General features: G+C 49.7%; 1 long non-coding RNA gene and 1 pseudogene across 1 annotated transcript; one reads left to right on the plus strand and one right to left on the minus strand.

The window, feature by feature from the left end:
* Positions 1–28,753: 28,753 nt before the first annotated feature.
* Positions 28,754–29,836, minus strand: LOC135981061 (olfactory receptor-like protein COR8; annotated as a pseudogene).
* Positions 29,837–35,004: 5,168 nt separating this feature from the next.
* Positions 35,005–37,038, plus strand: LOC135981901 (uncharacterized). The gene is made up of 2 exons (XR_010599077.1): positions 35,005–36,025; positions 36,857–37,038. It is a non-coding gene; the product is annotated as an uncharacterized LOC135981901 (long non-coding RNA).
* The last annotated feature ends 34,258 nt before the right edge of the window (positions 37,039–71,296 follow it).

Consider the following 71,296-nt stretch of genomic DNA (forward strand, 5'->3'; position numbering starts at 1 on the left):
AGCCTCGCTCTCTAATGTCCATTCTCCCCTTGCTTGCAACTTTAACCTGACCAGAGAAAGACAGGGTGGTGTTCTTCAGGAGAATCTCCTGGAGCTCCCGTCTCCCCTGCTCCACCTCACACCCCGGCACTCTAAGGGTTTTCCAAAGATACCACTAATCTCAGATAAACAAAGCAGCTGAGATGAGGTCAGTGTGGGTGGATTTACTGAGCAGTCTGGTTCTAATGGAAGAACAGATTTCTCCCCTGCTCTAGGGAGATTCCCATAGGAAAAGTCTCTGATGCTGGGGGCGGGGGCAATGCAAACCCCTCAACCCCTAGAATGGCAGGAAATCAGGACTCGAGGAGTTAAGCGGTGTCTCTGTCCTGCTGGAGGGAGCGGATCTGGAGAGCAGAAAGAGCACTAGTGGCATTGTAGGAAAGACAGTGACTTCTACCTGTGAAGGTGGCTGAAGCTTCTTGCAGACATTAGAGTCCAGGATCCTTACACCTCCTTTGAGGATCCTTTTCCTAGGAATAAAATAAGGACAACACCATACAGAGAATGACGTTTGAATCCCAGGTCTGGGATCCAGGGAAAAGGGATGATCTCAGCCAGGCTACGTACCAGGAACCTGATTTTTGTCCCAAGAGCCACAATTACCCAGATGAGGTTTTCTTCCCTATTTGCTTTCAGGTTATTTACTCATAGTATTCATTGGTGTGCTTTGCCGTGCTTCCACTCTCTGCATCTGTTCATTGGTTTAAGTAACATCCTTTCAGTTTTTGCTTCTGTTTCCTCTAATTACAGTGTAGTAGCTGCTTAGCACTTTTTAAAAAAACCAATTAGAAACAAAATCCTGATCCTACATTCAGGAGGAAGGTTTCTGAGAATTTGGCTGCAGAACTTTAGTGTCTGCATATTTCATTCACTATTATTTATTCGGGTGCAGGTCTGATGCAATCTGCCCACCCAAGAATGCCCATATGAAGCATGGGGTGCCCTTAGAATACCTGTTAAAAGAGAAGAAAAAAGTAGATTAAAAGTTGGGGAAATCAACCAATGCATCAGCACTTCTCTGCATCATTGAAGCACCAGTCATGGGAGTGAAACAGGTTCAAAATCCCCATCGTTTTTTCCCACTAGACAGCCATCCAAAAAGAAAAAGGCCTTCAGCCAATTATTTCCTTACCCTCTGAAGGGGTGAAATTCAGTCCTGTGCGGACAGCCAGGGCAAGCTCTGTGCATCACAGCGGGTTTAAGTGGCACTTCACTGCACAGGGGCTGTGAGGTTTCAGTGGCAGAGTTTTCCTCCTGGATTGGAACAGCCGGCTGGAATCCTGCGAGGTAAAGAGCAGAGAGAGGTTTGGGCCACAATGTTCACCTCAGAGGCTGAGCTTCTGCAGATTTTTGGGACGTTCCCATCTGAGGAGGATGCTTTTGGCCAGCCCCAGTTCAGAGCTTTCAGTCACCTCAAGCGGTGATTCTCTGGCACAACTGATCTAAAGTAGCTGAACTTGACAGGCCTTGCCCCCATCTCCGACACCCCTTGCATCTCGCATTGCCCTCTAATAGCCCCTGTCCCTTCTCTTGATCCCTGCCAAGCCCAAATACAGAGCCTAGCTCACGCTCCTCCTCTCTTAGACCCTCCCCTTACATGATCCTCCCCTACCTCTGACAGACTGCTCACTGTGCCCTTTACCCAGCTCCTGGAGAAATCATGGCTCCTCAGAACAACCTGGGAATGGCTGGTTCCTACCTCTGTGTGGGGTGCGTGGTTTTCCGTCTAGCATCACTGAGAGCCAGCACGTCTGGATTTCACAGGGTGAGGCGATGGCTCCCCAAGCTGGGCCAGCGGCAGGCTGCGTTGCTGTGGACAGATCCCAGACATTGGAAGACAGAGGGGGAGGAAGCCCCTGCTCATTTCCAGTTCAGAGATCCCCATCGAAGACGGGCCACGAGGGGAGGAGAGAACGAAGGGCAGAAAGTGAAGCTGCTTCTGTGGGGAGGTCACTCCTGTAAAACCCAGTCCAGTTCCCAGATCTCCTCCGCATTTCCAGGTGTGACTTTGGAGAGGTCACTTCATCACCTTCATTCCCTGTCTGTAAAATGGGGGTAGTAGACCCCCCCCACAAACAGGAGGAGGGAGGACAGTCCCATTGTCTGTTAGGGGCTCGGTCCCTCTGGGCATGGATTGTGCCAGAGTGAGGGAAGGGACCCAGAGTTTGCTCCCTAGAGCCAGGGGAGGAGGATGGGATCAGAAGGTCAGCCAAGGGGGATGGGTCAGGAACTGCTCCAACAGACAGGGCATAGGGATTGGGTCAGTGCCAGGGACTTAGTACCTCCCTTCAGCAAATGGCTTCCCTCTTGTCATCAGCAGTCTGTATAATATTTGATTCCTTCCTAGTGTCCTCGAGGGGCTCCCTTCGTTCTTCTTGAATGTAATGGATTTGTTGACCCAGGTCAATAGCTGGGAAGTCCGGAGAGGCCATTAGTACTGTGGCATGAAATCAGTGGGAAATCTAGAGTTAGCAAAACAAAGGTGTCATTGGCCTTTGGAAATTTGGAGCTGATCTGTCCTCTCAGCCGAAGGTACTCGTGCACAGAGGGATGAAGCACGCCATCTTGGTCAGGTGATCTATGAGAGTCAGTTCCATCATGTGGCCATTTGAATGAGTGAAATTCCTGGCAATGGCTGCCATGGATGGAGCAGGGTCTCCAGAGGCCTGAGATTCCAAGAAGTTAGGTGCATGGTGCCTTGGTGAAAGCGCAGAATCACGTGAGTCAAGCTAAGTCTGAATTTCGGCCCACGTCTGGCAACACCAAATAAAGCAGGCCCTGGTACTCAAAGTAGATGTGTCTACTTCCACGATGAATGCTGTGCGTCAGAATAGATGCAGTGGTGAAGGCAATTCTGGGCTGTTTGCGGGCTTGATGGAACTTGGATGATCAAAGGAATGCGGCCATTTTGTGGAGGAGAGCTCTCGTGGGGGTTACTGGCTCTGAGAACCCTGGGCCGACGCAGCAGTAAAGCTGGTGAAGTCTAGGAAGCGCTGCTCTTCTTGAGGACTTCAAACTTTGTCCCATTTATGAATGGCTTCCACCTTATTTTCATCAATCAGAACACCTTCCGGTGAGAGGATGTACCCCAAAAACTCTGTGGAGAGTTGGCTGGAGGTATGCTTTTCCAATTCTGTGTTGAGACCACACTGCCGAAACATCTCCAGGTTCGGATGAGGTGTGTGTACTGCTCTGGGTTTTCCAAAAAGAGGAGTATGTCACCTCAATAGATGACACTGTCCCCAAATACATCACTGATGAAGGGTTGCAAGGTCAGGGGACTGTTAGTTAGCTCCAATGGCATATCAGACAGTTAAAATGTCCATAGTGTGTTTTGAAATCTGTCTTCCATTTGTCCCTTGCCCAAATGAGTGTTAGATTGGAAATCCTCGCAGATGAAGTTGGATGAAAAGCTTTGCCGATTTCCTGTGAGCCAACAATTCTGAGATTCACAGCAGGGGGTAATGGCCTGGACTTGGACAGTGGCTCTGGTTCTGTTTCTGCTTTGTTTATTCATAGATTCATAGATTCTAGGACTGGAAGGGACCTCGAGAGGTCATCGAGTCCAGTCCCTGCCAGCATGGCAGGACCAAATACTGTCTAGACCATCCCTGATAGACATTTATCTAACCTACTCTTAAATATCTCCAGAGATGGAGATTCCACAACCTCCCTAGGCAATTTGTTCCAGTGTTTAACCACCCTGACAGTTAGGAACTTTTTCCTAATGTCCAACCTAGACCTCCCTTGCTGCAGTTTAAACCCATTGCTTCTTGTTCTATCTTTAGAGGCTAAGGTGAACAAGTTTTCTCCCTCCTCCTTATGACACCCTTTTAAATACCTGACAACAGCTATCATGTCCCCTCTCAGTCTTCTCTTTTCCAAACTAAACAAACCCAATTCTTTCAGCCTTCCTTCACAGGTCATGTTCTCAAGACCTTTAATTGTTCTTGTTGCTCTTCTCTGGACCCTTTCCAATTTCTCCACATCTTTTTTAAAATGCGGTGCCCAGAACTGGACACAATACTCCAGCTGAGGCCTAACCAGAGCAGAGTAGAGCGGAAGAATGACTTCTTGTGTCTTGCTCACAACACACCTGTTAATACATCCCAGAATCATGTTTGCTTTTTTTGCAACAGCATCACACTGTTGACTCATATTTAGCTTGTGGTCCACTATAACCTCTAGATCCCTTTCTGCCGTACTCCTTCCTAGACAGTCTCTTCCCATTCTGTATGTGTGAAACTGATTTTTTCTTCCTAAGTGGAGCACTTTGCATTTGTCTTTGTTAAACTTCATCCTGTTTAACTCAGACCATTTCTCCAATTTGTCCAGATCATTTTGAATTATGACCCTGTCCTCCAAAGCAGTTGCAATCCCTCCCAGTTTGATATAATCCACAAACTAAATAAGCGTACTTTCTATGCCAATATCTAAGTCGTTGATGAAGATATTGAACAGAGCCGGTCCCAAAACAGACCCCTGCGGTACCCCACTCGTTTTGCCTTTCCAGCAGGATTGGGAACCATTAATAACAACTCTCTGAGTACGGTTATCCAGCCAGTTATGCACCCACCTTATAGTAGCCCCATCTAAATTGTATTTGCCTAGTTTATCCATAAGAATATCATGCGAGACCTTATCAAATGCCTTACTAAAGTCTAGGTATACCTCATCCACAGCTTCACCCTTATCCACAAGGCTCGTTATCCTATCAAAGAAAGCTATCAGATTGGTTTGACACGATTTGTTCTTTACAAATCCATGCTGGCTGTTCCCTATCACCTTACCACCTTCCAAGTGTTTGCAGATGATTTCTTTAATTACTTGCTCCATTATCTTCCCTGGCACAGAAGTTAAACTAACTGGTCTATAGTTTCCTGGCTTGTTTTTATTTCCCTTTTTATAGATGGGCCCTATATTTGCCCTTTTCCAGTCTTCTGGAATCTCTCCCGCCTCCCATGATTTTGCAAAGATAATAGCTAGAGGCTCAGATACCTCCTCTATTAGCTCCTTGAGTATTCTAGGATGCATTTCATCAGGCCCTGCTGACTTGCAGGCATCTAACTTTTCTACATGATTTTTAACTTGTTCTTTTTTTATTTTATCTGCTAAACCTACCCTCTTCCCATTAGCATTCACTATGTTAGGCAGTTCTTCAGTCTTCTCGGTGAAGACCGAAACAAAGAAGTCATTAAGCATCTCTGCCATTTCCAAGTTTCCTGTTACTGTTTCTCCCTCTTCACTGAGCAGTGGGCCTACCCTGTCTTTGGTCTTCCTCTTGCTTCCAATGTATTGATAAAAAGTCTTCTTGTTTCCCTTTATTCCTGTAGCTAGTTGGAGCTCATTTTGTGCCTTTGCCTTTCTAATCTTGCCCCTGCATTCCTGTGTTGTTTGCCTATATTCATCCTTTGTAATCTGGCCTAGTTTCCATTTTTCATATGACTCCTTTTTATTTTTTAGATCATGCAAGTTCTCGTGGTTAAGCCAAGGTGGTCTTTTGCCACATTTTCTATCTTTCCTAACCAGAGGAATAGCTTGCTTTTGGGCCCTTAATAGTGTCCCTTTGAAAAACTGCCAACTCTCCTCAGTTGTTTTTCCCCTCAGTCTTGATTCCCATGGAACCTTACCTATCAGCTCTCTGAGCTTACCAAAATCTGCCTTCCTGAAATCCATTGTCTCTATTTTGCTGTTCTCCCTTCTACCCTTCCTTAGAATTGCAAACTCTATGATTTCATGATCACGTTCACCCAGGCTGCCTTCTACTTTCAAATTCTCAATGAGTTCCTCCCTATTTGTTAAAATCAAGTCTAGAACAGCTTCCCCCCAGTAGCTTTTTCAACCTTCTGAAATAAAAAGTTGTCTGCAATGCAGTCCAAGAATTTGTTGGATAGTCTGTGCCCCGCTGTGTTATTTTCCCAACATATATCTGGATAGTTGAAGTCCCCCATCACCACCAAATCTTGGGCTTTGGATGATTTTGTTAGTTGCTTAAAAAAAAAAAAATGTTGATGGACTCTGATCTTGGTTTTGATCCTGGTGTGTCCCTGGACCTAGATTCTAGCACCACTCTTAGCCATTAGAAAATGTAGGGTTCCTTTAATCAGCCTCCGTCCCTGGACCTACTACACCATTATTGACTCGGACACCCATCAGTACTATAAGGGCCCTACCGCCAATCAAACCCCAACCACCACCCCTTGACTCCTTAAGCCCCACGCCTTGACCCGTAGTCCCTCCCACCTGTCACTGGAAGTCTTGCCCCATGGGGGTGTTACTTTTGGGGTCAAGGTGGCCACATGACCAGAAGCAAGGTGTGTCATGTGACCCCTCTAAGAACTGCTCCCACCACTCTCTACCAATCAGGATGGGTTTCGTCCCAAAAGGACTGCCCCGAGGGGAGATTTGACCAATCAGGGTGCCTTCTGGGGTGGGTTGACCTCTCTGGAAGTGGGCCGTGTGACCCCTCTAAGAACTCCTCCCGCCACTCTCTACCAATCAGAATGGGTTTCGTCCCAAAAGGACCATCCCACGAGGAGATTTGACCAATCAGGGTGAGTTCTGGGGCAGGGCGACCCGTCCAGAAGTGGGCCGTGTGACCCCACTAAGAACTCCTCCCAAGGCCCTCTACCAATCAAAGTGCAGCACCATTACCCCATAAGTCCCAGTGCCAGACAGAGAAGGCCATCTCTTACCAAGGACATGTATTTTAGAAATCGTGGAAAGGCTGATGAGTGGAAACATGGACTCCTTCACTACCCCCGGGAGAACTTTGGACTTTGTTTTAACCCCGAGGTCTCTCTTTGTCCACCTCCTTAGAGGTGGAATACAATCACGGCTTGGGGAATCACCGGCGGACAAGGTGAACGGAAAAGACGTCTCACAGGTAAATGAATGATTAAGAAGCGACGGTCGAGGAGGATGTGTAATGGGTTAGGAACTGGGGGTTGTGTAAATCTAAAAACAAGCAGTGGGGTGCTTACACTGAATCTTTTCTGAAAATCTCTCAACAGCTCGACGATGCCTTTCTAGAGATCCTAGAGGCCCTGGAACAGCTTTGCTCAACGCCGATACAAATTGTTGAAGAGGACTCTGAGGATGACGGCTATGAGGAGTTTAGGAGGAGGCTTGGCATAGAATTAACTGAGCCAGTGCCTCCCCGTGAGCATAAAAAAGTCATGCAAACTATTGTACGCATTGCTGTTTATGCTGTCCTTAAACACTGCCTTAGGGAAAAGCTGAAGATTGCGAGGGCTGTGTCATAGATGCGCCAGCCCAACGGCACCATGACTCTGTGACTTGGACTTCAGTGGCGATAAACTGCAAGCTCCAGGACCTATGTGCTGGGCTGTGTTTGGAAAGCTTATTAAACACTGGTATTGCCATAGGTTATGCTATGCAATGTCTGTGCCTAACCCAAGAACATTTAGCGCAAGGGGTGACCTTGATAAAAGCTGTGCAATTCAGTGGAGACCCTGACCGTGTTTTAAAGAAAATAATCAAACCAGAAGATGTCTGCAATTTTTCCACTACAGCTGTAAGCAGGCATCTTCTGCTTTGGTTATTTTCTTTAAAACACGGTCAGGGGCTCCACTGAATTGCACAGCATTTATCCAATTATGGCAATAATGTGAACAAGGACGTGTGTATTACTAATTGTGGTTTTTTGCTATAAAAGCTGTTGAAAAATCTGTATTCGGGGGGACTGCCAGTTCGCTGGTACCCCCCTTGCATGCTCGTAATAAAGGGGCCTCGGGCGATTCTGATCCAAACACAACGCGTGGTCGTTTTTCCACGTCACAGCATTATATTGACCGTCTAGTCTGCACAAAAAGTTACAGAACTCTGCTTAAGAAAAAGACTATTTGTAAGAAATCTAAAAGAATTAAGTTAGAGAATAGGGAGGGGAGAAACATGCGATATAAAACTTGGTAGCTGTAAATTGAAAAGAAAAAAAACCTATTGAAAAGAGCTTTGTGACTATCTGTGTTTCTGTTAGAAGGCCTTTGGCCCTTAAGTGAGCTAAACGTTTTAATGAAGCATATTGGTTAGTTTTCAAGGAGCTGTATGTCTTTTAAATAAAAAATCAATTGTTTGTGAGAGCCTAGCTCTTGTAGGGTTTTTTGTGTAAAAGTGTCCCATTGACAGCAAAAAGCTGAAATGTATGTTGTGGGAGGGGGAAAAAAATCCTAAAAAAATGTGCTTACAATAAAACAAACGTGACTTGTTCAGACATGTGTTTGAGTACAATAGAGTTGAACTGAATGGGTTTAACTACACCCTCGCCCCTGTCATTGAATAGGCAGGGTGACTGCGGTTACTTACCCTTGTTGCCATAGGGTTATATTTGATGGGGGTGCACCCAAAGTAAGGGGGGGTGGGTGGGGGTGGATGGTGAGTTCTGATTAATATGGAATGAAATAAAAGCTCAGGAATTCGCAGATGCGACTGGACAGTTCAAATATAACCCCTGGAGTTGGCAGAACACTATTGGACACTTCCCCTCCCGGGCTCCGGCGGCGCAGGGTCCGGAGGCACGGGGGCTGCCCGAAGCCGGTAGCGCTCGGGCAGCCCGGCTCTTAAACAGAGCCGAAGAGTCAGAGGAGGAGCAGAGCCTCCGGCTGAGGCGGAGGGGGCGGAGTTAGGGCGGGGAAGGGGCGGGGAAGGGGCGGAGTTGGGGCAGGGCTTGGGGTGGGAAATGGGCGGGGCCAGGGCCCCGTGGAGGGTCCTCTTTTTTTATTTGTTAAATATGGTAACCCTAGCAATTGGCGTTTAAATGCATGGGGGGAGGGGGGTTATTGAAAAGTATATGGCTGCAAACTTGGTTTGGTGTCTTTATAAAGCTGCTGGTTTGTGTGTGAGAGGGGTCTGTGCAAGGCATAGGTGTAGGTTTTTTAAAAGTACTTGGTTTGTTTCAAACTAACAGGTTTTTTTACTGTGCATAATGTGATGTGTTTTTAAAATGGGTTTGAGGCAATTGGGGGAATAATACTAACTAACCCAAAGGCCCAAGCACACATGGCTGGGGGACAGAACAAGCATGGGCCTTTAAATGCATGCGGGGGTTATTGAAAAGTATATGGCTGCATACTTGGTTTGGTGTGTTTATAAAGCTGCTGGTTTGTGTGTGAGAGGGGTCTGTGCAAGGCATAGGTGTAGGTTATTAAAAAGTACTTTGTTTGTTTCAAACTAACAAGGTTTTTTACTGTGCAAAATATGTTTTTAAATGGATTTTAAAAGCAGTTTAGTTTTTTTATTCTGCAAAATGAGATGTATTTTTTAAAAAAATGGTTTTGGGTTTTTTGTGGCTTGTTTGTTTTGTTTTGTTTTGTTTTTTAAGTGGTAGAAATAAACTCAAAACCTGTGTTTGTTGTACAGCCTGAAATGGATTATTTGTTTTAAAGCTGTGACTTTTTAACACCTTAATGAATATTTTATTTTTTAAGTTTACAAGACGGTTTCAGGAGTTTTATAATAATGTTGTTTGCCCCGCAGTACGGTCAAAACATGAGAGATCCTTACACCAGAGGAAAAACAAGTTCAAAAGAAAAAGGAAAGAGAGAGCTGCAAAGGAAAATTCATCAGCATCAGTGATTGATGGATGGATGAAGCCCAGTAAATACAGTTTGCTTATTGGTTTGGTTCTTCTGTGAGATTTTGTATTTTAAGTAAATACATAGATGTGGGTGAGAAAGATGGTAAAGTTCAGTTTTGTAAAATGTTTTTTTTGTGTGTGTCCTCCCCGAGGTATTGCAACAACACAATCACAACACCAATTCCTTAGCGGCCACCGCCACACCAAACCCTGAGGAAACTGAGAGTGAAAACACCCACATTCACAAACCCAGAGCACGCACTCTAGGGGCTCTGAATGTGCGCAGAACCACACACATTCACAAACCCAGAGCACGCGCTCTAGGGGGTGTGAATAAAAAAACGAAGGATTGAAAGGATGGCACCTTAGAGACTAACAAATTTATTAGAGCATAAGCTTTCGTGGACTACAGCCCACTTCTTCGGATGCATATGTATCCGAAGAAGTGGGCTGTAGTCCACGAAAGCTTATGCTCTAATAAATTTGTTAAACCCAGAGGACACACTCTAGGGGCTCTGAATGTGCACAGAACCACATACATTCACAAACCCAGAACACACACTCTAGGGGGTGTGAATAAAAAACGAAGGATTGAAAACTCCTGAGTTGCTGGAGTTTGTCAGGGAAAAAAGAGTCGCACGATTAAACTAAACACAACGTACCTGGTTCTGTTCAAAAACCCCAGGGATAAATTACAAATCGCTAAGCTCGCTTGGCAAATGTACCCCGGCAAAGCTCAATTCTTTCTAGAAGCTTTTGAGGATGCTACCAAAAGACCTTATGGCTACCCGGTGGTGTATTTCAATGCTTCCACACCAGAAGCTTATAGACTAAGAACTGGTCTTTTCCCTCCAGACTGGCCGGCGGTTTATACTTTGAAAAGAACAACAGCCAGGTATAGAAAGAGGTGAATTATTGTCAGGCCCCTTTTTAACAGCCGGGGCTGCTGACCGAAAACATGTCTAGCTGCATGAAGAGAAACCTGGGCCTGCTAAAATGACTTAACAAATCGTCCCCACAGCAAAGGAGGGCTCTACTGTGTTAGGCCTCTGACGATCTAGTAGTGGCCATCTCAGAAACAGCGCTCATTACCTTCAAAGGAAACGGACCTTTAACACAGAATCAAGTGCGTGTGCTGAAAAAGAGACGCATGCTTATAAAAACTTTATGTACTAAAAGGGCTTCACTTCAAAGAAAGAAGCATCTGGTGAAGCAGTCTGGGGGGTTTATCAGCCCTCTGTTAAGTTTTGCTATCCCTCTGATAACGGGGCTTTTAACTAATCGATAATGGAGTATGCAGAAAAAATGTACCTGGTGCCGAGCCACCAGTTGGAGCAATTATGGGCTCCCGCTCTGGCAGAGGAAAATATGAGAATAAGCAACTCGCTTATTGGATGCTGAAATGAAGTCTGTTCTTCTAAGAACTGACTTAGCCGAATACGAAAAGGCTCAACTTTACAGTGCCGTGCTTCAAAGGTACCGAATGTACGTGAAGCAGAGCGATGCGGATCAGGGAAAATAGGTCTGTTTCTACCAGAACAGGAACAGAGTGTAACTGCCAAACCCCCAGAAACACCAAAGACCTCAGACTCTGTTGCTCAGGAGATGTTGGATAAGGTGAATAAGCGTTATAAGAAAAATGCATTAGTATTGCTAAATAAGCTGGGCCAGGATACAAATCTCTCTTCGTTGAATGATAAAGGGGCTTTTGTGTATAAAGGCTCTGTGGCTAATGGTTCTAACATGCTCGACTTAGGCAGGGCCGTCACCCAGACGTGCTCTGTTCCTAGCAGACATGTACCTAAACGATGGGGTGTGTTTCTGAATGCCATGGCAGAACTGAACATACCCTCTTCCGTCATGGGCAATGAGACGTTCCAAAAGATCTCTGTAGGCTGCAAGACCTCGAAAGTCTCTTCTTAATTATTCATTTACCTGAGCGCTGTCTTTTCCGTTCACCTTGTCCACCGGTGACTCCCGCAAGCCGTGATCGCATTCCAGCTCTAAGGGGGTGGACAAAGAGAGGCCACGGTCGCTCCCTCCTGCTCCTCGGAACTGTTCCTGATGTAGCACTTTCTCTGCAGATGGTCAAAGACACTCGGGGCTAAAACAAAGTCGGAAGTTTTCACAGGGGTGGTGAAGGAGTCCAACTTTCCTCTCAGCAGCCTTTCCACAATTTCTAAAACACGTGTCGTTGGTAAGAGATGGCCTCCTCTGTCCAGCACTGGGACTGATGGGGTAATGGTGCTGCACTCTGATTGGTAGAGGGCCTTGGGAGGAGTTCTTAGTGGGGTCATATGGCCCACTTCCAGAAGGGTCACCCTGCCCTAGAATTCGGCCTGATTGGTCAAATCTCTTCTCTGGATGGTCCTTTCAGGACAAAACCCATCCTGATTCGTAGAGGGTGGTGGGAGGAGTTCTTAGAGGGGTCACATGGCCCACTTCCAGACAGGTCACCCCACCCCAGAAGGCACCCTGAATGGTCAAATCTCCTCTTGGGGTGGTCCTTTCAGGACAAAACCCATCCTGATTGGTAGAGGGTGGTGGGAGGAGTTCTTAGAGTGGTCAGATGACACACCTTGCATCTGGTCATGTGGCCACCTTGACCCCGGAAGTAATACCTCCATGGGGCGGGACTTCCGGTGACAGGTGGGAGGGACTAACGGGTCAAGAGATTGGGCTTAAGGAATCAAGGGGGGGGGGTTAGGATTTGATTGATGGTAGGGCCATTATACTACGGCCGGGTGCCAAGTAAAGAATGATGCCGGAGGTTGTTTAAAGGAACCCCTGCATTTTCAGTCATTTCCATTGCACAACTCCAGTAGGGGCAGCACCGGGCCAGGCTCATGTAGTGAGGCCATGGGTCACACCTGGTGTGATGGGTCCCCTTTTGCCTATGGATGGCACCTAGGCTAAGAGTGGTGCTAGAATCAAGGGCCAGGGACACACCAGGATCAAAACTGAGATCAGAGTCCATCAACAAAGCAGAAGCAGAACCAGAGCCAGTCTCCAAGTCCAGGCCAGAGGTCGAAGCCGGGTGGTCAGACCAAAGATCATCCAAGTCCATGCCCAAGCCAAAGTCCATAGACACGCCGAAGGTCAAATCCGGGTAGTCAAAATCCGAGGGGTTGGGGAAGATCAGGATGAGGAGGTAATGCTGGAGCGGGTGGGTGGAGGGCCTGGAGCGAGGCTAGAGAAAGGCAAGGAGAAAACTTAGCTGGGGTTCATAACCAAAATCTGGAGCCAAAAAGGGTCAGGCCAAAGTCATAGCCAGAGACCGGAGTCAAGAGTCAAGCCAGAGTCAACAGCAAGGAAACCGGAGGGCAGGGCAGGGCAGGGCAGGGCAGGGCAGGGCAGGGGTGTACATGCGGACGGGAATGAGGATGACTTACTGGAGCCCTAGAAACCCCTCATGGGTGGACTCCCTTCCGAGCAATAAAAGAAGGACAGCAGGATGACCAAGATGTCTCTGCCCCTGGGGTCCAAGCCAAGGGGAGCTCCCATCCAGGCTATGTGTCAGGACCGCATCACCCCCCTGTTCATTTCACACTCACAGACCCCCTAGCCGGAGGGGAGAATAAAGGGTAGAAAGTGAAAGTGCCCCTGGGGGAAAAGCTCTAGGCTGGGACCCAGTCCACTTTCCAGATCTCCACCCAGGATTGTGTGACCAGGCCCACAGCCCTTCCTCTACGTCTCAGTTCCCACCTGCCAGATGGGGAGGATCCTTCCCTGCCCCAGACTGTTACGGGGGAGTTTCATTCCTGGTTGGGAAGGGTTCAGATACCAGGTGGGTGGATTGGGCGCCAGGTGGGGGATGGTCAGACATTCGCTGCGGCAGGGGTGACACGGGCCATGGGAAGGTCTGAGCAATGAGGACAGGGGAGGGGCTCCATGTCAGGCCACCCCTCCCAGACTGCAATGGCTATAGAGCATAATCCCGGGTTCTGCGGATGCTCTCATTTCTGGGCCAGCCCCACAGCCCGATTCTTCCGAACCAGTATCTGGCCTGGCCCCAGCTCCAGGGGTCGGGGTGGGGCAGGGTGTTGAGAGTGAGGTGCTCAGCCTTGGTTTCTCTCAGTGCTGTGGGCTCTATGGCCGCTTCCCCCCGCCAGGGCCGGCTCCAGGCACCAGCTTCTCAAGCAGGTGCTTGGGGCAGCCGGTCGGGAGAGGGGCGGCAGGTCCAGGTATTCGGCGGCAATTCGGCGGACGGTCCCTCACTCCGGCTCGGAGTGAAGGACCTCCCGCCGAATTGCCGCTGCAGATTGCGATCGCGGCCGCGGCTTTTTTTTTTTTTTTTTTTTGGTTTTCACAACTTGGGGCGGCTAAAACCCTGGAGCCGGCCCTGCCCCCAGCCCTTCCCCCCCAGGCCCAGTGAGACAGAGAAGTACCTGCGGCAGGGGCTGGGAGCTTCTGGTCATGTGAAGGGGGGGGGGGTCTTCAAGGCTGCCCTGCAGAGCACAGCCCCTGCAGCGCTTTGGGGACCTGGCGCAAGCTCCTGATAGTAAAGAGCTCGGCCATCACCTTTGCTGTAATGTCCCCCTGTTGCAAGGGAACAAGGATCAATCAGAGACTTGGACACCCACGAGAACGAAGGGGATTAACCGCACCGGGAGCCAGCAAAATTTCCTCTCCGCCCCTCCCCATGTCTGAGGGACGGATTCCCCCACCCAACCCCCGAGCCGAAATCTTGTCTCTTCTCTAGTGACTCCCATCCCCTCTCCCACCATTGGGGAATGAACTCCTGCCCCCACTCCTCTCAGTTCCCCCCGAGAGCTGTTCTACCGCCCAACCCAGCTGGGGATTCAGCTCCGCTCCCCAGAATCCCCTCAGCCGCCCTTGCCCCCTCCAGCTGAGGGGCTGGGAACCTCTGGGCAGTAGTGTCGGGGGGTGAGAGGAAGTGGACATCTTTCCCCAAGGGATCCCCCAGTCCTTAACATGATGCCATGGACAGTAGCTCTGAGGAATGGGGCCCTTAAGCAGGCTCTGCTGACTGACTCGTCCAGTTCTCCCAGAGCAGGTGGGGGCTGAGATAACATGATCCCAGAGCACTAGGAACCGGCCTGAGGCCCGGAGGGGATGAAAGGCTCCGAGAGGTGGCTAGGGGAGTTGGCAGCCCCTAGCATGAGCAATGGAAGCGTGTCGTGTTGATGTGATGCCTGTTAGGAAATAGCCTTTTTGGAGAGCTGGGTCTGCCCTGCTTTGAGCTGCTCAGGGGACAAGCTGGCACCTACCAATGGCACCTGCCTGGGTTCCTCCTCTCCTTGCTCCCAGGTCAGCGCATGGGGATGGGATGGGAGTGATTTTCAATGGCCTGGAGATGAAAGGCCCTGGGGTTCCCTCCCCAGTTGAGCCCTCTTTGGTTACCTCGTCCCCTAGCAGCTGGCCGGCTTCCCCCAGAATGGAATACGTCAGCATCAGCCCAGCCTGGCTGACACGGAGCAGCGGGTGGTGTATGGCCTGCAGCGCCGCCTGGAGGAAAGTCCTTTTCTGATCTTCAGTAAATAGCTCTCCAAAGACCTAAAACCAACAGAACCAGAGCCCTTGCAATGGCTCAGAACCAGGCCCCAAATCCCTCTAGTGGCTCACAAGGTGGAGAAGAGTCCTGAGGCAGCCAACCTTTGGGGTCCCATGGACCAAGAAACCTCCTTCAGTAAGAGGTTGGAGGCACTGAGGCCTCAAATAGCTCTTTCTGGAGCAGGTGCCATGAGATGCTGGACATGTGTCTCCGCACTCTGAAACCCAGCTCACACAGACAACACAGGACACTACTGCTCCCAGCAGCGATATCTCCTGCAGCTCACCCGCTAGAGGTGAGGGGTCTTTTAGGTCTGGTTCATTCCCACGCCTCACCCCACTGACATTCCCAGGAGCCTCACATACTCTGCTGGAAATAAGTAGCAGGCTCTTGCCCTGTGTCCATGACACACTCACTGCAGGGGGAGACAACTCCACCCTGGAGCTGCTGCAATGCACCGGCAGAGAGTCCTTACCTCTCCCACCCTGGCCAGGTTTTTGTACCCCACACGCTCGGTGTCTTGGAGCCCGTCCCGGCACCACAGCTCTCTCCCCTCTGTGATGTTGAGCCCTGGGGGAGAAAGACACACCCATTGGGGAGGTTTGGCATTCCACTTTCACTGCCGGTTTCCGTCTGGGTGCACGCTGGCCAGGGTCCTGGTGGCATCCACGGCCCAATGGAATCGCAAGGTCCATACCAGGCGGTTTAGTAGCAGAAGGGGGATTTGTTTCAGTCATCACAGTAATCCTGTGACCCTAACGGTCATTGTGCTCTGGGAGTGGGTGCCTGTCAATGGTGGTGTCTAATACTGAGAACCCCCCACACCCACTGAAGTCAGGATCTGGCCCTGACTACCCAACTGGTGACATCCTACAAGCTTTGTGTCCTTCCCCTTTGGTCCCTGCTCCTGCCCCTGCCCTGATGATGGGCTCTTTCCCTCCATGTGTCTCAATAGCTCCGTTCCTGTCCCCTCACGAGCTGGCTGCCCTGTGGGTGGGCTATTTCTCTGGGCTGGGGGACAGAGCCGGGCTCTGACATAAAGCAGCCAATTTCCCTGGCACTTTCACACTCATCTCCCTAATTCAGAGAGAGGGGAAGAGAAAGAGTCATCATCTAAGGTGGGATCGGTCTCAGAGGAGGGGGCTTCTTTCTGGAGGGTCCCATTGCCCAGCAGAGGGAGTCTCTAAGGAGGGGCCTTGTTTCTATTGGGGTTCCGCTTCCCCGCTACAGTGGGTCTAAACAGAGAGGCCTTAGTTCTATAGGCGTCCCAATGGCCAGCTGGAACTAGTCTCCGAGAGGCTTGTTTCCATGGGGTCCCATTGTCCAGCTGGCTTTCTTACCCCTCTTCTGCACCAGGAGCCTGTGCAGCCAATATATCCCACCCCTGGCTTGCGGACCGATGTTGTTGGCTGGGTGGGATATATGGAGACCCAGCTGCAGCACGAAGTCGCCTGCCTTGGAGAAGTCGGAGGAGGTCTGGTGGAAGGAGGAGAAGAGGGGAATCCATCAACATTCTCCCTTCAGCTCTCCAGCGCCCCCGGGCCAGAGCTCTGCTCCCACCCCTCTGTAGGAGGCACTGGGGGAGAGAAGTGAGAGCCCTCTTCCTCTCTACCCCCAAGGGAGCTTGGAGCAAAGGGATCACGGCAAGGGCGCTCTATGAGCATTCGCTGCCTAGCTGCTCCAGAATAACAAGGGCCCTGAGGCCAGGCCCAAATCTGCCAGCCAGTGGCCTATGGAACGCAGTCCCTTACAGACCCAGGGGGGACCAATTAGTCAGGGGATGAGGAACTTGACTCAAGCCCTGACTCTGCAGGATGCTGGGGTCAAAGGTCACTTACGTCAAATCCAGGCAGGCAGCTGGCAAATTCTAGCAGGGCAGCGCTGCTTTGTATGGCCCTAGCTCTCTCCTGGGCCTTTTTTGAATGGAGCCAGACATGGACATGCTGCAGGAGAAGGAGGCAGGGGAGGGTCAGCGGGCAGACGTACATGCTCTACAAATGAGCCTCTCCCCCTCCCCAAGGGGCTGAGACTTTGTGCTCAGGGTGGAATAGCTGAGCCCTGGTCACAGAGCTTGAAAAGGCAGTCCATGACACTGCCCACGTCTTGCTGCGCACAAGCTCATTGTCTCTCCAGGCTGGGACAATGGTCAGTCTTGGGGCTGGTCTATTTGCCCTGAACCCCTGATCCATGTACAGCACGACAGGATCAAGGCACATGCCCTGGACCCCCGACCCCAGCTACACAGGCCTTGGTAGGATGGATGGAACGGCCATGAGAACAATCCCTCCGGGAACTGCAGTGTCCCTAGGACAGAAGAGCTGATTCCCTGAGGCTCCTCCTGCATCTCAGGGTCTCCCTAGAGAGGAGCCAGTGACTTTTCTCAGAGGCCCATGTTCTGCATCTCACAGGAGTTTGTCTCTCAGTTCCCGGCCAGGCCTGGTGCTCACTGTTAGTGCTTAATGCAACCGGGCAGAGCTCTGGCTGACAGTTCCAGCTCCTTCCCCCTGCACTGGCAGCTCTGGGAAAGTGGCCGCCTGGGTCCAAGCTGGAAGGACACAATGGAAATGTGGCTCTTCTAATCTCTCCTTCGCTGCCCTCCACCAGGGTTCAGGGGCAATTCCACCCCAGACCGTCCCATTCTACTCACCTCCAAGAGGTGCTGCAGCTTCTCCAAGGTGGGGTTCTCGCTCAGCAGGCCCCTGAGCATGCTGTCCAGGCTCTCTAAATAGCTCTTGTGGAGAGCCTGCAAGAGGAGGGAGCACCCGCCAGTCAAGGGACATGGGGCTACACCAGTCAAGGGACAATTAGGAGGATTCTCCAGGAGCCCTGGCAAGACTCAAAAGGCACAACCTGGCCTCTCCCATTCACATCACTCCAGGGACACTAAGCAAAAGTTCATGGCCGGATGCCTGCTGCCTCTTCAATCCTTGCTCTAGCAGTTCTCTGCGCAGGGGCTGGTACCCAGCAGACTATGGAACAGGCAAACTGCAATGGGTGGGAGGCAGGATCCCCGGGAGAGTCCATGCAGCAGAGCACAGAATGAGGAGAGGAGGAAAGTCTGGGATCAGCCACGGAGGGGTAATGCAATCTCCTCTGGAGGGAAGGGGGCCCCCCTGCCAGTTTGTCACGGGCCTGTTCCCAGCTCTGCTCACCCCTCCCCTATTCTCAGCAGCTCTATCAAAGCAAGGGAGCAGGGACCAGAGCCTGCTTCTGCTCCTGGGACAGAGAAGTAGGATCAGGACCTACCCGGAACTGGGGGGTGTCGTTCCCAGTGCCCATGGTGACGATCCTGTGGAGAAGAGCCCGCAGGAGGCGAGATTCCAGCTCCAGGGCCAGTGGCGGCTTCAGTTTGCTGGCAGGAGAGAGGAACCTGTCATACACTTTGCAGCACCAGCGTGGCGTTGGAACTGCCATGGACATGACCCCCTCCCCCGCAGTGATCCCCTCCCTACGGCCACTGTAACGTTCCTGGAGTGAAATCAACCCCCCAGCCAGGAAAGAGGGGACTGGGGGATGGGAACAGCCTCAGCTGGGGGTAACCTAGCCGGAGGAGGATCTGTGACTCCCGGCTCTGGGCCCAATGAGCACTAGGGTTAAGGCAGCTGGACGGGAGGGTCCTGGTACCTGAGATTGTAAACCGCGGCCATGGAGCTGGAAATGATGGAGCTTGGCTCTGACACCTCCGGGAGATTTTCAATCAGCTCCTGGGAGACCCCAACGAAACAAAATCGCGTGTGAGACTCTGGCCCCGCAGACCCACAGGCGCTTCCCAGGGAGGAGCCCAAAGTGCTCTGCAGAAACAGCCAGTGTCACCCCCACCCCCAACCAGCTGGGCCCCCCCATTCCTCCCATCCATCAAACTTCCTTCCCCATCTCCCACCCAATTCCTCCTTCCCCTTCCCTCCCCTCCCCTCCGGGCTTACAATTCCCACACTGCCAGCTCCTGATCAGTGTCACCATTATCCCCTTCCCTGCTCCCCAGCCCTCAGCCCCAGGAACCCCTGTCCTCTGCTTCCCCCTCCGGCCCCACTAACGCTTCCTCCCATGTCTGGCTCCCTTGCCCCAGGGACCGGGCACAGGGTCCCACTCACCGCAATGCTCTCCACAAGGGCTGCTTTGGAAACGTGGGGCTCCAGGGTGTCCCGCCCCTGACGCTGTGCCGAGGAACACAGACTCGGCACAGCATGGAGGAAGCGGAGCTGAGTGGCCCTGTCCTTCACCAGCTATGAGTGGGGTGAGGGGAGAGAGAGAGAGCCTGTTACATAGGGACCTCCCCGCCCAACCCAAACCAGCTCCAGGGCTCAGGACCTCCATGGGGTTGGACAGGGAAAGCCGCCCCTTCCTGAAACCTGTGTTGCCCGGCACAGACCGGGTTTGTAACTTGGACAGTGTCTGCGGGGAGACGAAACCTTGGCCTGTGTGGGACAAATGTCCCCACCTTGGGGTGCCAGATAACAGAGGAGACATGTCCCCCCATTGGGGGTGAGGGATTGTCTGGGACAAGACCCCCCTGCCTGGGTCGGGATGGAACAAGGAGCAGGACAGACCCGGTGGCAGCGCAGTAACAATTGGGGGATTTTTGTACCTCATCTGTGCCCTGGAGGTGCTTCTGGATCATCATGATGGTGTCTCCTTCAGGGTACACCTCCTCCTCCTCCTCCTCCTCCTCATGGGCACTGGGGGTCTCTGCACCGGGGAGAGAAGGAGAAAGTATAATCCCTTCTGCTGCTGGGGGGATGCAGTGGACAGAGAAGGCTCCATCTTTCCCCCTTCTCTGTAAGGAGCCCCATGGCAGCGAGGGCCCCATCCTACCCCTGCGAGAGACGCCCTCAGCCCCATGAGCCTCAGGGCCCCATGGCAGTCAGCCCCCCCCCCCCACATGATCAGTGGAGGCTGGAGCTCCCCCGACTCCACCCAGCATCCCCTGCCACGGGGCGTGGCTGTGCTCCCCCCACACTGGTGTTAGTGGGGCTCACAGGGGTCAGTCCCGGCACCTTGGTGAGCCAATGGGAACAGGGTATTACTAGTCCCCCACCGCCCCAGTCCTCCTCCCTTTCCCCTGGGTCTCCCCTCACCTGCAAAGAGGGAGCCTTCATCTGCAGACCTGTCAGACCCCACGGAGGAGCAGCTGGCCCCTCGGGAATAGGCGGAGCTGCTGGTGTATGTCCCACAGTCGCTCATCTCCTGCTCTGGGCTGGCAGGAGACTCCTCAGTGGACAGAGTGGGGCTGGCAGGAGACTCCTCAATGGCCAGGGTGGGGCTGGCGCAGGGCTCCTCAATGGCCAGGGTAGGGCTGGCGCAGGGCTCCTCAGTTGCCAGGGTGGGGCTGGCGCAGGGCTCCTCAGTGGCCAGGATGGGGCTGGCGCAGGGCTCCTCAGTTGCCAAGGTAGGGCTGGCGCAGGGCTCCTCAGTGGCCAGGGTGGGGCTGGCGCAGGGCTCCTCAGTGGCCAGGGTGGGGCTGGCGCAGGGCTCCTCAGTGGCCAGGGTGGGGCTGGCGCAGGGCTCCACAGTTGCCATGGTGCTGCATGGCTCCTGCTGGGCCCTGGGGCGCAGCTCCTGGCTCCTTGGCTTCCTCTGAAGGAAGCCCCAGAGCTGCCTTGCCCGGCTCCTGCCCTCTCCTGGCTCCCTCCTCCAGAGCTGTACCCGAGGCCACCTCCATTTGGGCCCAGAAGGTGCCTCAGGGTCAGCTAGGGGAGCTGGTGTCTTCCTCCTCCTAAAGCATGCCAGGCAACTCCTCTTTCTAGCCTGTCCACAAGCCTCTTCCCCGCCCGTGGGGACAGAGGGGCCGCTCTCTTCCTGGGAAAGCCGGATGTTTCTTCCCTCTGGCTCTGGAGCCACCTGCCCGGCCTTCCTCCTGAGCATCTGCCTCAGCCGCTCCATCCTGGAACTGAGTGGGGAGCAGCCGTGAGTCTGGCTTCAAAGCAGCCTCTCATGAATGGGGCCTGCCTGCTCCCCGGCCCACCTCCCCTCTGCTGAGGCAATTCCTCCTCCCCACACATCCCACCCCAGGGCACAGGAACCCTCCACCTGGGGAACAAACTCTGCCAAGGGACGGGCTGGGAGTCCTATTGGTGGGATATTTCCACCACACTGGGGATGGCTCTGGAGAACTCCATTTACTTACTCTAGATGGGATGGAGCTGGATGGCAGATGCTCGGTGTTGGTCCTTCCTTTACCCGCCTCCTCGATCTCCTGCACCCAGGTGGCCTGTAAGGGGTGCTGCAGAATCCCCTGCCAGCAGGACAGGGGGTAGAAGTCGGGAGATCGAAACTGACTGTGAAAACAAGACAATGTTTTATTGCCAGGGGATGGATAAACTCAGGCCAGCAGCCAGGGGTTCACAATACTGACCGACGGCCAGCAGGACACCTCCCATCTCAAGGTCTCCTAGTACCTCACGCACATTCCTGAAGCGTGACGGCCCAAGGGCTGTAGGGGAGTGTCCCCAGCCCCACTGATGGAAACAGAGGCCTTGGCAGGAGAAGCCGCTGCCTCAGGGTTGCACTGGGAGTCAGGGATAGAGCCGGGGATGGAGCCCAGGAGTCCTTTGTCCAGGCTCCCGCACGAACCGCTAGAGGAACACTCCCTTCCAGAGCTGGGAAGTGCCAGTCTCCCTGGCTCCCAGTGTGACCTGTTGTAGTGACTGACGTATTTGCTACTTGTCCCCCATTCAAGCCAATAACACATCTCTGTGTTGGCAATCACGAGTTAGACCTTCTCAGCACCCCTCCGTCTCCCGCAGCTGTCAGGTATTCCTTGGATTATGGAGGCTTGGATGCTGACAGGACTGGAATTTGTTACTGGCTCACTGGGTGTTTCTAGCCAATGAGGGTCTCAGTCTATCCTCAGAGGCCCACACCCCCAGACACTGAAGATCAGGGTGGATTGATTTCATTCCAAATGTTTTGTATTTGTATTTTTGAGTTATTTTCCTAATGAAAGATTGATTCTCATGAAATTCTTAGTGGTGGCCGATGACAGAACACAGAGCAATGGTCTCAGGTTGCAGTGGGGGAGGTCTAAGTTGGATATTAGGAAACACTTTTTCACTAGGAGGGTGGTGACGCCTTTGAATCTGCTACGATAGAGTCCCTTATCTTGTACTTAGAGCCTATATTTTTTCTTACCTTCTACACAGATGACGATTTCTTTCAAAAAAATCCACACAGATGTGAAAAAAAACCGCACAGAATGTCCTCCACACCCACTGTCTCTTGGTCCTCTGAGAGAGACCGCGAGATGGAGACTTGCTGCAGCAAGGCTACAGGGGGTCTCCGAGGTTCCCCCTGCCCTGCATCCCTGTCCTGCCTGGCTGTTGTCAAGGGAGCTCTGTGAGGTCACAGACGCCTCATCATCTTTGCCCAATAGGCTGAGTTCCTGCCAAAGGCCTTTGTGAAGTCACTGCCACACCCACCTTTCCCTTGCAGGCCTGATGTCTGCCCCTGGCCAGTCCAGTTGGATGTTTGAGCTGTACCCCGGATCACCCCACTTGGTCATTATTGATTCTGGGGAGCAAGCAGGCACTGGGCTCAGGACTTTCATGCCCCTCCCCACTCCTGTCGGCTCTCAGGGTACCTGGGCTTGGGGCTTCTGCCCGGCATCTGCAGCTGGGGCTCAGGGATTCCCTTGCAGTTCCTTCTGGGGCTCAGGTGTCCATTTTTCCCAAGTAGTAGGTAGGAGCTGAGGTGCTTCCAAGAGCAGGGACCCACCTGCACATCTGGGAATCTCCTCTAGCTTCAGAAAGGTTGCTGGCTGCTGCCCTTGGAGCCCAGGTCTGAAGGCAGCACGGAAGTGAGGGTGACAATGCTGTGATCCCCCTACAACAACCTCTGAACTCCCCCGTTCTCCCATTTTGGTCAGGACCCCCATGGTTATAATACCATGACATTTCAGAGTGAAACATTGAAATGGTGACATTCTTCAATTTCAAGGCCAGAGGATTTTTAAATTAGTCAAAGTGAGCCCTGGATTTGGTAGGGACCTGGCTATTATGGAAGTCCTAGCAGGTTTGCACTCCCAGGTCTCCTGAAAGGCCATTGAGAATTCATGCTGCCTGAGAAGCTTCCCAGAATAAGCTACCAGGACTGGGGGCAATTGAAAGAAACCAACCAAAGCCTGAGCTAGGATGGAGAGCATTGATCCAAGCGGTGTTTGAACCCCTCCACCCCCACCTGCCTGCCTGCGGAGAAATGGACAGAGGGGCACTGATTTCTATTTGTGAACTTACTAAAGACTATGGGCTTCAGCACGAGCCGTATAGCCCATACTCTGAACTCTTGGATAAACAGCAAAGTTGGGTTTTTAGAAACTTTTCCCCCCAGTGCTCTGTATCCACTTTGGATTGTGCCCAGCAGAGGCTGGTGGAGGGGAGGGGAAGGTAGAGGAGGCCATGCAAATGTTGTGGTGTCTGCACTACCCCACAGACACACACACATAGGACCCTCTTTTGCTTCACACGCAGCAATGCACGGCATATTAGCCAGGACAGTAAATTATTTGGCCATAACCTACAAAATCTTCAGTGTTGAAAGTACAATTTATCTAGAAAACAATGGGAGGGAGGGGTTAGAGAGTTGCAGTAACCACCTGGATTTCCAATCTCTGGCCAGGCACATCCCCCTCTCCACAGTTTTCACTGATATCTTCTCCAAACTGGTCCTCCTGATATAATCTGAGGTCACATCCTGGCCTTTAGGGACATTGGCAGGATCTTCACTGTTCCCAGCTGCAGCATCACCCTCCTTATCCTGCCTGATAAGGATCCCTCCAGGGCTCAGCTAAATGGCATGTGTCATGACAGGCTCTTTGCTGAGGGCCCTTGACAGTGCCCAATCGAGACCTGAATCGGATGAGCACGTGCGGGTGCATTTCCTGACTTTTTTTCCAGTGCTTAGTCTCCCTCACTGTCAAAACAGTAACACGGATACCCCTCTGATACTTGTCAAAACAGTGTGGCTAAGAAACCAGGAAATGGGCTTAGCCCATTAGCCCAACGACTTCAGCTGAGCTACTCTGTGTGCATGAGAACAGTATGCGGTCAGCACCGTTGCTGAAATTAATATGAGCTGTCTGCCGATGGCGCTGAAGTATCTCGTTCCTGTTTTGGATTTTTAGTCTAGATAGAAAGTTACCTGAAAATAGCTTGGGTAATTCCTAATTATTAACAAACTGCTCTCAATCCCGCCAGTTCCTTCTGTCACGTTACCTGCGTCAGGGGGTTAAAAAGTTAAATTATTTAAATTAAATATACAGAACCCAGGAATTTCCAGAACAGGTCCCCTAATGATCTATATCTTCACTGTGGTAGTCATTACAGTATGCTTCAGAGTTAGGTGCAAGCCATGATCATAAGCATTATGGACTCACATAATGGGGGGAGTTTCCTCCTCAGTCTATACAGTAATCTGCTTCAAGCCCCACGTCCCAAAGCCTGAGGTTTTATATCTTTAAACATCTCCATTCCACTGTAAAATACAAACATTCTTAATATTCATACCCATGTCAAATCCTTTTTTGGATGATTAAGCAGATAGTTAGAGAGAAGGGTAGATGAGGACAGATTCGATAGATTAATTACATGGCTCCAATCTACAGTGACTTCAATGGAACTATGGCCCACTTACACCAGCTGAAACTTTGACCCACTAATTCCAACAGAGCTCTACTGACTGACACCATTTGGAGATCTGACCCACTGCTGGCTAAGGGGCTGTTGGAGGGTATTGGAATTGAAATCCTATTTTTGGTCTCAGAACAGGCACCGTGAGGAAAGCGCTTTTCACCCTTCCCACAGACTCGACCCGGTTTTCCCTTCCTCCGACTGTGAATTCTGAGCTGCGGAGAATATCTGAAGACCATGGATGTGTTGGATCTGATTTAGGCTGCACATATTCCGTGTATAGACTGAGAACTTCCAGCCCTATGGAAGTCATTCCATGCCCTTAAACCAGTAATAAAACCACTTAACAAAATTCTTGGCATTTAAGGAAAAGTGAAAGTCTTTTCGACTGACTAAATTACACAAAACATAAAAGATTCGACATCCAAATGCCTTATTTTCCATTTTCTCACTTACTCTGTTTTGTTCTTACCAAAATAAATATCCCCAGCAGTCAGGAAACTGTATTTTATGCTGAAGCAAAAACAAAAGAAACAAGGTTGAAATAGCCAAAAATCAGAGTGCAGAAAAATCTAACTCCAAAAGAATAATCAGAGAGAATGTTTATTCCACTTCGGTTGGACATATATTTGATAACAAAGATTTTAATCTCAGTTGGCATGTTCTGTATCTCTGGACTAATGGCTAGATGAAGAATTGACATTGTTCTTCACACAGGCAATATGGGACACCAGTTTCCACAGATCATTTCTTGGCCTGGAATAACATGAGCAGAGTGGCTAATAAGATTGTGTCCCATCCCTGTTTTTCTCCAGAAGTGAGACAGCAGTGAAAGTTAACACTACAGACAGAAGCTGCATTTTCTATCTTTGCTGTTCTTGACTTTTCCTTTTTGTGTTTGTTTGTCTTGTTTTGTCTTCTAAAAACAGGATCAGACTTCAAGAACAATAGGAGCATTAATAACAGTTCCAGACCATCTCAACTAACTAAAAAGTGAGAAAGTCAAGCAGTAGGCATGAGCACAGCATAACCCTGGGAAAAGCTAGAGAGAGCTTCTGTCACTGCTGGCTACATAAGCTGGGGGTGGTAAAGTAAAAAAATTGGTCCTTTCTTTCTTAGGCCCTCCTGAGTTCAGAGAAACAGAAGACTGCATTAAAACAAAATACTAGAGCCCATCAGTTTCTACTTCCAACTGGAACATCCCCAGGGCCCTGAAATGTAGCTAGCTGCTTGGCCCATGTATTCCGTTAACATTAATACCGCAATATATAGAATCATAGAATATCAGGGTTGGAAGGGACCTCAGGAGGTCATCTAGTCCAACCCCCTGCTCCTTCTTGTAGTGTGGGGCCCAAAATTGGACACAGTACTCCAGATGAGGCCTCACCAATATCAAATAGAGGGGAATGATCACGTCCCTCGATCTGCTGGCAATGCCCCTACTTATACAGCCCAAAATGCCATTAGCCTTCTTGGCAACAAGGGCACACTGTTGACTCATATCCAGTTTCTTGTCCACTGTAACCCCTAGGTCCTATTCTGCAGAACTGCTTCCTAGCCATTCGGTCCCTAGTCTGTAACAGTGCATGGGATTCTTCCTTCCTAAGTGCAGGACTCTGCACTTGTCCTTGTTGAACCTCATCAGGTTACTTTTGGCCCAATCCTCTAATTTGTCTATGTTCCCCTGTATCCTATCCCTACTCCCCAGCGTATCTACCACTCCTCCCAGTTTAGTGTTATCTGCAAACTTGATGAGAGTGCAGTCCACGCCATCCTCCAGATCATAAATGAAGATATTGAACAAAACCAGACCCAGGACCGACCCTGGGGCACTCCGCTTGAAAACGGCTGCCAACTAGACATTGAGCCGTTGATCACTACCCGTTGAGCCCGACAATCTATCCAGCTTTCTATCCACCTTATAGTCCATTCATCCAGCCCATACTTCTTTAACTTGCTGGCAAGAATACTGTGGGAGACCGTATCAAAAGCTTTGCTCAAGTCATGGAATAACACATCCACTGCTTTCCCCTCATCCACAGATCCAGTTATCTCGTCATAGAAGGCAATTAGGTTAGTCAGGCATGACTTGCCCTTCGTGAATCCATGCTGACTGTTCCTGATCACTATTCTTTTGGCCTTCCTGATTTCACTCATGCATTCCTGAGCAATATTTTTATACTCCTCCCTGGTCATTTGTCCAATCTTCCACTTCTTGTAAGCTTCTTTTTTGCGTTTAAGGTCAGCAAGGATTTTACAGTTAAGCCAAGCTGGTTGCCTGCCATATTTACTGTTCTTTCTATGCACTGGGATGTTTTTTTCCTGCAACCTCAATAAGGATTTTTTAAAATACAACCAGCTCTCCTGGACTCCTTTCCCCCTCATGTTATTCTCCCAGGGGATCCTGCCCATCAGTTCCCTGAGGGAGACAAAGTCTGCTTTTCTGAAGTCCAGGGTCCGTATTCTGCTGCTCTCCTTTCTTCCTCGTGTCAGGATCCTGAACTCGACCATCTCCTGGTCACTGCCTCCCAGGTTCCCATCCACTTTTGCTTCCCCTACTAATTCTCCCGGTTTGTGAGCAGCCCGTCAAGAAGAGCTCTACCCCTAGTTGGTTCCTCCAGCACTTGCACCAGGAAATTGTCCCCTACACTATCCAAAAACTTCCTGGATTGTCTGTGCACCGCTATATTGCTCTCCCAGCAGATATCAGGGTGATTAAAGTCTCCCAGGAGAACCAGGGCCTGCGATCTAGTAACTTCTGCTAGTCGCCGGAAGAAAGCCTGGTCCACTTCGTCCCCCTGGTCTGGCGGTCTATAGCAGATTCCCACTACGACATCACCCTTGTTGCTCACACTTCTAAACTTAATCCAGAGACTCTTAGGTTTTTCTGCAGTCTCATACCAGAGCTCTGAGCAGTCACAGTCCTCTCTTACATACAATGCAACTCCCCCACCTTTTCTGCCCTGTCTGTCCTTCCTCAACAGTTTATATTCAGGAGGTCTAGGTTGGACATTAGGAAAAATTTCCTAACTGTCCTGGTGGTTAACCACTGGAATAAATTGCTTAGGGAGGTTGCGGAATCTCCATCATTGGAGATTTTTAAGAGCAGGTTAGACAAACACCTGTCAGGGATGTTCTAGATGGTGCTTTGTCCTGCCGTGAGTGTTAAGTGACTGTTAAGAGTAGATGTATGGAGCACTAGTATGAATATAGATGTGATCAATATAAAGACAGGTGCAAAGTACTTCACTCTAGAAGGGAAAATCAAATGCATAATACAATGTGGGGAATAACTGGCTAGGGAGAAGTGCTGCTGAGATGGATCTGGGAGTTCAAGTGGATCACAAGTTGACTAGGAGCCAACAATGAGGTGCAGTTGTGAAACAGGCTGTCTAGGGGGGATTACCAGGTATGTTGTATGTCAGACCAGGGCGGTGCTTGTTTGGCTCTGCTTGGCACTGGTGAGGCCTCAGTTGAAGTTCTGTGTCTAGGTTTGGGAGCCACGCTTTAGGAAAGATGTGGGCAAATAGGAGAGAGTCCAGAGGGGAACAACAAAAATGACAAAAAGGGTTTACAAAACCTGATTTATTAGGAAAGTTTTTCTTTTAAAAATGGGCATGTTTTGTTTTGAGACAAGACGACTGAGGAGGGACCTGATAACAGTCTTCAACTACGTTAAGGGCTGTTCTAAAGGGGATAGAGAGCAATTGTGGCAGCCCGTATGAGGCCCAGACACTAAAGAGAGCAAAAGCGTTGAATTCTCATAATGCGAGTCACATACTGAGCATTCATTAAAGTAACACATTAAGAAATTAAACCTAGAAGCAAATTTATTTTATTTTTAATCTCAGATAACCTTGCAGGGCACCATTTCAAATAGATTAATGGTCAAGAAACAAGGAAAGTTGTCTATATTCCAACAGCCACATAATGACAGGACATTAGGTAACATTGTTCCTCTCAAGCAATTGTAAAACATCATTTCCACATGCTACATCAGTTCTTTGAGTTTCATTTAATTCTTGTGCGACATTTGTGATACACAAATCAAGTCAGTAACCCATAGACCATACTACGATCCTTCTTCCAATTGTTCTTCTCAATTGACTGGAATTGTCATGGTGAACAAATTAGCTGGGAATGTTTTTCCAGTCTATCACCCTCTTAAGAGCATCCTTAACCTCCTTGTTCCTCAGGCTGTAGATCGGGGGTTCAACATGGGGACCACCAGGGTATAAAACACAGCAGAGATTTTCTCCTGTTCCAGTGAGTAGCTGGAACTGGGCTGTATGTGGCTTGAGCTCACAGGTCCGTAGAACATGGTGACAGCTGTTAGATGAGAGGCACAGGTGGAGAAGGCTTTGCGCCTGCCCTTGGTGGAGCAGATCCTCAGGAGAGAGAAGAGGATGTACAGATAAGAGATTATGACAATCAGGACGGTGGACATGGCAATAACCCCAGAAAAGGCTACAAGCAAAATCTCTCTGATGTGGTTATCAGAGCAAACGAGCTTCAGCAATGGGTTAGTGTCACAAAAGTAATGATTGATGATGTTGGGTCCACAGAATGACAACCTCAGCAAGCCACATGCGTGGGTCAGTGAGTTCATGAGCCCCCCTACATGTGAGCTGGCCACTAGATGAATACAGACTCTCTTAGACATAGCAGCGGTGTAGAGCAGAGGGTTACAGATGGTGACATAGCTGTCACACGCCATCACAGCCAGCAGGAACCCTTCTGTGCTCACAACACAACAAAAGAGAAGTGTTGAGCAATACAGGCACAGTAAGAAATGCTTTTACTCCCCACTAAGAAATTCACCAGCATCCTTGGAGCGAAGACTGAGGAGTAGCAGAGGTCAACAACGGACAGGTTACTGAGGAAGAAGTACATGGGGGTGTGGAGTCGGGGATCAACCCAGATCAACACAATCATCCCAAGATTCCCCACCAGCGTAAGAACATAGATCACCAGGAACGCCGCGAAGAGGGGTATCTGCAACTCCTGACGATCCGTCAGCCCCAGGAGGATGAACTGGATCACCATGCTCTGATTGCCCTCAGCCATTTATATGGGGTGCATGAAACCATACCTGCCGGGATAACAAGAGTGAGCAGCATGGAAGAAGGAAATTTCATGGCATGAATTAAATCTGAATGACACCACCGGGCTTGAATGTGGGTAGTGAATATCTTACAGGAAACCAGCCGCTGTGATGTCTGGGAAGAGCTGGGATGGACCTTTAAATTTACACTCCCTTTTTAACAGGGCTGAGATTTTCAAGGCTGTTTAGGAGATTTAGACATCCAAGCCTCCATAAAATTGACTGGAATTAGGCATCCAGTTCCCCATAGGGCATTTCCCGATTCATGTACATTATCCCAGATTTTCTCCAATCAAATATACCTGGCCTGGGTTTGAGTTTGAGCTAGAGACTTTATATTGTCTGCTCACTGAGGGTAAGTTAGAAAGCACTCATACTTTAAATCCTTCCAGATTAGGGTGACCAGACAGTAAATGTGAAAAATCGGGATGGGGGTGGGAGGTAATTGGAGCCTATATAAGAAAAAAGACCCAGAAATCGGGAATGTCCCTATAAAATCGGGACATCTGGTCACCCTATTCCAGATAATCCTTTTAGATGACTACAATGTCTGTTATGTCCCAGTCACTTGGTTACTGCTGCTTCATAACAGATCCCCTGGCAGTGTTGCTAATCCCAAGCATTTGAAAACCATTATCAGGCTTCCAAAAAATCATGCAATTGGCTTAAAATCTTGAGATTTTTTTAAATAATACACAAAGGGTTTAGAGAGGGGGCAGGGAAGTGTAATTCTGTTTTGTGCAAGATTTTTATATTTCAGAATTTGGTTTAGGAACAAACCCACAGTTTTTGAAAAGTCTCTGGAAAAGGGAATGGATCCCTGGAGTCATGGACACTGACAATTTTGGATGTTCCCAGCCCCCAGGGCAATCTGCATGTGTATCTGCTCCAAGGCCATGGACTCTGGAAGCTCTGAGGTTGCTAGCAGGCCACTGGGCAGGTTGCAAAGGAGCTGGGCAGGTGAACTAGTGGAAACCAGGCAGGATTCTGATGTAGGCAGAGTTTCCTCAATTCCGTGGTGCTGCAGTGAAATTGGCCCTTCTTGATGAAATGTTCCAATTTCACTCAGTCAGCAAATTGCAATGGAACAATGTTTCTGGGCCCTGGAGACAGTCACGTTTTTAAGCTTTTCTTAGCAACCCTGAGGGCTAGAAACATACTAAAAAGAAAATCTGAGATTCTTAACTGATCACATGACTGAAGGAGCTGAGGCTTTAAGAGACGCACCAAATACCATGAGAATTGGTAACTGTGCCTTCAATCTATGTTAGCCTCGCTCTAGGTGATTTCTGGCCCCTTGTCTCCAGTCCCAGTTTCTTACGCCTCCTAGTGGTACACACTGCCAGGTCCTTCATCTCTCTAGGTCATTCGCCGTGACACAGGAATATGATACAGGCAGGAAATGGCGAAGGAATAACATTGGCACAGAAGCAATAATGGAAGGCTGTGTGCAAGGCTCTGAAGGAGGGAGGGAGGATGCTTAGAAGAGGGAGCATAGTGGGATTACATGAAGCCACAGGTGAGAGAGTGAGATAAAAGGAGAAAATGCCGTATCAGAGAGGAGTGTGAGGAGAGTGGAGAGAGAAAGAAGGAAGAAAGAAGGCTGAAGAGACACGAAGGCAAAACTATATAACACCTCAAAAGTGAGGCTTTCTCCATTTGCTTCCTTCTTCTGGCTCCCCCCGTCCACGTTTAATCGAACACAAACAGCTTGTTTTCAATCCAAGCCCCTTCACAGTCTATCAACACCATGAGGCTCATCTGCTATTGCAATGTCATGTATCACCTCTGCCCTCCCACTGCTTCCCATTGGTTACAGTTTTCAAACAAACACGACCATGACTGGGGCTGCCGCAGTGCAAATACTTCCTGTTATGTCCCCCTTATGGTTAGAGATCGGCCACACCAGAACCCACTGGATCCAAGTGTCCGTCCTCCCCCTCCCCCTCCCCCACTCACACACATACACAACACTGGATAATGGTCAGACTGGCAGTAGGGGCACTAGATTGAGATAGTCCTTTAATTCCTGGCTCTGCTTCACACTCCCTCTCTTACTATGTTTTTCCAGAGAACCTAGTACAGCGGGGCATTGACCTCTAATTGATAACACGACAACCATAAATACAAATTTTATAACCCCGATTTAGCTCTATAATTGGCTGAAAAGCCCAGAATCTGAAAATCCTCTTGGGTTGAAGAAGTTGGATCTGAATCTGATTCCAGATCTGAAGTGTGTAACTCAGATTCATCTCTATGTATAATCCTGGATTCTTACCTAAGATCCATCTGGATCTTTCAGGGTCTTCCATGAACCATGTCCATTGCCACTGTAATTTACCCTGAGACAGAAAAATGAACAAACGAACAATGTCTGTCTCAAGTTGCAATGTTGACTGCGCTAACGTCACATTTCCAAGTAAATGGAGAAAATGGAAAGTTATGTTCAGGAATCAGAACTGAAGGAAAATAGCTATCCCACCTCCACTGAAGTAAAGAAGTATTGTATCACAGCTACTGGTGGAAGAGAGTGTTCAATCACTCTTTATCCCTAAGGGATCATGTTAGGGCACCAAAAACCTCATATATTAATTTCTGTGGCATTTAAGGATCAAGTCTCTGAAGTCACACCTACAATGATAGTCTCAAGCCAGGCACAGAGGGGCTCATTACAATGCCCTCCTTGGTGCTCTAACATGCTAAGTAGATTTGTTTATTTGTCTTTGCTCAGTTTTATGGAAAGCTCTCGCTGTTTTGCTAAGTCACAGGAAGAAGTCTCAAGAGCAGTGTAACTGGAAAGGAATGGCTCAGTCTTTCTTTCCGTCGGGAGCACTCAGTGAATTCAGCGTCAAAGTTAGGCTTAAAAGAAATCCAGATGTGTTAAACTATGGAAAAAGCACAGTTACAGCAAACAAACAACTGTAACTTTGTTCGTGTAGATGCCAAGCAATCACCCTACCCTTACAATTAGTGCCTAATAGTGCCTTACAATTTACTGCCCCTATTGGGTCAAACTGATTTTTCATACAGTTTAAGGCCAGAAGAGGTCAATGTGAATATTTAATCTGACCTCCTGCATAACAAAACCTTGCCCAATAATTTATGTATCGAGCCTATAATTATTATTTTTTCTAGCTCTCACACATCTTTTAGCTAGATATCCACTTGGAATGACTTCAAGTGACAGACAATCTACCATTAGCAGGAGTGTTGTGAGCAAGATAAGAGAAGTACTACACAGCTCTGATAAGGCCTCAACTGCAGTATCGTGTCAGTTCTAGGCGCCGCATTTCAGGAAACATGGGGACAAATTGGAGAGAGTCCTGAGAAGAGCAACAAAAACGATGAAAGGTCTAGAAAACATGACTTATGAGGGAAGATTGAAAGAATCAGGTTTGTTTTGTCTGGAAAAGAGACGACTGAGAGGGGACATAACAGTTTTCAAATACCTAACAGGTTGTTACAGGGAGGAGGAGGGAGAAGAATTATTCTCCTTAACCTCTGATGATAGGACAAGAAGCAATGGGCTTAAATTGCAGCAAGGGAGGTTTAGGTTGGACATGAGGAAAAAATTCCTAATCGTCAGGGAGGTTAGGCACTGGAATAAATTGCCTAGGGAGGGTGTGGAATCTCCATAACAACGGGGTTCCATAAAGAACTGTATTAAACATATTCATAAATTATCTGGGAAAAGGAGTAAACAGTGAGGTTTCAAAGCTTGCAGATGATACAAATCTACTCAAGATAGTTAAGTCCAAACCCGACTGCAAAGAGTGACAGAGGGATCTCACGAAACTGGGCCATCACCCAAGGAAATGACAGATGAAATTCAGTGTTGATAATACAAAGTAATGCACATTAGAAAACATAATCCTAACTAGACATACAAAATGATGGGTCTAAATTAGCTGTTACCAGTCAAGAAAGAGATCTTAGGAGTCATTGTGGACAGTTCTCTGAAAACTAGGTGAAGTGGTGGTTCAAAAAGCTAACTTAATGTTAGGAACCATTAGGAAAGTCATAAATAATAAGAAAGAAAATATTATATTGCCTATATATAAATACATTGTATCGTCAGCCCCTGAATACTTTGTGCAGTTCTGGTTGCCCTATCTAAAAAAATAAAAGGATATAATAGAACTGAAAAAGTCCAGAGAAGAGAACTAAAAATGTCCAGACTTCGAGCTTTATTTTTTTTGAGAAAAAGCTGAAGTTTTCTGCTGTGGAAGCAGAGAAAGAACTGACAGGCAGGGGATTGCAATGCATGACAGTTCATTAGCAAGAGTTAGGCTAACTGTAACCCTAATAACGTGAGATTTGTAGAAGCAAGGAATGTGTGAGGCGAGTGGGAAAGAACTGTGTGAGAAGTTGCTGCGACCTTGTGTAGATAATATGGAATGTAGACTAAGAGTCTACATTAGTGAGCAAAACAAGATATCAGAATGACCTATGTATAAACAAAATGCAGCTGTTGCTTATTATTGTCTGTAACAAAAGGTATAAATGCTTGCTGTAATTGTTTACCTGTTGAGAGACCTGCTTAGCTCTCTCCCTCTGCGCAGTTGTGAGAGTTAATAAAGCATCTGACTTGCTGTACCCAAACAAATAGTGAGAACTCTGTTTTTCTCCGACAATTTGGGGGCTCGTCCGGGATGGCAACGCCCGCAGAGGCACCGGCAGCTGCTACGGATCGTTCCCCTTCGAACCCCATGGCGCCACAATAGAGGTAGGAGACCTTTTGAAATCTCTATTGGGGTGTCGGAGGAGGACTGTCCGTGGGGCCGTCTGTCCCTGTTGGGCTCACGCCATCCGAACTTATTGACTGTGCAGCAAGGTCAGATGCTGAGCGGCTTAGGGGAATTGTTGCCGCCCCCTGTATGCATATGCGAGGTGCATAGGTATGCCCCGGTTTTGAGGGGTTGTTACCGCCTCAGGAGGGGTTTTTACTGCCTCGAGTGATGCATCGAGGTACTTGGGAATAGTACCTGGAATAAGTCCTTGGGGTGTGTGTGTGTGTGTGTGTGTGTGTGTGTGTGTACACCAGTGTGAATTGAGTGTTACTGGAAGATGCCCAGAGTACTCTGCGAAGTCTTTTGGCTCGTGACCAGAACTACTCTAACGCAAGCCCAGTAACTACAGGATCTTATAGGAGATCCGACCCTCGGTGGGCTAACTCGGCCTGGCATCGTCCGGCGAGGAGGCTACCTGGGTCTAGGAGTGTGTGAACCCATCTTCCCTCCCCTTTTCCTCTCCATGTGAGCCATTGACAGTCTGATCATCTCACTGGATGCAACAGAGTAAGCGGCGCCGTCTCTCTGAGACTAGCCGACGCTCTTTGCTGAAGGGAGGTGTAGGAGGGTCGTGGCCATCCTCGTTAGTCTCTCCTGTGTGAATACCCTGTAGGGAGAGATCCTTAGTTTATGTGCCGCTAGTGCGGACAGGGCATCCTCCTCCCTGTGTGTGTGATTGGAAAATGGGTGGGGGACAGTCTAAGGATTCCCTCTCACTCACTAAGGGTACCCCAGCTTATTTCATGTACGTACATTATGGTACTAAAACCTGCAGGTATTTAGAGAATTGGAATCATTACACGTGTGAAAATTCATCTAAACAATGCCCACTAGAAGGTACCTTCAATCTAGATAAGATCATACATCTCAGAGGAGCTTTTAATCACCAAAAAGCCTCTGACACACAACGGGAGCAATTTGTCTATTGAGGAAAGGAACGGGTTAATTTGAAATTCAGCTTGGTCCAGAGATAAAGAGAAAGTTAATCTGCGTTCAAGGTCAAGAATCAATGCAGACCAGGCTAAGTACAAAGAAAAACTGCTTTTGGCCCCAGATGGCTGTGAAAAAATATAGATATAGTCAAACCAAAGGCAATACAAGTTGCAGTGCTGAGATTACATTTGCAAAGCTTAACTGTCCAGTGAGATCCAACAGTCTGCCTTTGCGACCCTGGAGCCAGCGTGGTTTGGGGAAGCTGAAGAAGCCACAGGCAGCCGGCCTGGACTGGAATCACTGAAAAGACGCCCCAGGAGACCTCAGGGTGTAAAAGAACTGCTCTCCCAAGAGAGGAAGCAAGTTGGAGATTGCACAGCACCTTCTCTGAACGTTATACACAGACATGGCCAGTCTGGACGTACGTGTGTGAGTATGAAAGTGTGCCTACTCTCAGCCGCAGTAAGTCTGAGAACCGGAGAGGGGTTTAGCATTCCTCTTTCCACCCCGGTTGACCGGGAAGGGTGTCAGGTGGATCTACCCCAGTCGTAGCAGGACTGGGCAATAGAGAAGTTGGAGAAAAGGGAAGAGTTGTGTATTTGATAACTAGAATTGAGCAATTAAGAGCATAGATCATGAACCAGGCAGCAACTCAAACCTACGCCCAGGGCAAGTTGCAAGCCTTGAGACAGGACTTCCAGGCAGAAAAGGAAGCACTGGCTAAGCAAGTACCGGTCCTTCAGGGACTTGTCAGAATTTAACCATTTGTGTTTGCATATGCTGTAAGAGCAGTGTGTTTGCCACAAGAGAAAATTGAATAGTTAAATGCCAATGGGTCATGCGTTTTGCCCAAGTGGCAAGCCTCACGAGGGAGGACTCGGGTAGCCTTGTGAGTAAGAATGTTTAAGAGAAGAGACCGGGAAGGGTGGGGGCTAGTTGAGAAGCCCACCCTCCTATCTAAATTGGTAGTGAAAAAGCCGGTGCCCATGGAAGGGACGGTTCAGCGAGAAAAGCAGGATCGGGCCCAAACGGGCAGGCAATAGATAGAGAGATTGGAGAACAGGTTGGAAACTTTGAGGGCATAGTGGAAGGAAAGGAGTAAGTAATTATAAGCATGGGGATTTCAAATCCCCAGGATAATAATTGAAATGGTAAAATGTGTGTAAGACAGAGTCTTTGTACCAAGGTGCAAGGCTCTCCTTTCTTCTGCTGAATAAAGCAACTCTTCCTTATCCCTGTCTGGCTGTTATTGGCTCTCAGCTGTGAAGTGCCAAGGACTACCTGCCTGGACCCATGCTTTTCACTGTAAAAAGACCCCTCCACCTCGGGAGGACTCTCCGACTGATGATAAGCCTATTTCTCCTTCTAGCTCTGCTGTGTCTTCTGGACAGCAGGAAAAAAAAAAAAAAGACAAGGTGAAGTGCTAGTAACCTCTCCCTTGTCCACTGACAGACCTACTGTGCCTTTGGATTGTTCTAGAAGAAGCAAAACCATTACAGGGTGATGTGCTAGTAACCTCTCCCCTGTATGATGCTAAACCACACTGTTTCAGGAAAAGAGAAGAAGGAACACTTGCTTCACTGAAACCACAAAGTCCAGGGATTCCTGACTACAAGAGACATTAAGAACTGACCCTGGTGAAGAAACAAAGAATTATACACTGGCAGGAAGAAACTTGTGGGACCCATGCTTGGGAACGTGGTATTGATTGGATTTGGGGGTTTATTCTACAGGCTGCGCCCTGTGTTTTGGATAAGTCCTTCAGCATGTATTGCCCTCCCTAATTGGATTTTAAATGATAAGTACCAAAGGCACCTTGTTGCCATTGCCCCTGCCATCTCCTCCATTACACTATTACCCCTGTAACACATCCAAATACAGACAATGCCATATATTTGATAAAACCAATGACTAAGGCCTTCACACTTTAGTGATTTATTTAAATATATTTTTAAGGTTCAGGATATCCCATGTAAGCGAACAATTGAATGGATCAGTGGAGATAAAAGTATATGATATCACTACCAGTGAACCCCAAGAATCTGTAATTGCAATTGATGGGTTCTATAGCGAATGTTCCTGAAATTTGCACTGTGTTAAATGAGAGAGGCCCTTATTGTTATTTGGTCACCCAATTAGTGAACAATTAAACGAATACCCAGAGTTTGTTTTGCCACTGGAAATTTTACCTGCATAGAAATTTTTCCAGTGACTAATAATGTGACCTGTACCTTATTGCAATACACCCCTTCTTATGCCATTAATATCAATGCCTCCCGGAAGTACATAAAGGTGTTCAACCAACAGATGTGGTACAGTACTACACCAAAGAGAGATGCATTAGGATATCAATGGACTGTGATTAACGCTACACTAGGGACTGTTACATTTTCATTGCCCTTATCCAGTTTCCAGATTACCTCTACATACCCAAATTGCTCACAGGGGGCTGCCATTAGATTAGCACAACAGAGGGCTTGGGTTATTTCCTCTAGAAAGAAGAGAGACTTGATCGGATCCCTTTGGGATGGGGCCAATAATGTAGCAGCAGTTTGGCATATTTTTAAGAACCAAGAACATGATGAGAAATTGGGGCACAGCTAACCCAGGTACAGGCTGGAGTTGGTGAGTTACATGTTATCTCCGCCCTTAGTTCTATGACCCAGAAGTTGCTGACAGAGATGGTATTGAATATCACTGAGGCTGGGAAGGCATTGCAGTGGGATCTAGCATGTTCAGAAATTCAGGATTTCCTGAATGACCAGCTAATGGCCATTCGGAATGATCTAGAGCATCAGGCTTGGCCCACTGCCCTTACAGACACACCAGGAGTACCATCTGATCTGTGGCCATGGAGACATACTTGGAGACTTTCTGGGTGGAAGTGCAGACATTCTCAGTGCTTCTTCCAAGCATATGGACCGGTTGGGGGGGGGGGGTGGGCTCCCACATACCGAATCCTGCCGGGTCCATGGGGAGGATGCATGTGGGATTGGGTAATTCACCGAGACATCTGGGAAATTAGACCTCCTGGTATGCCCAATCGATTTTTAGTCAGTGCTCCTGGGATTACATCTGACATTTGGATGGGGTTAGGGAGTCAATGGACATTTTGGCCGTTACAACCCCCACAGCTTCAGTGTATCCGTAAACTGAAGCCAGGAGGAGTTGTTACTCTTCATGACTACGTTTGCTGGGAGGGTAGGGGACAAGGAACTACCCTGACAGGACACTTATTTTTTCAAGCTAATGATAGCTGTGTGTATGTTAAAGCCACCACATTGCAAAACATACATTTTAATCTCATTACCGCTGCAGGCAATCATATTATTTACTGGCCTGCAGATAGAATTTTGCAAGTAGTCCTTAGGTTCCAGATACCCTTTAACTGGACTAGTTTAGTACCTGATCGATTTCAAAATTTGCTTTCACTGTTACCAGAGGTTCAGAAAATCTCTGAAGTACAAGGGCAAATTCACATGCTTCAAAATATATATCAAGTTAAAAAGTATGCCTTTCAGACAGCTTATAGAGTATCCACCTTATGTACTAAGTATGATGTATTGTGTTATATGACTAAGATTGTACAACAACCCCATCATATTATCGCTATGGGAATGTTATTGCTTGTGTTGTGCAGGAGTATGTTATTGTTGTTGTAAAGGACGTAATAATAGTAATACCTTTCATGTCCATGCTCATCACGCATTGTCATTACATCCAATCAAACCCCCTAAGGTTGAAGCATCTGATGTATGTAGAATCTGAATTCCGAGATTTAATGCAAATAGAGATTTGAAAATGTTTGTTGTACTAGTAGTACAAAAGGGGGGGTTGTGGAAGCAGAGAAAGAACTGACAGGAAGGGGATGCAATGCATGACAGTTCGTTAGCAAGAGTTAGGCTAACTGTAACCCTAATAACGCGAGATTTGTAGAAGCGAGGAATGTGTGAGGCGAGTGGGAAAGAACTGTGTGAGAAGTTGCTGTGGCCTTGTGTAGATAATATGGAATGTAGACTAAGAGTCTACATTAGTGAGCAAAACAAGATATCAGAATGACCTATGTATAAACAAAATGCAGCTGTTGCTTATTATTGTCTGTAACAAAAGGTATAAATGCTTGCTGTAATTGTTTACCTGTTGAGAGACCTGCTTAGCTCTCTCCCTCTGTGCAGTTGTGAGAGTTAATAAAGCATCTGACTTGCTGTACCCAAACAAATAGTGAGAACTCTGTTTTTCTCCGACACTGCTAAAATGGTTGATGCATAAGAATTTATGTGTATGTGTGTAAAAACTCCATAGGTAAGGGGAACATTTCCCAAAAGTTTGGAAAATGGTGAATCGTTCTTCTTCAGAGAATTGCAACCTTTCAAAATCGCCACCAGCTCTCCTAATTGTCGACAGGAATAAGGCTAAAGCTGCCTTTAAGCAAAGAGGTCCTCTTTCAATATGACCACCACCTGCCATTACTTACCAACAGCAGTAAAGTTAAGCTGCCCTCACAGAAGCTAGTGGTCCACGTCAGCACAGAGAGCAATTCTCTTTCAAAGGTCATATGCACCTTGCTGTCCTTGAGAATAGAAGATGCAAGCTGTTTTGAAAGAGGACAGTTAATCTTGGTATCTTCTGAAGAAGAACTTTTACTCAGGAAATATTTTGATTCAAATTGGGAGCTAGGGACAGGGCATCTTTTGGGGAGAGAGAGTGACCATCTTTCACACTCATTTCTACTTTGGTCCACAATCCTTTGGCTATGTTGCCATTCTGGGAATGTGGTCAAGCACATCTTCTTTCCCAGGCTAGATTTGGGATGATGTGTGGATGGGTTGATGCCTCCAGCAGGTCTTTGGTTGAAACTTGTAGGTTACTTTTACAGTTACAAAAGACAATTCTCTAACCTAAGACTTGTCTTTCAGATCTTCAGCTTTGATGTATGTGTTTCAAATTAGGAAGAGCACCTACAGCCTGTAATACAAGGGAACGGGGGTGAGAAAGGAGAAATGTAATTGGAAAGTTAATGTGAAAAACTGGTTGAAAAATTGTTGACTACACTATTTTCTGTTGAAAAAAGCCAGTCAGTCTAAACTGAAATATTTCTTGGAAACATATTGGTTTGACAAACTTTTTTTGTCATATGTGACTCAAAGATGGATGTTCCCATTGTCTAACCATTCCTGCTTCTTTTTGAAAAATGCCCCCTGAGGTCACATTTAACTGAGGTATCATTTTATGTGTCTGTTTTATAAAGAGGAACTGCTCACCTTGAACACTCACACCATCTATCTCTGAATGGCCTCCCAAGCTTTCTTCTGCACAGACGTGAGCGAGGTCTCCATATTTCACTCTGTGAGCAGTGATCTCTGGTGAGATGCTAATGCCTATAGTAACTGTCTCTTTATTGTGTTTCTAGGGGAGGGGAAATTGCTGGGAAACGGTGCCTCTGATCAAAAAGTAGACATGCTAAGCTCAGAGAGCGCAGACCACAGTTCTTGAGGAAAAGGGGACAGGGAAGGACGCGGTTTCACATATAACGAGGTAAGATTTTTTGGCTCCCGAAGACAGTGGTATATCGGGGTAGAGGTGTATATTGTTCAGCATGTATTTTTTTTATTTGTTAAAGACTTAAAAGAAAATAGACACTCGAAGTATTAAAGTGCTTGATTTACAGATCCTCAAGCTAGTCCAGTTTATACCATCTCAGGATCTAGCTCCACCAGTCCTGATTACAAGAGATGTACATGTTTTGCAGGAGACCAGGTGAGGTTATGTTTGTGTCCAGATGTGTTTTGTATTGGCTGAGTTGGCCACTGCACTTGCTTTTGCTGTTTTGTTGTGGATTGTGTTTCTACTCATCTAAAGCTGGCACAGATGTCTTTTAGGTCTTCAAAGTCTAAAGACAATGAATAACGTATGGGAGGCACAGGAAACTGCAGTGGAAGAAATCTAAACTAGGACGGGGATATACAGAGGAGGGTAAGGGAGTCAGGCATAAGGATGTTCCCATGGCTGAGGGGATAATCCTAGATTTGGTAGACCCAGATTCAAGTACTTGTTCTGTCAAAGACTTCCTGAGTTATCTTCACAACTTGCTTTATCCCATTGGGCCTCAGTCCCCCATTAGTGGAATGGGGACAGTCATAATTCCCAACCTCACAGGGGTGTAGTGAGGCTAAATACATGCAAGGTTGTGAGGTGGGCAATTGTCATGCTACTGAGGAGTATGTGACGGCAATGGATCAGTACATCGAACTTTCCAAAATTCCTTTGAAAAGTCCAGATTAGCTGCTTCAAGCAGCAACTCCCAGGGTGGCCTGAATGCACTGGCTTTTACCTCGGGTTTAAACACAAAGCATCCCTGGACGTGGGCAGAGATTGGCTTATTAGTTAATATAAACACTTTATTATTACAAGATCACCTCCGGTTTAATTTGCTGGTCGGTCTGCAGTCCAATAGGCCCTTAGTTATCCAACACTGGGTAATGTGATGTGTCATTGCACAGTGAGTTAAATCCAGGCAAAAGCACGGCCATTTCTTACACTGCCTCATCTGGGAAGTTGTGAAAACGTGGCTGAACTGGGTATGGCTTTTGAGTTAAAAATCCATCTTTTCCCTATAATGATTTGTGCGCATGCTAGCTCTGATCTTCAGACTGACTGGAACAAGGGGGCTCTCCAGTAGCTAGATATCTGGCTTCCTTTAATTGCAAACGTGAAAACCGCAGAGAAAAGAAGGAGGACGGGTTTTTAACTATTTCGACCATTGCATCTATCATATTCCACCTTTGCATGCTAGGTTCCTGCGTGAGCACTCTGAGCACTGATCCCATGGCAGGGCTGGTCCTGCGTTCTCCACTGGCCACTGTTACAGGAAGTGTTCGAGGTATGCGCAGACCAACAAAAGCATTTGGAAAGAGGCTGGTCATCTTATTTATGCACATATATTCCAGAACAGCCTTTGGGGTAGATCCTGCTGAAATGTAACTTGAAAGGGCTTTCCGTTTGGGGTCTCTTATAGGATTATCCCATGCCTCGTAATCAAAATGTCTTCTTCTTTGGTGACTGTTGTATTTTTTGATGGGGGTAAAATAGCTTTAGTGTGAAGTTCCTCTGCCAACTTCTGTGCACTCTTCAGAACGTTTTGAAATCCCTCATCTGACCGGTAAGACTGTAGGTATGACTTTGCTTTGTCCAGTTGTTCCATCGCTCCAGATATATCAAGGTCAACACCTTAAAGTCTCTTGCTTACAACATTTATTTCAAACAGTATGTCATGCCACCACACTAAGCCACACAGAAATTTGAAATTATGTATTTTTCTGGTGATTCCATTTCCCTCTGCCACTGTTCTCCCATGAACAGTTCCTGTCATAGTATTATCCTCGATAATGGCAACTATGGCATCAAACTCAGCCATCAGCTCCACAATTTTAAGGCATTTCTATTGTTTCGCACATGCAGCTGTTCTGAAGTGCCACGCAGTGCTAGGATTTGGGTAGCAAGCATTCTCACAAAGGCAATGAGCCTTTTCAGAACATTTTGCCAGTAAAGATACTCGGATGCAATCTTCTCTTGATGCTAATCATCTATGGTGGTTCTTTCCACCTATGGAATACTCTCTGGTGAATTGCTGTCGTCTCACGGCATGCCAGATTTCTAGCCAGATTTTTCCAGTCCTTTGTTCCTATAGAACCCAATGTGGCTGGAACATTAGCCTGGAAGAGTTTGCAACAAAACCAGTATGCAACATTCTGGGTTTTTCAGTACATACGCCATGGCCTCTCCACTTTGTCACCATTGGGGATTTCACATCAGGAACGTGTTGGATGGAAACTTCTATTTTCATTCTCTTTGGAGGACATGAAGTTTTTCACTTGCTGTGGCCCATGCAGTACAAGGAAGTCCCTCAGGCTACTGCTCAAGTGGGTCCACAGTCCTGGATCATCTAGACTTAAGGAACTAAACTCAGCAGCAGCTGTTTCTTGTGCCTCCACCACACTCTTCTCTGATCTACACTTTTCTTCAGGAATGTGCCTGGTTACATCCATTTGAGATGGAGATATGGATGCTGCAGTAGCTGCCAGGTCACCTGCACTCTGACTAACGGGAAGATCAGGCATCTCCTCACCACTCACATCCTCACTGGGGCCGGAAGGCTCACTGTGAACATTTGTGTCTATGTATCTCAGGAGAGCTCCTTCCTGCTTAGATAGAAAAGCTTCCTTTGCTTTCTTTCTTTTTCTGAATGCTGCCCCAGAGGGGCGTTTTCTTCTTTCACTCCTAACTGCTGTTCTGTGCCAGCTATAGTGGCTCTCAACACTCAGTTGAAGGGGACAAATAAGCAGGCTGGTAGCAGGGTCTGAGTGAGGGAAGATATCAGCCTCTTAAGGGCCTAACTGGTTCCTACTATTTCAGTTGACCACCTGTTCTCCTCAAGTGGGTTCAGGAAAGCAGCAGGAAACAGGAAGCTCCCTGACAAGCTTATGTTAATCAGTCCAGGCTCCTGCAGGTGCTAGACAGGTGCATAAGAGGCTCCTCCTCCTTTCTCTCCCTGCAACTCCTGTTACTTTCCGTTATTCTCCTCTCACCTTTTCTCCTGACTGCCTGCACGGGGCAACCTAGGGTGCCAAGATTTGGGGGCGCCGCTGCCAATCAAGACGCTGGCTGCAGATCGCAGACTGTAGGAAGGAAGGACGTGTATGGTAAGAACCACGCTCCCAGTGAATTGCTCTCCTGCCCTTTAGAAAGCCAGCGAAGGCCTTTGCAAGGGACTCGATACAGATAGGTACATTGACACAGTCATGGCTCCTTTCCCTTGTAGCCCCCTGCTGGGGCTGAGCTGTGCTGTCCGTGCGGTGCAGCCGGGGCCGGCTTGCATGGCATGCTCCGACAGCGGGCGGGCTGCAGGATTTGCAGGCAGAGGAGGCTCTGCTCCCTGGGGACAGATTGAGAGATGGCCCCTTCCTCCAGCCCAGCACGCCACCATCTCTGTGCATCTGGAGCAGGGAGAATACATATGCACCAGCAGCAGACACCATTTTCTACACTCTGGGTCCTAGTGGTGCCCCCCCACAGTCTGTCACCTGAGGCGGCCACCTCAGTTCGCCTCATGGTAAGGCCAGCCCTGTCCTGTGGGCACGGAGAACCTAACTTCCATTGAGGTCAGCCAGGGAGGCTGGATGTGCACATTACAGGAAATAGACAGTCAGGACAGCAGAATCCACTGAAAAAACCGCGTATTGCGAATTGCAACCCAGGCTGTCACTGGGTGGCTCTTTGTCCTGCCTCTCTTGGCTAGCGCGTGAGCAGAGCTTGGTGAGACAGCTGCTGCGGCTGTGGCAGCATCTCAGCGCCTTTCCCGTCGTCTCTCTTCTGGCTGTGGATGCTCGACTGCAGCAGCTCCACAGAGGTCCCAGCCGCGCTCTCTAATGTCCATTCTCCCCGTGCTCGCATGGCGCTTCATGGAGCATTGAGTAGCCTCATGAAAACATCCCCGTTGTGGACACAGGCACCAGCCACTGATTCCCCAAGCCAAAGTCCCCTTCGCAATCCAGGGAAACAGCCGGGGTTGTCTGGAGCGCAGGGTTTGGCCCATGGTGACTGCAGACACTGCACCGGCTGCACAGCGACTCCTGGGACCCCTCTAGCCCATCAGCACTCGGCTCTCCCGCATTCTGCTGAGCGGCTGAGATCTGGGGGAACAGAAACCCCTTGTTAGAGATGGAAAAATCTCCTCACAGGAACACTCTGTCAATGGCTGCCAGAGGCCTTCCCTGTGAAACCCAAATGCGCAGCCCCTCGGATTCCCACAGGGGAGATCTCAGCTCATTCCCTTGTCACCCGTGGCTGCAGTCTCTGATAGGGGGAATGAAGAGGGGGTTTTTGCCAATGGTCCCTTCTACAGTGCCCATAATGGGAGGAGGTTTGGCCTTGTGATGTGCGGCCCGGGTCTGAGAATCAGGGCTCCTGGGTTCAGCAGCTCTGGAAGGGGGCGCGGTCTAAAGGCTGGAGCTGGATTGGTTGACACTGAGTGAGAAGGGCTTGTGCTGAAGGACCCTGGTTCAATCCCCACCATTTCCTGTGATGTTTACATGTGGCCATGAATGTACTTACCTATCAGTGTAGGTTGTTTAGCCTATTCCTGGACACATGTGTGACATCTGCTGCTGGCCATCCCTGAGATGTAGGTCCTTCATCCACTCAAGGACATGGTATATCAAGGTCAATCCAGCAGCTCCCATCTGGTCTTCACCTCCTAATGGATGGCGAAATTTAACCTGACCAGAGAAAGACAGGGTGGTGTTCTTCAGGAGAATCTCCTGGAGCTCCCGTCTCCCCTGGTCCACCTCACACCCCGGCACTCTAAGGGTTTTCCAAAGATACCACTAATCTCGGATAAACAAAGCAGCTGAGATGAGGTCAGTGTGGGTGGATTTACTGAGCAGTCTGGTTCTAATGGAAGAATAGATTTCTCCCCTGCTCTAGGGAGATTCCCATAGGAAAAGTCTATGATGGTGGGGGTGGGGGCAATGCAAACCCCTCAACCCCTAGAATCAGGGAAATCAGGACTCGAGGAGTTAAGCGGTGTCTTGGTCCTGCTGGAGGGAGCAGATCTGGAGAGCAGAAAGAGCACTAGTGGCATTGTAGGAAAGACAGTGACTTCTACCTGTGAAGGTGGCTGAAGCTTCTTGCAGACATTAGAGTCCAGGATCCTTACACCTCCTTTGGGGATCCTTTTCCTAGGAATAAAATAAGGACAACACCATACAGGGAATGATGTTTGAATCCCAGGTCTGAGATCCAGGGAAAAGGGATGATCTCAGCCAGGCTACGTACCAGGAACCCGTTTTTTGTCCCAAGAGCCACAATTACCCAGATGAGGTTTTCTTCCTATTTGCTTTCAGGTTATTTACTCATAGTATTCATTGGTGTGCTTTGCCGTGCTGCCACTCTCTGCATCTGTTCATTGGTTTAAGTAACAGCCTTTCAGTTTTTGCTTCTGTTTCCTCTTATTACAGTGTAGTAGCTGCTTAGCACTTTTTAAAATAATCAATTAGAAACAAAATCCTGATCCTACATTCAAGAGGAAGGTTTCTGAGAATTTGGCTGCAGAACTTTAGTGTCTGCATATTTCATTCACTATTATTTATTCGGGTGCAGGTCTGATGCAATCTGCCCACCCAAGAATGCCCATATGAAGCATGGGATGCCCTTCGAATACCTGTTGAAAAAGAAGAAAAAAGTAGATTAAAAGTTGGGGAAATCAACCAATGCATCAGCACTTCTCTGCATCATTGAAGCACCAGTCATGGGAGTGAAACAGGTTCAAAATCCCCATCGTTTTTTCCCACTAGACAGCCATCCAAAAAGAAAAAGGCCTTCAGCCAATTATTTCCTTACACTCTGAAGGGATGAAATTCAGTCCTGTGCGGACAGCCAGGGCAAGCTCTGTGCATCACAGCGGGTTTAAGTGGCACTTCACTGCACAGGTGCTGTGAGGTTTCAGTGGCAGAGTTTTCCTCCTGGATTGGAACAGCCGGCTGGAATCCTGCGAGGTACAGAGCAGAGAGAGGTTTGGGCCACAACGTTCACCTCAGAGGCTGAGCTTCTGCAGATTTTTGGGATGTTCCCATCTGAGGAGGATGCTTTTGGCCAGCCCCAGTTCAGAGCTTTCAGTCACCTCAAGCGGTGATTCTCTGGCACAACTGATCTAAAGTAGCTGAACTTGACAGGCCTTGCCCCCATCTCCGACACCCCTTGCACCTCGCATTGCCCTCTAATAGCCCCGTCCCTTCTCTTGATCCCTGCCAAGCTCAAATACAGAGCCTAGCTCACGCTCCTCCTCTCTTAGACCCTCCCCTTACATGATCCTCCCCTACCTCTGACAGACTGCTCACTGTGCCCTTTACCCAGGTCCTGGAGGAATCCTGGCTCCTCAGAACAACCTGGGAATGGCTGGTTCCAACCTCTGTGTGGGGTGCGTGGTTTTCCGTCGAAGCATCACTGAGAGCCAGCACGTCTGGATTTCACAGGGTGAGGCGATGGCTCCCCAAGCTGGGCCAGCTGCAGGCTGCGTTGCTGGGGACAGATCCCAGACATTGGAAGACAGAGGGGGAGGAAGCCCCTGCTCATTTCCAGTTCAGAGATCCCCATCGAAGACGGGCCACGAGGGGAGGAGAGAACGAAGGGCAGAAAGTGAAGCTGCCTCTGTGGGGAGGGCACTCCTGTAAAACCCAGTCCAGTTCCCAGATCTCCTCCACATTTCCAGGTGTGACTTTGGAGAGGTCACTTCATCACCTTCATTCCCTGTCTGTAAAATGGGGGTAGTAGACCCCCCCACAAGCAGGAGGAGGAAGGACAGTCCCATTGTCTGTGAGGGACTCGGTCCCTCTGGGCACAGATTGTGCCAGAGTGAGGGAAGGGACCCAGACTTTGCTCCCTAGAGCCAGGGGACGAGGATGGGATCAGAAGGTCAGCCAAGGGGGATGGGTCAGGAACTGCTCCAACAGACGGGGCATAGGGATTGGGTCAGTGCCAGGGACTTGGTACCTCCCTTCAGCAAATGGCTTCCCTCTTGTCATCAGCAGTCTGTATAATATTTGATTCCTTCCTAGTGTCCTCGAGGGGCTCCCTTCGTTCTTCTTGAATGTAATGGATTTGTTGACCCAGGTCAATAGCTGGGATGTTCGGAGAGGCCATTAGTAGTGTGGCATGAAATCAGTGGGAAATCTAGAGTTAGCAAAACAAAGGTGTCATTGGCCTTTGGAAATTTGGAGCTGATCTGTCCTCTCAGCCGAAGGTACTCGTGCACAGAGGGATGAAGCACGCCATCTTGGTCAGGTGATCTATGAGAGTCAGTTCCATCATGTGGCCATTTGAATGAGTGAAATTCCTGGCAATGGCTGCCATGGATGGAGCAGGGTCTCCAGAGGCCTGAGATGCCAAGAAGTTAGGTGCATGGTGCCTTGGTGAAAGCGCAGAATCACGTGAGTCAAGCTAAGTCTGAATTTTGGCCCACGTCTGGCAACACCAAATAAAGCAGGCCCTGGTACTCAAAGTAGATGTGTCTACTTCCACGATGAATGCTGTGCGTCAGAATAGATGCAGTGGTGAAGGCAATTCTGGGCTGTTTGCAGGCTTGATGGAACTTGGATGACCAAAGGAATGCGGCCATTTTGTGGAGGAGAGCTCTCGTGGGGGTTACTGGCTCTGAGAACCCTGGGCCGACGCAGCAGTAAAGCTGGTGAAGTCTAGGAAGCGCTGCTCTTCTTGAGGACTTCAAACTTTGTCCCATTTATGAATGGCTTCCACCTTATTTGCATCAATCGGAACACCTTCTGGGGAGAGCATGTACCCCAAAAACTCTGTGGAGAGTTGGCTGGAGGTATGCTTTTCCAATTCTGTGTTGAGACCACACAGCAGAAACATCTCCAGGTTCAGATGAGGTGTGTGTACTGCTCTGGGTTTTCCAAAAAGAGGAGTATGTCACCTCAATAGATGACACTGTCCCCAAATACATCACTGATGAAGGGTTGCTAGAGAGGTGCATAAGAGGCTCCTCCTCCTTTCTCTCCCTGCAACTCCTGTTACTTTCCGTTATTCTCCTCTCACCTTTTCTCCTGACTGCCTGCACGGTGCAACCTAGGGCGCCAAATTTGGGGGCGCCGCTGCCAATCAAGACGCTGGCTGCAGATCGCAGACTGTAGGAAGGGAGGACGTGTATGGTAAGAACCACGCTCCCAGTGAATTGCTCTCCTGCCCTTTAGAAAGCCAGCGAAGGCCTTTGCAAGGGACTCAATACAGATAGGTACATTGACACAGTAATGGCTCCTTTCCCTTGTAGCCCCCTGCTGGGGCTGAGCTGTGCTGTCAGTGCGGTGCAGCCGGGGCCGGCTTGCATGGCATGCTCCGACAGCGGGCGGGCTGCAGGATTTGCAGGCAGAGGAGGCTCTGCTCCCTGGGGAGAGATGGGAGGGATGGCCCCTTCCTCCAGCCCAGCACGCCACCATCTCTGTGCATCTGGAGCAGGGAGAATACATATGCACCAGCAGCAGACACCATTTTCTACACTCTGGGTCCTAGTGGTGCCCCCCCACAGTCTGTCACCTGAGGCGGCCACCTCAGTTCGCCTCATGGTAAGGCCAGCCCTGTCCTGTGGGCACGGAGAAACTAACTCCCATTGAGGTCAGCCAGGGAGGCTGGATGTGCACATTACAGGAGATAGACAGTCAGGACAGCAGAATCCACTGAAAAAACCGCGTATTGCGAATTGCAACCCAGGCTGTCACTGGGTGGCTCTTTGTCCTGCCTCTCTTGGCTAGCGCGTGAGCAGAGCTTGGTGAGACAGCTGCTGCGGCTGTGGCAGCCATCTAAGCGCCTTTCCCGTCGTCTCTCTTCTGGCTGTGGATGCTCGACTGCAGCAAGTCCACAGAGGTCCCAGCCTCGCTCTCTAATGTCCATTCTCCCCGTGCTCGTATGGCACTTCATGGACCATTGAGTAGCCTCATGACAACATCCCAGTTGTGGACACAGGCACCAGCCACCGATTCCCCAAGCCAAAGTCCCCTTCGCAATCCAGGGAAACAGCCGGGGTTGTCTGGAGCGCAGGGTTTGGCCCATGGTGACTGCAGACACTGCACCGGCTGCACAGCGACTCCTGGGACCCCTCTAGCCCATCAGCACTCGGCTCTCCCGCATTCTGCTGAGCGGCTGAGATCTGGGGGAACAGAAACCCTTTGTTAGAGATGGAAAACTCTCCTCACAGGAACACTCTGTCAATAGCTGCCAGAGGCCTTCCCTGTGAAACCCAAATGCGCAGCCCCTCGGATTCCCACAGGGGAGATCTCAGCTCATTCACTTGTCACCCGTGGCTGCAGTCTCTAATAGGGGGAATGAAGAGGGTTTTTTTGCCAATGGTCCCTTCTACAGTGCCCATAATGGGACTAGGTTTGGCCTTGTGATGTGCGGCCCGGGTCTGAGAATCAAGGCTCCTGGGTTCAGCAGCTCTGGAAGGGGGCACAGTCTAATGGCTGGAGCTGGATTGGTTGACACTGAGTGAGAGGGGCTTGTGCTGAAGGACCCTGGTTCAATCCCCACCATTTCCTGTGATGTTTACATGTGGCCATGAATGTACTTACCTATCAGTGTAGGTTGTTTAGCCTATTCCTGGACATTTGAATGAGTGAAATTCCTGGCAATGGCTGCCATGGATGGAGCAGGGTCTCCAGAGGCCTGAGATGCCAAGAAGTTAGGTGCATGGTGCCTTGGTGAAAGCGCAGAATCACGTGAGTCAAGCTAAGTCTGAATTTCGGCCCACATCTGGCAACACCAAATAAAGCAGGCCCTGGTACTCAAAGTAGATGTGTCTACTTCTACGATGAATGCTGTGCGTCAAAATAGATGCAGTGGTGAAGGCAATTCTGGGCTGTTTGTGGGCTTGATGGAACTTGGATGATCAAAGGAATGCGGCCATTTTGTGGAGGAGAGCTCTCGTGGGGGTTACTGGCTCTGAGAACCCTGGGCCGACGCAGCAGTAAAGCTGGTGAAGTCTAGGAAGCGCTGCTCTTCTTGAGGACTTCAAACTTTGTCCCATTTATGAATGGCTTCCACCTTATTTTCATCAATCAGAACACCTTCCGGTGAGAGGATGTACCCCAAAAACTCTGTGGAGACTTGGCTGGAGGTATGCTTTTCCAATTCTGTGTTGAGACCACACTGCCGAAACATCTCCAGGTTCGGATGAGGTGTGTGTACTGCTCTGGGTTTTCCAAAAAGAGGAGTATGTCACCTCAATAGATGACACTGTCCCCAAATACATCACTGATGAAGGGTTGCAAGGTCAGGGGACTGTTAGTTAGCTCCAATGGCATATCAGACAGTTAAAATGTCCATAGTGTGTTTTGAAATCTGTCTTCCATTTGTCCCTTGCCCAAATGAGTGTTAGATTGGAAATCCTCGCAGATGAAGTTGGATGAAAAGCTTTGCCGATTTCCTGTGAGCCAACAATTCTGAGATTCACAGCAGGGGGTAATGGCCTGGACTTGGACAGTGGCTCTGGTTCTGTTTCCGCTTTGTTTATTCATAGATTCATAGATTCTAGGACTGGAAGGGACCTCGAGAGGTCATCGAGTCCAGTCCCTGCCAGCATGGCAGGACCAAATACTGTCTAGACCATCCCTGATAGACATTTATCTAACCTACTCTTAAATGTCTCCAGAGATGGAGATTCCACAACCTCCCTAGGCAATTTATTCCAGTGTTTAACCACCCTGACAGTTAGGAACTTTTTCCTAATGTCCAACCTAGACCTCCCTTGCTGCAGTTTAAACCCATTGCTTCTTGTTCTATCTTTAGAGGCTAAGGTGAACAAGTTTTCTCCCTCCTCCTTATGACACCCTTTTAAATACCTGACAACAGCTATCATGTCCCCTCTCAGTCTTCTCTTTTCCAAACTAAACAAACCCAATTCTTTCAGCCTTCCTTCACAGGTCATGTTCTCAAGACCTTTAATTGTTCTTGTTGCTTTTCTCTGGACCCTTTCCAATTTCTCCACATCTTTTTTAAAATGCGGCGCCCAGAACTGGACACAATACTCCAGCTGAGGCCTAACCAGAGCAGAGTAGAGCGGAAGAATGACTTCTCGTGTCTTGCTCACAACACACCTGTTAATACATCCCAGAATCAGGTTTGCTTTTTTTGCAACAGCATCACACTGTTGACTCATATTTAGTTTGTGGTCCACTATAACCTCTAGATCCCTTTCTGCCGTACTCCTTCCTAGACAGTCTCTTCCCATTCTGTATGTGTGAAACTGATTTTTTCTTCCTAAGTGGAGCACTTTGCATTTGTCTTTGTTAAACTTCATCCTGTTTAACTCAGACCATTTCTCCAATTTGTCCAGATCATTTTGAATTATGACCCTGTCCTCCAAAGCAGTTGCAATCCCTCCCAGTTTGGTATAATCCACAAACTAAATAAGCGTACTTTCTATGCCAATATCTAAGTCGTTGATGAAGATATTGAACAGAGCCGGTCCCAAAACAGACCCCTGCGGTACCCCACTCGTTTTGCCTTTCCAGCAGGATTGGGAACCATTAATAACAACTCTCTGAGTACGGTTATCCAGCCAGTTATGCACCCACCTTATAGTAGCCCCATCTAAATTGTATTTGCCTAGTTTATCCATAAGAATATCATGCGAGACCTTATCAAATGCCTTACTAAAGTCTAGGTATACCTCATCCACAGCTTCACCCTTATCCACAAGGCTCGTTATCCTATCAAAGAAAGCTATCAGATTGGTTTGACATGATTTGTTCTTCACAAATCCATGCTGGCTGTTCCCTATCACCTTACCACCTTCCAAGTGTTTGCAGATGATTTCTTTAATTACTTGCTCCATTATCTTCCCTGGCACAGAAGTTAAACTAACTGGTCTGTAGTTTCCTGGCTTGTTTTTATTTCCCTTTTTATAGATGGGCCCTATATTTGCCCTTTTCCAGTCTTCTGGAATCTCTCCCGCCTCCCATGATTTTGCAAAGATAATAGCTAGAGGCTCAGATACCTCCTCTATTAGCTCCTTGAGTATTCTAGGATGCATTTCATCAGGCCCTGCTGACTTGCAGGCATCTAACTTTTCTACATGATTTTTAACTTGTTCTTTTTTTATTTTATCTGCTAAACCTACCCCCTTCCCATTAGCATTCACTATGTTAGGCATTCCTTCAGTCTTCTCGGTGAAGACCGAAACAAAGCATCTCTGCCATTTCCAAGTTTCCTGTTACTGTTTCTCCCTCTTCACTGAGCAGTGGGCCTACCCTGTCTTTGGTCTTCCTCTTGCTTCTAATGTATTGATAAAAAGTCTTCTTGTTTCCCTTTATTCCTGTAGCTAGTTGGAGCTCATTTTGTGCCTTTGCCTTTCTAATCTTGCCCCTGCATTCCTGTGTTGTTTGCCTATATTCATCCTTTGTAATCTGGCCTAGTTTCCATTTTTCATATGACTCCTTTTTATTTTTTAGATCATGCAAGATCTCGTGGTTAAGCCAAGGTGGTCTTTTGCCACATTTTCTATCTTTCCTAACCAGAGGAATAGCTTGCTTTTGGGCCCTTAATAGTGTCCCTTTGAAAAACTGCCAACTCTCCTCAGTTGTTTTTCCCCTCAGTCTTGATTCCCATGGAACCTTACCTATCAGCTCTCTGAGCTTACCAAAATCTGCCTTCCTGAAATCCATTGTCTCTATTTTGCTGTTCTCCCTTCTACCCTTCCTTAGAATTGCAAACTCTATGATTTCATGATCACGTTCACCCAGGGTGCCTTCTACTTTCAAATTCTCAATGAGTTCCTCCCTATTTGTTAAAATCAAGTCTAGAACAGCTTCCCCCCAGTAGCTTTTTCAACCTTCTGAAATAAAAAGTTGTCTGCAATGCAGTCCAAGAATTTGTTGGATAGTCTGTGCCCCGCTGTGTTATTTTCCCAACATATATCTGGATAGTTGAAGTCCCCCATCACCACCAAATCTTGGGCTTTGGATGATTTTGTTAGTTGCTTAAAAAAAAAAAAAATGTTGATGGACTCTGATCTCGGTTTTGATCCTGGTGTGTCCCTGGACCTAGATTCTAGCACCACTCTTAGCCATTAGAAAATGTAGGGTTCCTTTAATCAGCCTCCGTCCCTGGACCTACTACACCATTATTGACTCGGACACCCATCAGTACTATAAGGGCCCTACCGCCAATCAAACCCCAACCACCACCCCTTGACTCCTTAAGCCCCACGCCTTGACCCGTAGTCCCTCCCACCTGTCACTGGAAGTCTTGCCCCATGGGGGTGTTACTTTTGGGGTCAAGGTGGCCACATGACCAGAAGCAAGGTGTGTCATGTGACCCCTCTAAGAACTGCTCCCACCACTCTCTACCAATCAGGATGGGTTTCGTCCCAAAAGGACTGCCCCGAGGGGAGATTTGACCAATCAGGGTGCCTTCTGGGGTGGGTTGACCTCTCTGGAAGTGGGCCGTGTGACCCCTCTAAGAACTCCTCCCGCCACTCTCTACCAATCAGAATGGGTTTCGTCCCGAAAGGACCATCCCACGAGGAGATTTGACCAATCAGGGTGAGTTCTGGGGCAGGGCGACCCGTCCAGAAGTGGGCCGTGTGACCCCACTAAGAACTCCTCCCAAGGCCCTCTACCAATCAAAGTGCAGCACCATTACCCCATAAGTCCCAGTGCCAGACAGAGAAGGCCATCTCTTACCAAGTACATGTATTTTAGAAATCGTGGAAAGGCTGATGAGTGGAAACATGGACTCCTTCACTACCCCCGGGAGAACTTTGGACTTTGTTTTAACCCCGAGATCTCTCTTTGTCCACCTCCTTAGAGGTGGAATACGATCACGACTTGGGGAATCACCGGCGGACAAGGTGAACGGAAAAGACGTCTCACAGGTAAATGAATGATTAAGAAGCGACGGTCGAGGAGGATGTGTAATGGGTTAGGAACTGGGGGTTGTGTAAATCTAAAAACAAGCAGTGGGGTGCTTACACTGAATCTTTTCTGAAAATCTCTCAACAGCTCGACGATGCCTTTCTAGAGATCCTAGAGGCCCTGGAACAGCGTTGCATCAAGCAGCGAAGATGAACCAGGCCCACCTTGTCTTTGCTCAACGCCGATACAAATTGTTGAAGAGGACTCTGAGGATGACGGCTATGAGGAGTTTAGGAGGAGGCTTGGCATAGAATTAACTGAGCCAGTGCCGCCCCGTGAGCATAAAAAAGTCATGCAAACTATTGTACGCCTTGCTGTTTATGCTGTCCTTAAACACTGCCTTAGGGAAAAGCTTTGTGAAGATTGCGAGGGCTGTGTCATAGATGCGCCAGCCCAACGGCACCATGACTCTGTGACTTGGACTTCAGTGGCGATAAACTGCAAGCTCCAGGACCTATGTGCTGAGCTGTGTTTGGAAAGCTTATTAAACACTGGTATTGCCATAGGTTATGCTATGCAATGTCTGTGTCTAACCCAAGAACATTTAGTGCCAGGGGTGACCTTGATAAAAGCTGTGCAATTCAGTGGAGGCCCTGACCGTGTTTTAAAGAAAATAATCAAACCAGAAGATGTCTGCAAGTTTTCCACTACAGCTGTAAGCAGGCATCTTCTGCCTTGGTTATTTTCTTTAAAACACGGTCAGGGGCTCCACTGAATTGCACAGCATTTATCCAATTATGGCAATAATGTGAACAAGGACGTGTGTATTACTAATTGTGTTTTTTTGCTACAAAAGCTGTTGAAAAATCTGTATTCGGGGGGACTGCCAGTTCGCTGGTACCCCCCTTGCATGCTCGTAATAAAGGGGCCTCGGGCGATTCTGATCCAAACACAACGCGTGGTCATTTTTCCACGACACAGCGTTATATTGACCGTCTAGTCTGCACAAAGAGTGACAGAACCCTGCTTAAGAAAAAGACTATTTGTAAGAAATCTAAAAGAATTAAGTTAGAGAATGGGGAGGGGACAAACATGCGACATAAAACTTGGTAGCTGTAAATTGAAAAAAAAAAAAACTATTGAAAAGAGCTTTGTGACTATCTGTGTTTCTGTTAGAAGGCCTTTGGCCCTTAAGTGAGCTAAAAGTTTTAATGAAGCATATTGGTTTGTTTTCAAGGAGCTGTATGTCTTTTAAATAAAAAATCAATTGTTTGGGAGAGCCTAGCTCTTGTGGGGTTTTTGTGTAAAAGTGTCCCATTTACAGCAAAAAGCTGAAATGTAGGTTGTGGGAGGGGAAAAAAATCCTAAAAAAATGTGCTTACAATAAAACAAACGGGGCTTGTTCAGACACGTGTTTGAGTACAATAGAGTTGAACTGAATGGGTTTAACTACACCCTCGCCCCTGTCACTGAATAGGCAGGGTGACTGCGGTTACTTACCCTTCTTGCCATAGGGTTAAATTTGATGGGGGTGCACCCAAAGTAAGGGGGGTGGGTGGGGGTGGATGGTGAGTTCTGATTAATATGGAATGAAATAAAAGCTCAGGAATTCGCAGATGCGACTGGACAGTTCAAATATAACCCCTGGAGTTGGCAGAACGCTATTGGACACTTCCCCTCCCGGGCTCCGGCGGCGCAGGGTCCGGAGGCATGGGGGCTGCCCGAAGCCGGGAGCGCTCGGGCAGCCCGGCTCTTAAACAGAGCCGAAGAGTCAGAGGAGGAGCAGAGCCTCCGGCTGAGGCGAAGGGGGCGGAGTTAGGGCGGGGAAGGGGCGGAGTTGGGGCGGGGCTTGGGGGAAATGGGCGGGGCCAGGGCCCCGTGGAGGGTCCTCTTTTTTTATTTGTTAAATATGGTAACCCTAGCAATTGGCGTTTAAATGCATGGGGGGAGGGGGGTTATTGAAAAGTATATGGCTGCAAACTTGGTTTGGTGTGTTTATAAAGCTGCTGGTTTGTGTGTGAGAGGGGTCTGTGCAAGGCATAGGTGTAGGTTTTTTAAAAGTACTTGGTTTGTTTCAAACTAACAGGGTTTTTTACTGTGCATAATGTGATGTGTTTTTAAAATGGGTTTGAGGCAATTGGGGGAATAATACTAACTAACCCAAAGGCCCAAGCACACATGGCTGGGGACAGAACAAGCATGGGCCTTTTAAATGCATGCGGGGGTTATTGAAAAGTATATGGCTGAATACTTGGTTTGGTGTGTTTATAAAGCTGCTGGTTTGTGTGTGAGAGGGGTCTGGGCAAGGCATAGGTGTAGGTTATTAAAAAGTACTTGGTTTGTTTCAACTAACAAGGTTTTTTACTGTGCAAAATATGTTTTTAAATGGATTTTAAAAGCAGTTTAGTTTTTTTATTCTGCAAAATGAGATGTATTTTTAAAAAAAATAGTTTTGGGTTTTTTGTGGCTTGTTTGTTTTGTTTTGTTTTTTAAGTGGTGGAAATAAACTCAAAACCTGTGTTTGTTGTACAGCCTGAAATGGATTATTTGTTTTAAAGCTGTGACTTTTTAACACCTTAATGAATATTTTATTTTTTAAGTTTACAAGACGGTTTCATGAGTTTTATAATAATGTTGTTTGCCCCGCAGTACGGTCAAAACATGAGAGATCCTTACACCAGAGGAAAAACAAGTTCAAAAGAAAAAGAAAAGAGAGAGCTGCAAAGGAAAATTCATCAGCATCAGTGATTGATGGATGGATGAAGCCCAGTAAACACATTTTGCTTATTGGTTGGGTTGTTCTGTGAGATTTTGTATTGTAAGTAAATACATAGATGTGGATGAGAAAGATGGTAAAGTTCAGTTTTGTAAAATGTTTTCTTTTGTGTGTGTCCTCCCCGAGGTATTGCAACAACACAATCACAACACCAATTCCTTAGCGGCCACCGCCACACCAAACCCTGAGGAAACTGAGAGTGAAAACACCCACATTCACAAACCCAGAGCACGCACTCTAGGGGGTGTGAAGAAAAAAACGAAGGATTGAAAGGATGGCACCTTAGAGACTAACAAATTTATTAGAGCATAAGCTTTCGTGGACTACAGCCCACTTCTTTGGATGCATATGGGCTGTAGTCCACGAAAGCTTATGCTCTAATAAATTTGTTAAACCCAGAGCACACACTCTAGGGGCTCTGAATGTGCACAGAACCACATACATTCACAAACCCAGAACACACACTCTAGGGGGTGTGAATAAAAAACGAAGGATTGAAAACTCCTGAGTTGCTGGAGTTTGTCAGGGAAAAAAGAGTCGCACGATTAAACTAAACACAACGTACCTGGTTCTGTTCAAAAACCCCAGGGATAAATTACAAATCGCTAAGCTCGCTTGGCAAATGTACCCCGGCAAAGCTCAATTCTTTCTAGAAACTTTTGAGGATGCTACCAAAAGACCTTATGGCTACCCGGTGGTGGATTTCAGTGCTTCCACACCAGAAGCTTATAGACTAAGAACTGGTCTTTTCCCTCCAGACTGGCCGGCGGTTTATACTTTGAAAAGAACAACAGCCAGGTATAGAAAGAGATTAACAGCCGGGGCTGCTGAACGAAAACATGTCTAGCTGCATGAAGAGAAACCTGGGCCTGCTAAAATGACTTAACAAATCGTCCCCACAGCAAAGGAGGGCTCTTCTGTGTTAGGCCTCTGTCGATCTAGTAGTGGCCATCTCAGAAACAGCGCTCATTACCTTCAAAGGAAATGTACCTTTAACACAGAATCAAGTGCGTGTGCTGAAAAAGAGACGCAAGCTTATAAAAACTTTATGTAATAAAAGGGCTTCACTTCAAAGAAAGAAGCATCTGGTGAAGCAGTCTGGGGGGTTTATCAGCCCTCTGTTAAGTTTTGCTATCCCTCTGATAACGGGGCTTTTAACTAATCGATAATGGAGTATGCAGAAAAAATGTACCTGGTGCCCAGCCGCCAGTTGGAGCAATTATGGGCTCCCGCTCTGGCAGAGGAAAATATGAGAATAAGCAACTTGCTTATTGGATGCTGAAATGAAGTCTGTTCTTCTAAGAACTGACTGAGCCGAATACGAAAAGGATCAACTTTACAGTGCCGTGCTTCAAAGGTACCGAATGTACGTGAAGCAGAGCGATGCGGATCAGGGAAAATAGGTCTGTTTCTACCCGAACAGGAACAGAGTGTAACTGCCAAACCCCCAGAAACACCAAAGACCTCAGACTCTGTTGCTCAGGAGAAGTTGGATAACGTGAATAAGCGTTATAAGAAAAAGGCATTAGTATTGCTAAACAAGCTGGGCCAGGATACAAATCTCTCTTCATTGAATGATAAAGGGGCTTTTGTGTAGAAAGGCTCTGTGGCTAATGGTTCTAACATGCTCGACTTAGGCAGGGCCGTCACCCAGACGTGCTCTGTTCCTAGCAGACATGGACCTAAACGATGGGGTGTGTTTCTGAATGCCATGGCAGAACTGAACATACCCTCTTCCGTCATGGGCAATGAGACGTTCCAAAAGATCTCTGTTGGCCGCAAGACCTCGAAAGTCTCTTCTTAATCATTCATTTACCTGAGCGCTGTCTTTTCCGTTCACCTTGTCCACCGGTGACTCCCACAAGCCGTGATCGCATTCCAGCTCTAAGGGGGTGGACAAAGAGAGGCCACGGTCGCTCCCTCCTGCTCCTCGGAACTGTTCCTGATGTAGCACTTTCTCTGCAGATGGTCAAAGACACTCGGGGCTAAAACAAAGTCGGAAGTTTTCACGGGGGTGGTGAAGGAGTCCAACTTTCCTCTCAGCAGCCTTTCCACAATTTCTAAAACACGTGTCGTTGGTAAGAGATGGCCTCCTCTGTCCAGCACTGGGACTGATGGGGTAATGGTGCTGCATTCTGATTGGTAGAGGGCCTTGGGAGGAGTTCTTAGTGGGGTCATACGGCCCACTTCCAGAAGGGTCACCCTGCCCTAGCATTCGGCCTGATTGGTCAAATCTCTTCTCGGGATGGTCCTTTCAGGACGAAACCCATCCTGATTCGTAGAGGGTGGTGGGAGGAGTTCTTAGAGGGGTCACATGGCCCACTTCCAGACAGGTCACCCCACCCCAGAAGGCACCCTGAATGGTCAAATCTCCTCTTGGGGCGGTCCTTTCAGGACAAAACCCATCCTGATTGGTAGAGGGTGGTGGGAGGAGTTCTTAGAGTGGTCAGATGACACACCTTGCATCTGGTCATGTGGCCACCTTGACCCCGGAAGTAATACCTCCATGGGGCAGGACTTCCGGTGACAGGTGGGAGGGACTAACGGGTCAAGAGATTGGGCTTAAGGAATCAAGGGGGGGGGGGGTTAGGATTTGATTGATGGTAGGGCCATTATACTACGGCCGGGTGCCAAGTAAAGAATGGTGCCGGAGGTTGTTTAAAGGAACCCCTGCATTTTCAGTCATTTCCATTGCACAACTCCAGTAGGGGCAGCACCGGGCCAGGCTCATGTAGTGAGGCCATGGGTCACACCTGGTGTGATGGGTCCCCTTTTGCCTATGGATGCCACCTAGGCTAAGAGTGGTGCTAGAATCAAGGGCCAGGGACACACCAGGATCAAAACTGAGATCAGAGTCCATCAACAAAGCAGAAGCAGAACCAGAGCCAGTCTCCAAGTCCAGGCCAGAGGTCGAAGCCGGGTGGTCAGACCAAAGATCATCCAAGTCCATGCCCAAGCCAAAGTCCATAGACACGCCGAAGGTCAAATCCGGGTAGTCAAAATCCGAGGGGTTGGGGAAGATCAGGATGAGGAGGTAATGCTGGAGCGGGTGGGTGGAGGGCCTGGAGCGAGGCTAGAGAAAGGCAAGGAGAAAACTTAGCTGGGGTTCATAACCAAAATCTGGAGCCAAAAAGAGTCATGCCAAAGTCATAGCCAGAGACCGGAGTCAATAGTCAAGCCAGAGTCAACAGCAAGGAAACTGGAGGGCAGGGCAGGGCAGGGTGGTACATGGGGACGGGAATGAGGATGACTTACTGGAGCCCTAGAAACCCCTCATCGGTGGACTCCCTTCCGAGCAATAAAAGAAGGACAGCAGGATGACCAAGATGTCTCTGTCCCTGGGGTCCAAGCCAAGGGGAGCTCCCATCCAGGCTATGTGTCAGGACCCCATCATCCCCCTGTTCATTTCACACTCACAGACCCCCTAGCCGGAGGGGAGAATAAAGGGCAGAAAGTGAAAGTGCCCCTGGGGGAAAAGCTCTAGGCTGGGACCCAGTCCACTTTCCAGATCTCCACCCAGGATTGTGTGACCAGGCCCACAGCCCTTCCTCTACGTCTCAGTTCCCACCTGCCAGATGGGGAGGATCCTTCCCTGCCCCAGACTCTTAGGGGGGAGTTTCATTCCTGGCTGGGAAGGGTTCAGATACCAGGTGGGTGGATTGGGCCCCAGGTGGGGGATGGTCAGACATTCGCTGCGGCGGGGTGACACGGGCCATGGGAAGGTCTGAGCAGTGACGACAGGGGAGGGGCTCCATGTCAGGCCACCCCTCCCAGACTGCAATGGCTATAGAGCATTATCCCGGGTTCTGCGGATGCTCTCATTTCTGGGCCAGCCCCACAGCCCGATTCTTCCGAACCAGTATCTGGCCTGGCCCCAGCTCCAGGGGTCGGGGTGGGGCAGGGTGTTGAGAGTGAGGTGCTCAGCCTTGGTTTCTCTCAGTGCTGTGGGCTCTATGGCCGCTTCCCCCCGCCAGGGCCGGCTCCAGGCACCAGCTTCTCAAGCAGGTGCTTGGGGCGGCCGGTCGGGAGAGGGGCAGCAGGTCCAGGTATTCGGCGGCAATTCGGCAGACGGTCCCTCACTCCGGCTCGGAGTGAAGGACCTCCCGCCGAATTGCCGCTGCAGATCGCGATCGCGGCCACGGCTTTTTTTTTTTTTTTTTTTTTTTGGTTTTCGCAACTTGGGGCGGCTAAAACCCTGGAGCCGGCCCTGCCCCCAGCCCTTCCCCCCCAGGCCCAGTGAGACAGAGCAGTACCTGCAGCAGGGGCTGGGAGCTTCTGGTCAGGTGAAGGGGGGTGGGTCTTCAAGGCTGCCCTGCCGAGCACAGCCCCTGCAGCGCTTTGGGCACCTGGCGCAAGCTCCTGATAGTAAAGAGCTCGGCCATCACCTTTGCTGTAATGTCCCCCTGTTGCAAGGGAACAAGGATCAATCAGAGACTTGGACACCCACGAGAACGAAGGGGATTAACCGCACCGGGAGCCAGCAAAATTTCCTCTCCGCCCCTCCCCATGTCTGAGGGACGGATTCCCCCACCCAACCCCCGAGCCAAAATCTTGTCTCTTCTCTAGTGACTCCCATCCCCTCTCCCACCATTGGGGAATGAACTCCTGCCCCCACTCCTCTCAGTTCCCCACTGAGAGCTGTTCTCCGCCCAACCCAGCTGGGGATTCAGCTCCGCTCCCCAGAATCCCCTCAGCTGCCCTCGCCCCCTCCAGCTGAGGGGCTGGGAACCTCTGGGCAGTAGTGTCGGGGGGTGAGAGGAAGTGGACATCTTTCCCCAAGGGATCCCCCAGTCCTTAACATGATGCCATGGAAAGTAGCTCTGAGGAATGGGGCACTTAAGCAGGCTCTGCTGACTGACTCGTCCAGTTCTCCCAGAGCAGGTGGTGGCTGAGATAACATGATCCCAGAGCACTAGGAACCGGCCTGAGGCCCGGAGGGGATGAAAGGCTCCGAGAGGTGGCTAGGGGAGTTGGCAGCCCCTAGCATGAGCAATGGCAGCGTGTCGTCTTGATGTGATGCCTGTTAGGAAATAGCCTTTTTGGAGAGCTGGGGCTGCCCTGCTTTGAGCTGCTCAAGGGTCAAGCTGGCACCTACCAATGGCACCTGCCTGGGTTCCTCCTCTCCTTGCTCCCAGGTCAGCGCATGGGGATGGGATGGGAGTGATTTTCAATGGCCTGGAGGTGAAAGGCCCTGGGGTTCCCTCCCCAGTTGAGCCCTCTTTGGTTACCTCTTCCCCTAGCAGCTGGCCGGCTTCCCCCAGAATGGAATACGTCAGCATCAGCCCAGCCTGGCTGACAGGGAGCAGGGGGTGGTGTATGGCCTGCAGCGCCGCCTGGAGGAAAGTCCTTTTCTGATCTTCAGTAAATAGCTCTCCAAAGACCTAAAACCAACAGAACCAGAGCCCTTGCAATGGCTCAGAACCAGGCTCCAAATCCCTCTAGTGGATCACAAGGTGGAGAAGAGTCACCCGCTAGAGGTTAGGGGTCTTTTAGGTCTGGTTCATTCCCACGCCTCACCCCACTGACATTCCCAGGAGCCTCACATACTCTGCTGGAAATAAGTAGCAGGCTCTTGCCCTGTGTCCATGACACACTCACTGCAGGGGGAGACAACTCCACCCCGGAGCTGCTGCAATGCACCGGCAGAGAGTCCTTACCTCTCCCACCCTGGCCAGGTTTTTGTACCCCACGCGCTCGGTGTCTTGGAGCCCGTCCCGGCACCACAGCTCTCTCCCCTCTGTGATGTTGAGCCCTGGGGGAGAAAGACACACCCATTGGGGAGGTTTGACATTCCGCTTTCATTGCCGGTTTCCTTATGGGTGCACGCTGGCCAGGGTCCTGGTGGCATCCACGGCCCAATGGAATCGCAAGGTCCATACCAGGCGGTTTAGTAGCAGAAGGGGGATTTGTTTCAGTCATCACAGTAATCCTGTGACCCTAACGGTCATTGTGCTCTGGGAGTGGGTGCCTGTCAATGGTGGTGTCTAATACTGAGAACCCCCCACACCCACTGAAGTCAGGATCTGGCCCTGACTACCCAACTGGTGACATCCTACAAGCTTTGTGTCCTTCCCCTTTGGTCCCTGCTCCTGCCCCTGCCCTGATGATGGGCTCTTTCCCTCCATGTGTCTCAATAGCTCCCTTCCTGTCCCCTCACGAGCTGGCTGCCCTGTGGGTGGGCTATTTCTCTGGGCTGGGGGACAGAGCCGGGCTCTGACATAAAGCAGCCAATTTCCCTGGCACTTTCACACTCATCTCCCTAATTCAGAGAGAGGGGAAGAGAAAGAGTCATCATCTAAGGTGGGATCGGTCTCAGAGGAGGGGGCTTCTTTCTGGAGGGTCCCATTGCCCAGCAGAGGGAGTCTCTAAGGAGGGGCCTTGTTTCTATTGGGGTTCCGCTTCCCCGCTACAGTGGGTCTAAACAGAGAGGCCTTAGTTCTATAGGCGTCCCAATGGCCAGCTGGAACTAGTCTCCGAGAGGCTTGTTTCCATGGGGTCCCATTGTCCAGCTGGCTTTCTTACCCCTCTTCTGCACCAGGAGCCTGTGCAGCCAATATATCCCACCCCTGGCTTGCGGACCGATGTTGTTGGCTGGGTGGGATATATGGAGACCCAGCTGCAGCACGAAGTCACCTGCCAGGGAGAAGTCGGAGGAGGTCTGGTGGAAGGAGGAGAAGAGGGGAATCCATCAACATTCTCCCTTCAGCTCTCCAGCGCCCCCGGGCCAGAGCTCTGCTCCCACCCCTCTGTAGGAGGCACTGGGGGAGAGAAGCGAGAGCCCTCTTCCGCTCTACCCCCAAGGGAGCTTGGAGCAAAGGGATCACGGCAAGGGCGCTCTATGAGCATTCGCTGCCTAGCTGCTCCAGAATAACAAGGGCCCTGAGGCCAGGCCCAAATCTGCCAGCCAGTGGCCTATGGAACGCAGTCCCTTACAGACCCAGGGGGGACCAATTAGTCAGGGGATGAGGAACTTGACTCAAGCCCTGACTCTGCAGGATGCTGGGGTCAAAGGTCACTTACGTCAAATCCAGGCAGGCAGCTGGCAAATTCTAGCAGGGCAGCGCTGCTTTGTATGGCCCTAGCTCTCTCCTGGGCCTTTTTTGAATGGAGCCAGACATGGACGTGCTGCAGGAGAAGGAGGCAGGGGAGGGTCAGCGGGCAGACGTACATGCTCTACAAATGAGCCTCTCCCCCTCCCCCAAGGGGCTGAGACTTTGTGCTCAGGGTGGAATAGCTGAGCCCTGGTCACAGAGCTTGAAAAGGCAGTCCATGACACTGCCCACGTCTTGCTGCGCACAAGCTCATTGTCTCTCCAGGCTGGGACAATGGTCAGTCTTGGGGCTGGTCTATTTGCCCTGAACCCCTGATCCATGAACAGCACGACAGGATCAAGGCACATGCCCTGGACCCCCGACCCCAGCTACACAGGCCTTGGTAGGATGGATGGAACAGCCATGAGAACAATCCCTCCGGGAACTGTAGTGTCCCTAGGAAAGAAGAGCTGATTCCCTGAGGCTCCTCCTGCATCTCAGGGTCTCCCTAGAGAGGAGCCAGTGACTTTTCTCAGAGGCCCATGTTCTGCATCTCACAGGAGTTTGTCTCTCAGTTCCCGGCCAGGCCTGGTGCTCACTGTTAGTGCTTAATGCAACCGGGCAGAGCTCTGGCTGACAGTCCCAGCTCCTTCCCCCTGCACTGGCAGCTCTGGGAAAGTGTGGCCGCCTGGGTCCAAGCTGGAAGGACACAATGGAAATGTGGCTCTTCTAATCTCTCCTTCGCTGCCCTCCACCAGGGTTCAGGGGCAATTCCACCCCAGACCGTCCCATTCTACTCACCTCCAAGAGGTGCTGCAGCTTCTCCAAGGTGGGGGTCTCGCTCAGCAGGCCCCTGAGCATGCTGTCCAGGCTCTCTAAATAGCTCTTGTGGAGAGCCTGCAAGAGGAGGGAGCACCCGCCAGTCAAGGGACATGGGGCTACACCAGTCAAGGGACAATTAGGAGGATTCTCCAGGAGCCCTGGCAAGACTCAAAAGGCACAACCTGGCCTCTCCCATTCACATCACTCCAGGGACACTAAGCAAAAGTTCATGGCCGGATGCCTGCTGCCTCTTCAATCCTTGCTCTTAGCAGTTCTCTGCGCAGGGGCTGGTACCCAGCAGACTATGGAACAGGCAAACTGCAATGGGTGGGAGGCAGGATCCCCGGGAGAGTCCATGCAGCAGAGCACAGAATGAGGAGAGGAGGAAAGTCTGGGATCAGCCACGGAGGGGTAATGCAATCTCCTCTGGAGGGAAGGGGGCCCCCCTGCCAGTTTGTCACGGGCCTGTTCCCAGCTCTGCTCACCCCTCCCCTATTCTCAGCAGCTCTATCAAAGCAAGGGAGCAGGGACCAGAGCCTGCTTCTGCTCCTGGGACAGAGAAGTAGGATCAGGACCTACCCGGAACTGGGGGGTGTCGTTCCCAGTGCCCATGGTAACGATCCTGTGGAGAAGAGCCCGCAGGAGGCGAGATTCCAGCTCCAGGGCCAGTGGCGGCTTCAGTTTGCTGGCAGGAGAGAGGAACCTGTCATACACTTTGCAGCACCAGCGTGGCGTTGGCACTGCCATGGACATGACCCCCTCCCCCGCAGTGATCCCCTCCCCACGGCCACTGTAACGTTCCTGGAGTGAAATCAACCCCCCAGCCAGGAAAGAGGGGACTGGGGGATGGGAACAGCCTCAGCTGGGGGTAACCTAGCCGGAGGAGGATCTGTGACTCCCGGCTCTGGGCCCGATCAGCACTAGGGTTAGGGCAGCTGGACGGGAGGGTCCTGGTACCTGAGATTGTAAACCGCGGCCATGGAGCTGGAAATGATGGAGCTCGGCTCTGACACCTCCGGGAGATTTTCAATCAGCTCCTGGGAGACCCCAATGAAACAAAACCGCGTGTGAGACTCTGGCCCCGCAGACCCACAGGCGCTTCCCAGGGAGGAGCCCAAAGTGCTCTGCAGAAACAGCCAGTGTCACCCCCACCCCCAACCGGCTGGGCCCCCCCATTCCTCCCAACCATCAAACTTCCTTCCCCATCTCCCACCCAATTCCTCCCTCCCCATCCCTCCGCTCTCCTCCCCCTCACCCCCAACCAGCTGGGGCCCCCATTCCTCCCACCCATCAAACTTCCTTCCCCATCTCCCACCCAATTCCTCCTTCCCCTTCCCTCCCCTCCCCTCCGGGCTTACAATTCCCACACTGCCAGCTCCTGATCAGTGTCACCATTATCCCCTTCCCTGCTCCCCAGCCCTCAGCCCCAGGAACCCCTGTCCTCTGCTTCCCCCTTCGGCCCTACTAACGCTTCCTCCCATGTCTGGCTCCCTCGCCCCAGGGGCCGGGCATGGGGTCCCACTCACCGCAATGCTCTCCACAAGGGCTGCTTTGGATACGTGGGGCTCCAGGGTGTCCCGCCCCTGACGCTGTGCCGAGGAACACAGACTCGGCACAGCATGGAGGAAGCGGAGCTGAGTGGCCCTGTCCTTCACCAGCTATGAGTGGGGTGAGGGGAGAGAGAGAGAGCCTGTTACATAGGGACCTCCCCGCCCAACCCAAACCAGCTCCAGGGCTCAGGACCTCCATGGGGTTGGACAGGGAAAGCCGCCCCTTCCTGAAACCTGTGTTGCCCGGCACAGACCGGGTTTGTAACTTGGACAGTGTCTGCGGGGAGCGGAAACCTTGGCCTGTGTGGGACAAATGTCCCCAGCTTGGGGTGCCAGATAACAGAGGAGACGTGTCCCCCCATTGGGGGTGAGGGATTGTCTGGGACAAGACCCCCCTGCCTGGGTGGGGATGGAACAAGGAGCAGGACAGACCCGGTGGCAGCGCAGTAACAATTGGGGGATTTTTGTACCTCATCTGTGCCCTGGAGGTGCTTCTGGATCATCATGATGGTGTCTCCTTCAGGGTACACCTCCTCCTCCTCCTCCTCATGGGCACTGGGGGTCTCTGCACCAGGGAGAGAAGGAGAAAGTATAATCCCTTCTGCTGCTGGGGGGATGCAGTGGACAGAGAAGGCTCCATCTTTCCCCCTTCTCTGTAAGGAGCCCCATGGCAGCGAGGGCCCCACCCTACCCCTGCGAGAGACGCCCTCAGCCCCATGAGCCTCAGGGCCCCAGGGCAGTCAGCCCCCCCCACATGATCAGTGGAGGCTGGAGCTCCCCCAACTCCACCCAGCATCCCCTGCCCCTGGGCGTGGCTGTGCTCCCCCCCCACTGGTGTTAGTGGGGCTCACACGGGTCAGTCCCGGCACCTTGGTGAGCCAATGGGAACAGGGTATTACTAGTCCCCCACCGCCCCAGTCCTCCTCCCTTTCCCCTGGGTCTCCCCTCACCTGCAAAGAGGGAGCCTTCATCTGCAGACCTGTCAGACCCCGCGGAGGAGCTGCTGGCCCCTCGGGAATAGGCGGAGCTGCTGGTGTATGTCCCACAGTCGCTCATCTCCTGCTCTGGGCTGGCAGGAGACTCCTCAGTGGACAGGGTGGGGCTGGCGGGAGGCTCCTGAGTGGCCAGGGTGGGGCTGGTGCAGGGCTCCTCAGTGGCCAGGGTGGGGCTGGCGCAGGGCTCCTCAGTGGCCAGGGTGGGGCTGGCGCAGGGCTCCACAGTTGCCAGGGTGGGGCTGGCGCAGGGCTCCTCAGTTGCCATGGTCCTGGATGGCTCCTGCTGGGCCCTGGGGCGCAGCTCCTGGCTCCGTGGCTTCCTCTGAAGGAAGCCCCAGAGCTGCCTTGCCCGGCTCCTGCCCTCTCCTGGCTCCCTCCTCCAGAGCTGTACCCGAGGCCACCTCCATTTGGGCCCAGAAGGTGCCTCAGGGTCAGCTAGGGGAGCTGGTGTCTTCCTCCTCCTAAAGCATGCCAGGCAACTCCTCTTTTTAGCCTGTCCACAAGCCTCTTCCCCGCCCGTGGGGACAGAGGGGCCGCTCTCTTCCTGGGAAAGCCGGATGCTCCTTCCCTCTGGCTCTGGAGCCACCTGCCCGGCCTTCCTCCTGAGCATCTGCCTCAGCCGCTCCATCCTGGAACTGAGTGGGGAGCAGCCGTGAGTCTGGCTTCAAAGCAGCCTCTCATGAATGGGGCCTGCCTGCTCCCCGGCCCACCTCCCCTCTGCTGAGGCAATTCCTCCTCCCCACACATCCCACCCCAGGGCACAGGAACCCTCATCCTGGGGAACAAACTCTGCCAAGGGACGGGCTGGGAGTCCTATTGGTGGGATATTTCCACCACACTGGGGATGGCTCTGGAGAACTCCACTTACTTACTCTAGATGGGATGGAGCTGGATGGCAGATGCTCGGTGTTGGTCCTTCCTTTACCCTCCTCCTCGATCTCCTGCACCCAGGTGGCCTGTAAGGGGTGCTGCAGAATCCCCTGCCAGCAGGGCAGGGGGTAGAAGTCGGGAGATCGAAACTGACTGTGAAAACAAGACAATGTTTTATTGCCAGGGGATGGATAAACTCAGGCCAGCAGCCAGGGGTTCACAACACTGACCGACGGCCAGCAGGACACCTCCCATCTGAAGGTCTCCTAGTACCTCACACACATTCCTGAAGCGTGATGGCCCAAGGGCTGTAGGGGAGTGTCCCCAGCCCCACTGATGGAAACAGAGGCCTTGGCAGGAGAAGCCGCTGCCTCAGGGTTGCACTGGGAGTCAGGGATAGAGCCGGGGATGGAGCCCAGGAGTCCTTTGTCCAGGCTCCCGCACGAACCGCTAGAGGAACACTCCCTTCCAGAGCTGGGAAGTGCCAGTCTCCCTGGCTCCGAGTGTGACCTGTTGTAGTGACTGACGCATTTGCTACTTGTCCCCCATCCAAAGCCAATAACACATCTCTGTGTTGGCAATCATGAGTTAGACCTTCTCAGCACCCCTCCGTCTCCCGCAGCTGTCAGGTATTCCTTGGATTATGGAGGCTTGGATGCTGACAGGACTGGAATTTGTTACTGGCTCACTGGGTGTTTCTAGCCAATGAGGGTCTCAGTCTATCCTCAGAGGCCCACACCCCCAGACACTGAAGATCAGGGTGGATTGATTTCATTCCAAATGTTTTGTATTTGTATTTTTGAGTTATTTTCCTAATGAAAGATTGATTCTCATGAAATTCTTAGTGGTGGCCGATGACAGAACACAGAGCAATGGTCTCAAGTTGCAATGGGGGAGGTCTAAGTTGGATATTAGGAAACACTTTTTCACTAGGAGAGTGGTGACGCCTTTGAATCTGCTACGATAGAGTCCCTTATCTTGTACTTAGAGCCTGTATTTTTTCTTACCTTCTACACAGATGACGATTTCTTTCAAAAAAATCCACACAGATATGAAAAAAAACCCGCACAGAATGTCCTCCACACTAACTGTCTCTTGGTCCTCTGAGAGAGACCGCGAGATGGAGACTTGCTGCAGCAAGGCTACAGGGGGTCTCCGAGGTTCCCCCTGCCCTGCATCCCTGTCCTGCCTGGCTGTTGTCAAGGGAGCTCTGTGAGGTCACAGACGCCTCATCATCTTTGCCCAATAGGCTGAGTTCCTGCCAAAGGCCTTTGTGAAGTCACTGCCACACCCACCTTTCCCTTGCAGGCCTGATGTCTGCCCCTGGCCAGCCCAGTTGGATGTTTGAGCTGCACCCCGGATCACCCCACTTGGTCATTATTGATTCTGGGGAGCAAGCAGGCTACCCAGTAAAACAGCAGAGTCTGTTCCTCACCCCACACTGAGTTTTTCATAGAGGCATCAGTTATGAAACAATTAGATCTCCTAAGGTGGCCTCTATTTTACGGGCTATGAAATTTCATACTCTTAGCACCCTACTGAGCCCAATTGCTTGTAATTCTCTAAAAGGCACCTTCCTAACTAGTTATGATGGTAGGACACCAGGAAACAGAAACGCCACCTCTCCCCTGGGTAATTTGTTCCAGTAGCTAGACTCTCTCACTGTCATCATTAAATTTGAAATTGACAACCTTTGATAAGGGCAAAATTCATGACAATCTTTTAAATAATTTAAATAGAAGAGAAAAAATAACATGAAGTGGAATATGTTCACTGCCAAGTTTCTCAGACAGTCGCACCACTGATGTGATAGCTAAGGCCCTGGAAGCAAAGTTAGCTGAAATGCTAATTCAACTTTGGACAGCAGGAGCTTCCTTGAAAGGTGCAGAAAATATTGTTTTCATTTCAGTTTATTCAAATAGTTCAGTTCAATCGACCAGTTTGTTGAAATTCAAGAAAGCCATTGGGAATTCACAAAACAGGCAAACTTGTTTTCCTCCCTCAATCTATGGATCAAACTAAGTGTGAGGGGATAGATCTACTGGTTCATCAATCTAGAAACACGTGGATACAAGAATGTATCATTTCAGTTCACTAACCACACATCAAAGTTCCTTTGTTTAAGAAATCAGTTAGTTTTAAATGCAAAACATTTTGATACAACTTTTTTCTTATGCTTCTCTTTCTAGCTCTGGCATGACCTTGATGTGTGACCAAAGAGAGGTCACTTCTTTTTTC

Source organism: Chrysemys picta, chromosome 2 (assembly GCF_011386835.1).
Source record: "Chrysemys picta bellii isolate R12L10 chromosome 2, ASM1138683v2, whole genome shotgun sequence".
NCBI lineage: Eukaryota > Metazoa > Chordata > Testudines > Emydidae > Chrysemys > Chrysemys picta.